This window comes from Garra rufa, chromosome 14 (assembly GCF_049309525.1).
Source record: "Garra rufa chromosome 14, GarRuf1.0, whole genome shotgun sequence".
NCBI lineage: Eukaryota > Metazoa > Chordata > Actinopteri > Cypriniformes > Cyprinidae > Garra > Garra rufa.
The window spans coordinates 26,199,416-26,271,504 of NC_133374.1; the positions used below are offsets into that span (position 1 = coordinate 26,199,416).

General features: G+C 43.1%; 1 protein-coding gene across 1 annotated transcript; it reads right to left on the bottom strand.

Moving 5' to 3' along the window:
* Nucleotides 1-17,527: 17,527 nt before the first annotated feature.
* On the bottom strand, nt 17,528-48,646 carry LOC141284262 (alpha-2-macroglobulin-like protein 1). Its single transcript, XM_073817266.1, has 37 exons — nt 48,513-48,646; nt 41,628-41,811; nt 41,119-41,275; nt 40,931-40,983; nt 40,796-40,816; nt 40,523-40,691; nt 40,341-40,425; nt 40,096-40,231; nt 39,122-39,227; nt 38,941-39,050; nt 38,514-38,681; nt 38,209-38,436; nt 37,671-37,734; nt 37,397-37,542; nt 37,157-37,306; nt 36,812-36,982; nt 36,621-36,702; nt 36,515-36,544; nt 36,304-36,436; nt 35,917-36,142; nt 35,708-35,834; nt 35,077-35,198; nt 34,769-34,820; nt 34,412-34,495; nt 34,115-34,291; nt 33,585-33,666; nt 33,254-33,410; nt 26,844-26,918; nt 25,787-25,949; nt 25,365-25,558; nt 20,907-21,122; nt 20,555-20,670; nt 19,130-19,220; nt 18,968-19,036; nt 18,299-18,404; nt 17,989-18,037; nt 17,528-17,710 (listed from the first exon to the last, which is right to left on the bottom strand). The coding sequence occupies exons 1-36, from the start codon at nt 48,575-48,577 to the stop codon at nt 17,997-17,999; spliced, it is 4,356 nt and encodes a 1,451-aa protein (XP_073673367.1). The 5' UTR covers nt 48,578-48,646; the 3' UTR covers nt 17,528-17,710; nt 17,989-17,996.
* Between the last annotated feature and the right edge of the window lie 23,443 nt (nt 48,647-72,089).

A 72,089-nucleotide genomic window follows, 5' to 3' on the forward strand; every position in this document is an offset into this window, starting at 1 on the left:
CCTGGGGGTGATATGAGGTTGTGTAGGTCTTCTTACACCCATACAACTGACACAGCTCATGGATCACCCGGGACTCGAAATTCGGTCCTTGATCCGAATGGAATATTTCGGGACACCCGAATGGCTGGATTACAGATTTTCCCAAGGCATTAGCGGTGGTGGTAGCGGTTTGATCCAGAGTTGGGATGGTCCAAGCGTATTTCGTAAATAGGTCGGTCACTACAAGGATATTCTGTATACGATCTACCGGCCGACCCAGCGTCAGATAGTCCATGGCTATAATGTGCAGTGGAGCCTTGGCTCGAATCGGCACCAACGGGGCCCGCACCTCCTTCCTTGCCTTGAAAAGCATGCAACGCGGGCACCCCTGGAAGTAAGCTCTCATTGTCCCCTCCATCCCAGGCCAGTAGAAGTGTCGCCGTAACAGAGACATCGTCCTCTCTTGCCCTTGATGTCCCAGTTTGGTGTGATAAGCCTGCAACAGAGGATGACATTGCTCCTCGAGGACCACCACTTGGCAGATCTTATCGCCCAGTGTTGGGTCCTGGAGGGACCTATAAATCACCCCTTCTTTCAGGAAGAGCCTCTCCCTCTGTCCCAGCAACCCTCGCACTGTCCGTGTCTGGGCCAGGCGTTCTCCGCCCTCGGGCCAAGTTCCTTGCCTCAGCCAAGTTCACACCAAGAGTAGAATACCATGCCGCCTGTGTAAGGCTAGTGAGGGAGTCCTCCACTCGGGGTAACGGGAAAGCATCCCTCTTAGTCACTTGATTTAATTTCTGATAATCCACACAAAATCTCCATGAGCCGGTCTTCTTCCACACCAGAACAATTGGTGCGGCCCAGGGGCTGCTGCTCTCACGGATAATCCCCTTATCCAGCATCCCCCGCAAGAGAATGCGGACCTCGGAATATAAGGTCGGGGGTACTGGCCGGTATCGCTCTCTACTGGGTGCGGCATCTCCGGTCGGGATCTGATGTTTGACTACATCCGTACGACCGAAGTCTTCATCATGAGTGGAGAACAAATGCTGCCATCTCGACAAGAAAACCCGGAGCTGGTTAGTCTGTTCATCTTCTAGTCCCTCTCCCCATAGAGACTCTCCCCCAAGATTGGCCGGCATTTCCCCCCCAGTTTCTTCCACATACTGGTCCGTCTGCGCCAGGGCCACCTCTACCACTGTTGAACTCACCTGACTAAATTTGACTTCTCCTTGCTCTCTAACTTGCAGTGAATTCACCGAGGTCACTCGGGCTAGACGCTGGTGACGGTATAGATGGACAGGGAAGGGATTCACATTCCTTACTTTCACGGAGACCCAGCCTCTCCGGACAGACGCCAACCCCCGAGCAACTTCCACCTTCGAACAGTCCGAATGGAGTTCCACCAAAACCCACTCCTCCGGGCTATGGAGTCGAGGAGGCAGCCTGGCCCGGACCACAGGCTCATTCTGAGCTGGGATAGACAAGGCGTAGCGACAAGCCACCCTCCCGGTGCTTTCGAGGTTCCCCTGTGACTCAGCCAGGCAGACCCGACGACAATCGGCTTCCACACGATCCCACTCCCGGCCTTCCGGTGTCAAGGCTGCTTGAACTGGCCTGTTCCGGAATAACTCCTCCCAACACTCAGAGATGACATTCATGCCCAACAGGGCCCGATGAGACCCCAGGCACACGTCCCGTACGACCACCACTCCTTTCTGGGGTACAACGATCCCATGTATCTCCAGGTCGGTTACAAAGTATCCCACGTACGGGATGTCAAGTCCGTTGGCCCCACGCAAGGTCAGCCAGGGGGCTTCTGTCACCGGCCGGCCCTGGGCGCCAAACAACTCCCGAGACAAACTTTCGGAAAATAGAGTGACTTGCGACCCCGTGTCTAAAAGGCATTGTACTTTCAGGCCGTTTACCTGGACCATCACCACAGGGCAACGCCCCACCAGACACTCTTTGGAAGTCCTAGACGATAAAGGGTCTAACAAGGGGGTCCCGACCACTTGACCCACAGTGGCCGGAAACTCTAAAAACCCCCTTGCGAGGCATGGCGGGAGTTACACTGGCGAAGATAATGTCCTGGCTCTCCACAACCGTTACAGATAGGACACCCCTGCTCATCCCACTGGAATCGGGGCCCAACTGGTCGGAGTGGACGGCGCTCTGGAGGTCGATTCCCATCCGAATGGGCCCGCTCCCTCGGTACAGGCAACAAATGGAGGCGTTCTCGGCGAAGCTCTTCCATCAAAGACTTAGACAACTCAGACATTTGTTCACAAACATCCCTCTTCAATTCCTCACGGAAGGCATGCTTCCAATCGGACACAACGGGGTGCGGGGGACCACCAACAACATTCGTAGCCATGCAGTGGGGAGGGTCCATACCTTCCATATGGTCTCGCTCGAGTGCTAGAGCTTCTCTCCGTAGGTCCTCAAAGGTGAGGTCCGGTTCTCGTCGAAGCTGTACCCGCAAACTCTGACGCACGGGGCCCTCCCGTAATCCCAGTAGAAACTGATCTCGCAGCAGGACCTCCTCACCTCCCAGGCCATGATCCTGTCTCCCTTTTAGTCTGGAAAACTGCTCCCTCAGCTGTAGCGCAAATGCCCGGATGTTTTGTCAAGATCCCTGCTTGCAATTGAAGAACTGTGTTCGGAGGCCTCTTCTTCTGCCATCTAGGCCTCTGGTCACTCCACTGAAGGTGGTAATCCTGCCGACTACGCCAAATCTGTCACAGGTCGGGGGGGTCAAGCCAGACTGCACCCACCCCTAGTACCCAGGACCACCTTTAGGAGCGTGCCAAAGACCAGACAGACAAGAGGATAAAGTTTAACAAATTTTATTGTATAAAATTGATTTAAAAGTACTAATGGAGCTTCTACAGGTGCAAGGGCCAAACCTCTGACCCAAGAAAGGCGTGGAATTCTTCAAGGCAACTCGTACCAGAGCGTACCGACTAGGAGAGGAGGGGGTCGGCCACCGGCCCGACGAACAGGTAAGTATCCAGGTAAGCGGAATTTCTTAAGACATAGGGCGGGACGGGGTCTCGTGACTGAGGAGCGTCTTTCCTTGGACAGACAGATGAGTATCCAGATACATATACCTTCTCAGGCGCAGAGCGGACAGAGTCTCCAAGGAGGGTCTTGCACTGGGCGGACAGGTAAGTATCTAGGTAAGCGGAACTTCTTAAGACATAGAGCGGGACGGGGTCTCGTAACTGAGGAGCGTCTTTCCTTGGACAGACAGATGAGTATCCAGATACATATACCTTCTCAGGCGCGGAGCGGACGGAGTCTCCAAGGAGGGTCTTGCACTGGCGGACAGGTAAGTATTCAGGTAAGCAAACCTTCTCGAACCGTTGAACATTCAAGGTGTGGCCGGTATAGGAGCTGAGGACCAGCAAGAGGATCTTCCACCAGACGGGTGAATATCCAGGTACGTATACCTTCTTAGACGCGGAGCGGGACAGAATCTCCAAGGAGGGTCTTTCACTGGGCAGACAGGTAAGTATCCAGGTAGCAATCCTTCTCTTCACTGCAGAGACAAAAGCTTACGACTGGGGGGGTGCTGCTGTAAAGCCGACGAGATCTATCCAACGTATGTCTCTCCTTCAGGAAGAGCCTCTCCCGGGGACATTTGCAAAGGACTTCTCTATTGAACAGACAGAGTAAGGTATATAAGTACATGTATGCTTTTCCCCAATGCAAAAACAAAAGCTTACGGCTGGAACGTTTTCTGTGAAGCAGACGGGGATACGTCCAATGTGTGTCTCTCCTTCAGACAGGCATCTCATAAGAATACTTTTATAGAGAACTCCTCTATTGGGCAGACAGAGTGAGTTATACAAACACATGCATACTTTTCCTCAGTGCAAAGACAAAAGCTTACGGCTGGAGGGTGTTTCGGTGAAGCAAACGGGGAATGCGGCCAATGTGTGTCTCTCCTTCAGGCAGGCATCACATACGAGGACATTTGCAGGAAACTTCTGGCTGGAGTGTGTTTCGGTGAAGCAGACGGGAAATATGTCCAATGTTTGTCTCTCCTTCAGGCAGGCATCACATAAGAGGACATTTGCAGGAACTTCTCTATTGAACAGACAGAGTGAGTTATACAAGCACATGCATACCTTTCCTCCGTACAAGACAAAGGCTTACGTCTGAAGTGTGTTTCAGTGAAACAGACAGGGATGCGTCCAATGTGCGTCTCTCCTTCAGGCAGGCATCGCATAAGAGGACATTTGCAGAAAACGTCTCTATTTGAACAGACAGAGTGAGTTATACATGCACAGGCTCCCAACATACCAAGATGAAATATTCGCATTCAACATCTGAAATCCCTCTTCAGTGACAGTGGATGAAGAGAAGAGATGGGGAGTACACGGCGATCAATATATATAATTCCCACACACTGCAACCTCACTTCAAACCGTTACTGTGTGACACATCAACTCAAGCACTGCATATCCACTCTCTCACTCAGTGCAATAAGGCCAGCACTCACCCAATAATAAATCCTTCCACAGTCGTACTGAAGCAGTTCTCATCAAATAGCGAGGGAATTTGGGCACCTCCTTACTAGCACGGTGGACAAAGCATCCTCAACACTCGCTCACACTCAAAGAAGAGAAACAAGAGTCCAATGATAACTCAATACAAACACTCTCAGTGACAGTTACACTCGTGATCACAACTTCATATCCAGCTCAATACAGGTGCATGCTTCCAACAAGATCCAAAATCATACTACTTATCTCCCTTCCAATGACAATGATGTTCTCCAGTCTTCACTCGATCTCCATAACTCACTCACTTTCCAGCCTTTGACGTCTTCAACTCGTGTTCACACAATCGCCATTGCACCCTCGATACAGCCGAGTCTTCACAACACACTCCAAAAGCCTCCACAATTCAGCATCACCACAAAAAGAACTTCCGTCGGGGGAGAACCGTGCCAACTGTCTCCTCACTTTCCTTTTATATACTCCATTTGTTTACACAGCCTCATCATAAACCCCAGCGTAAATCCCCCGCACCTGATGTTGATCTGTCATTAGCCACTGTTGTTATGGCGGCAGATACACCACCGAAACTGGCCCGGTGTTACAATGGCACCGTCCCGGGGGGAACACAACTTCAGCGGGACTTAGTTCCGCTGCAACTTTGTCACCTCGTGACAGTCGTTTTCTCAAAATGAGTTTTTCTCCTAAACTGAGTCATAAATCTCCACTTCAGTAGCACTTACACACACCAAACTACATTTTTATTCTTGTCTATATCCTGAAGGTTTTTACAGATGGATTTGTTCATATATAATTTGCTTGATTTTATACATTTTATTCCCCCCAAAAAACTGTAAAGAAATATATTCTGCCTGTTCTAAGTATTTTCTGAATTATGGAGTGACAGAATGAGATACCCAAAATTCCTTCTGTAAAAAACTTTTGACTCTAACATGTAAAAAAAAATTAAACAAGAATTGTGAAACGGACTTCATCCAGTGTTTAGATTTTTTTGTACTAGAAATGTATGCAAATTAGTGCATATTTCATTAAATAATGCCACATTTGCATATTAAAAGCTTACATTTTAGAAAACTTGTAATACAAGAAATGTTTGCAATTATCAATGTAATCAATCAACTGAGTAAGTAAGGTGATAACTATTTTTTTATCCTATTCACCTGCAGTGTCTCGCCTTAATCAATAATATGACAAGACCTAGAGAGATGGGATGCGCTGTTGCTGTCTTTGCAAGGTAGGATTGCAATCATTAAAATGAATGTGCTTCCTAGACTCTTATTTTCCATGATTCCTCTTTCTCCCTAGAAAACATTTTTTTAAAGTAATTAACTCCATTAACTACTTTAATTTGGAACAACAAACGCCCTAGAATTAAACTTAAAACATTACAGAGAAGTACTGGTGGTTTGGCATTCTCTAACGTTAAACTATATTTTTGGTCAAGACTTGGTTGGAGGTAAACTCTGAGATTGCTTGGCGTAACATAGAAGCATCTGCTGTATTTCCACATCGACGATTTAGGGTAAACTGGGTATAGTTGGTACAGGGGTACATTTGGGACACCTTAAATAACTTGCATGTGCAACAAGTCTGATCTGTGATATTTGCTTGATATTTGCACATGTGTATTAGCAACTTGTTTGATCGTGGGAAATTTGAAGTACCTACAATATGCGTTTCTCCAGTCCAAAGATATCGGCGAATGTTTTTTTTCTAAGGTAAGTTTTTCGATTCACCACGTCGCTTCCACATTGAATAGCTTCTCATTCTTACATGACTGTTAAAGTTAACTTACAGTTTCGTAAACCTTAATCTGTGCTTTAAAAACTGACATATTGCATGACTTTGTGTCTTGCAAGGTTATCGTAAAATCTAGAGAAATGTTCGAGGTGGTCAGCGGGGTACAGTTGAGACAAATCATTTACAGTAGAGTATCATTTATTTATTGTTTATTGTTATTATGTTTATTAGGTTATTGTTTGTATTTAATCAGTTTTATTATTGCTGTTTGCAACTGTTAAATATTTTTTTACTGTTACTCAATTTTTCAACTATTAAACTATTATTACTTAAAATTAAAATTATGAACTGAAATGAAATATTGTATTACTGTTTGCCATTATTGTACAATGTTTTACAAATTAACTACTGTACCTGACATGGAACAAAAATGCTTCTTGTGTTTCTGAGCTAAGTGTGGCAAATATGACCTACTTATGGATGTTAATAATTATTAATATTTTAGTAGACAAGTAAAGGAAATGTCATGAAAAATCATTTGTTTTTTGGGATAAGGTTTTTCTAATTGTTGACAAAATGTTGTAACACTCAGCCCTATCGGCTAAAGCTACACTGATTAAAACAAAGAATTGTTAAAATGTTTAGATGTTGGGTGAGTAGATGAAAGACAGCAAGACAGCAGATATAAAACAACAGTAGTGTATTGATATAAAACAATTACACCGAACTAAAACAACACGGTATACATAGAGACTGGTGGACTGCTAAAAGAGTCTTTCAGTTCATACCCTAAAAAAGTCCAACTGCAATCCGTGTGAAACAGTCAAAGTGTCCACCCGTGTACAGGTCCTTCTCAAAAAATTAGCATATTGTGATAAAGTTCATTATTTTCTGTAATGTACTGATAAACATTAGACTTTCATATATTTTACATTCATTACACACAACTGAAGTAGTTCAAGCCTTTTATTGTTTTAATATTGATGATTTTGGCATACAGCTCATGAAAACCCAAAATCTAAAAATAATTAGCATATCATGAAAATGTTCTCTAAACGAGCTATTAACCTAATCATCTGAATCAACTAATTAACTCTAAACACCTGCAAAAGATTCCTGAGGCTTTTAAAAACTCCCAGCCTGGTTCATTTCTCAAAACCGCAATCATGGGTAAGACGTACTGCCGACCTGACTGCTGTCCAGAAGGCCATCATTGACACCCTCAAGCAAGAGGGTAAGACACAGAAAGATATGTCTGAATGAATAGGCTGTTCCCAGAGTGCTGTATCAAGGCACCTCAGTGGGAAGTCTGTGGGAAGGAAAAAGTGTGGCAGAAAACGCTGCACAACGAGAAGAGGTGACCGGACCCTGAGGAAGATTGTGGAGAAGGACCGATTCCAGACCTTGGGGGACCTGCGGAAGCAGTGGATGGAGTCTGGAGTAGAAACATCCAGAGCCACCGTGTACAGGCGTGTGCAGGAAATGGGCTACAGGTGCCGCATTACCCAGGTCAAGCCACTTTTGAACCAGAAACAGCGGCAGAAGCGCCTGACCTGGGCTACAGAGAAGCAGCACTGGACTGTTGCTCAGTGGTCCAAAGTACTTTTTCCGGATGAAAGCAAATTTTGCATGTCATTCGGAAATCAAGGTGCCAGAGTCTGGAGGAAGACTGGGGAGAGGGAAATGCCAAAATGCCTGAAGTCCAGTGTCAAGTACCCACAGTCAGTGATGGTCTGGGGTGCCATGTCAGCTGCTGGTGTTGGTCCACTGTGTTTTATCAAGGGCAGGGTCAATGCAGCTAGCTATCAGGAAATTTTGGAGAACTTCATGCTTCCATCTGCTAAAAAGCTTTATGGAGTTGAAGATTTCATTTTTCAGCACGACCTGGCACCTGCTCACAGTGCCAAAACCACAGGTAAATGGTTTACTGACCATGGTATTACTGTGCTCAATTGGCCTGCCAACTCTCCTGACCTGAACCCCATAGAGAATCTGTGGGATATTGTGAAGAGAAAGTTGAGAGACGCAAGACCCAACACTCTGGATGAGCTTAAGGCCGTTATCGAAGCATCCTGGGCCTCCATAACACCTCAGCAGTGCCACAGGCTGATTGCCTCCATGCCACACCGCATTGAAGCAGTAATTTCTGCAAAAGGATTCCCGACCAAGTATTGAGTGCATAACTGAACATAATTATTTGAAGGTTGACTTTTTCTGTATTAAAAACACTTTTCTTTTATTGGTCGGATGAAATATGCTAATTTTTTGAGATAGGAATTTTGGGTTTTCATGAGCTGTATGCCAAAATCATCAATATTAAAACAATAAAAGGCTTGAATTACTTCAGTTGTGTGTAATGAATCTAAAATATATGAAAGTCTAATGTTTATCAGTACATTACAGAAAATAATGAATTTTCTCACAATATGCTTAATTTTTGAGAAGGACCTGTATATACCATCCAGCAGATGTGTAGTCCAAAGTGCACGTGCAAAGTAGTCCTGGTTGGCAAGTCAAATCCACAAGGTTTTCCTTCACAACTCAGGCAATGAAGAACCTGCTTCATGGGAGAGGTGTCAGACCTCCATTTTAGGCCACACTGCTCCTTTATAGAGAGGCTACTTCATAGATCCTGTCATTTGGTTGCTCACATGACAGGAGAGTCTCAGTTCTTAAAGACAAACACACACATTTCTAAAAATGAGTAAAAATGGAGTAGGAAACATGTAAAACCTATTAAAACTCTTATACATCCAATCCAGTGATATATATTAGAGAGAGGTAAAACATGTCCCTTATGTGGCATCGTCACAATGTGTCTCATAGAACTAAAAATATATTGTGCTGTTAAAACTGTCAACAGCAAGGATTAACAGAGCTAAACCAAGAACAATTAAGGCATGGTCAGAATTTAATAAGAAACTTTCATATAATAACTAGATTTTTAAAATAATTTGTTATTGCTTATTTACTGTAATGATGCAGAACAGACAAGGTTAATACAAAATAAGGTTATGATACCATAAACACCAAACTCTTCTGTTCTTCAGATCTGGCAAAACTCTTTTTTTTAAGGTTTATTTTTGCCTTTATTGTGATAGGACAGATTAGACATGACAGGAAGCGAAGTGGGAGAGAGATAGGGTGCGGGATCGGGAAAGGTCCTCGGGTCAGGATTTGATAAATGGGACACCCAGCGATAGCCCACAAGGCTATCGGCACCGACAAATCTGGCACAAATTTGACCTTGATTGCACAAATAATTGATGATGATTAACATTCCTATTAAGTGCTTACCTAGTGTTTGAATAATCTAAGCAAACCTGTTCATTGTAAACCAAATGCAAAGACAAAAATATAGAAAGGTCTATAATACATGCAATATGTCATAATTCACAGATACAGTTAACATTTGATGACTTTGGTATTTTTATAGGTTGTTACATTTTAAAAATTTGGAACAGTTGTATCACCAAAAAGCAGCTGTGCCATGGCCCCCTTATTAGGCATTTGAACTGGACTGTCAAATACAATAACATGAACATATTTTTCTCACTGGTTGCAGCCTTTGCTTGTCTAACAAATAATATTCAGTTAGATAAACTATCACACATTACAGTGTAGAGTGGTTAGCAAAAATTGTAAAAAATAGAGATCTTGATCTTGGTACACTATCTTCAGTGACTCTTACGGATTGCGATGGGGGAAGATTTCTCTCAAAATTCCATTCATATTGGCCTGTTGTAATTTAACAATCCCAAACCTGCTTGTGGCACCCACCCTTTGAAATGTTTTAAGCTGCATGATCCTACATATATCTTAGATTTTACCTCAATCAACCAACAGTAGGTTACCTAGGGATAAACAAGACCTTGGCCCAAAATAAATTCAGCATCTGAGGTGAAGAAATATATAATTGTCACAGTTCTGTCTGTTTTGTCATTGGTTTTTCCCATTTGTCTTCCCCCTGTCATTTTGTGATCAGTTGGTTTAGTCCTCGTTTGTGTATCACCGTCACCTGTGTTTGATTAGATCGTCATCTGTATCACCTGTGTCTTATGATTAGTATGTCTTTAAGAGTCTGTCTTTGAGTTCAGTTCCCTGTCGGTCTTTAACGTTGATGTTAGATGTTACGTGTGTGGATTCTCCTGCCTGTTCCTGATTGTTCCTGCTTGTCTATTTGAAGAGTATATTAAAATAGTGTTGATTGTTTATCTCGTCTCGTCTCGTTCCGTCCAGCACGTGCACACCATTGTAACAGAAAGACCGACCTCAACAGTTTACCCGGCACGTTTTCCCTGCGTTTATTTTTTCTCGTTTTTTACTCAGTGTTTATTTTTTCGGTTTATCATGGACCCTACTGTTCTCCTGATCCTCCTGAGGCAGGGGGAACGCTCTCTTGAGGACCACACACGTGAGTTTCTCCTCCTGGCTAACCAGTCACACTTCCCGGATAGCAGCCTATGCGTCTACTACCACCTAGGACTGAACTCTGCCACCAAGGCGCTGCTATCCGGGGAGGGTCCTCAAGAGAGCCTGCCGGATTTCATCGAGTGGGTGCTGGCGTCCTGCCAATCTTCCTGGACTGTCGGCGTCGTCGAGGAGGACGTCAGCCCCACTCACGACCCAGAACCCAGCCAACCATCACCCCGACAAGCGGAGTTACAGCCCGAGCCCACCGCAGATGGAGTGCCAGAGCCGAGAGCGACAGAGCCTGACCCATCTGACCAGGTGCGAGAGCCGGCATCAACATCCGTGACGGTGGATTGTCACGTGGAGCAAGAGAGGGCGATAGAGAGCCCTGCCCACTGCACCACCGCTGAGGGTGAGCTTGGATCCAATTCTGGGGATTTAATAGACTTCTTCTCGGATCTTGCCCAAGATAACTCATGTGACTTAATAGACTTTTTCTCTGAGCCACTGACCTGCATAGACTTCCCTCCCACCCGCCCTCGTCTGTCTGAATCTGCCTGGTCCCCGCTGGTTCCGCCCAGCCGTCCTGAGTCCCCGCTGGTTCCGCCCAGCCGTCCTGAGTTCCCGCTGGTTCCGCCCAGCCGTCCTGAGTTCCCGCTGGTTCCGCCCAGCTGTCCTGAGTTCCCGCTGGTTCCGCCCAGCCGTCCTGAGTTCCCGCTGGTTCCGCCCAGCCGTCCTGAGTTCCCGCTGGTTCCGCCCAGCCGCCCAAAGTCAGCAGTCAGTCCCCCAGCTCACCCTCAGCCCACCACCTGTGCAGTGGGCTCGCCGCGGGACTGCCAGCTTCCATCGGCGTCTCGGCTGGAGGATTCCTCAGCTCCGCCTCCAGCCTCCGAGTCCTGGACTCCGCCTCGGCCCTTCGACCCCGCGGTTCCACCACGGCTCTCGACGCCCTCCTCTTCACCGCCGCCCGTCGATCCACCAGCTCCACCAGGCTCCATCGTCTTTCCGGCTCCGCCCTGGTCAGTCGTCACCCCATCGGCTCCTCAGGACTCTGCTCCTCCGGCTGTGCCTCGTCACGTCGTCCCACCGGCTCCTTGGGTCTCCTCCTTCCTGCGGGCACAGCCTCCATCCTCTGTCGCTCCGGCTCCGCCGCGGATCTCTGGGACTCCGCCTCCGCCTCGGGCGCCAGAGCCTGCTCCACCTTGGCCCTCCGGATCCTCGGCGTCACCCCAGATCATCTGCTCTCCATCTTCGCCTCTGGCTCCTTATCCATCTGCTCTGCCTCTGTCGGTCGGCCCCATGGAGTCGGCACGCCTTCGTCCACCATGGTTCCTCCCTCCGTCGGCTCCACAGTGGGCCGTCATCATGGCTGCGGTCTGGGTCGGTTCCTCCTGCCTTATGCCCCACCCATGTCCTCCCTGGCTCCTCCCTCCGTCGTCGCCCCTCTGGACTGTCTGGTTTGTCACTTGGACTTTTGTTCTGGTTCTCCTCCGGGGGTTGCGTCCTCCGCCGGAACCCCCTCCTTCATTGACTCTGGTATCCTGGTTTTTCCGCCCCTCTCATTTTTTTCTTTTTTCCACGGCGCGAGGACGCGCCTTTCCGGAGGGGGGCGTAATGTCACAGTTCTGTCTGTTTTGTCATTGGTTTTTCCCATTTGTCTTCCCCCTGTCATTTTGTGATCAGTTGGTTTAGTCCTCGTTTGTGTATCACCGTCACCTGTGTTTGATTAGATTGTCATCTGTATCACCTGTGTCTTATGATTAGTATGTCTTTAAGAGTCTGTCTTTGAGTTCAGTTCCCTGTCGGTCTTTAACGTTGATGTTAGATGTTACGTGTGTGGATTCTCCTGCCTGTTCCTGATTGTTCCTGCTTGTCTATTTGAAGAGTATATTAAAATAGTGTTGATTGTTTATCTCGTCTCGTTCCGTCCAGCACGTGCACACCATTGTAACAATAATCTCTTTAAATACATAAATAAAAACACTATGAATTAGCCCTCTTTTTAAGTTATCTGAAAAAAAGCAAGTTGTTATAACTAATTGCAGCTATATATACAGTGTTGGAACCTTTTTCTGATCTTATGTACAATTTTTGAGTATATAAAAAAAAACATTTACAGGTATAGATAAATTTCACTCAAAAACTGAGCGCTCTGATAAATAAAGCCTCAATCAGTTTGAAATAATAAAACCTGTGCAAACTGAAAGAAAACAAGTTGATAAAAGATTGAATTCAGTATTTGGTAATAATATGCCATAAGTTATTTTTTTAGGGCAGTCATTTTTGACACTGCAAGTATAATAAGGTGGGTAAAAAAAATCCCAAAATACTATGCGTTCTTTATATATATATATATATATATATATATATATATATATATATAGCCTGTGTGAGCAAAGTCAGTGGGTTTTTAACAAATGCGTAACATTACCTAGCATGTTTGGGCAAGAGAAAAATCTCTCCAGGTCAAAATGATCAAAACACAACATAAGTTTAAGTACAAAATTAAGAAATGTTATTTATCATATGAATGATTATTAATATGTATTATTCAATATATTCAGTATTCTGACCATGTGCATCAGAGCAAAAGGCAAAAATTTTACCCAAAACTATAATATTTTCTTCAAGCTTCCACAGAAAACTTCTAAAATAAAGGTATAAATAAAGCACTTTTGTCAATTGTGAAACTCAAATTTGAAACAATTTAAAATGCAATATATATATAAACTATCCATCTTAATGTCAACTTTAAACAACAAACTTTTTTTGATGGTTTTATATGAAAAGCTCATTTACTCAAGCTTAACAGAACACAGTGAATGGTGTGTGGTAATCATTCTGAATAGATTCTTAAGAATTAAACAAATAATGTGCTCTGGAAACACATCTAAAGAGATTCCTAATAGAGCTATATCACATTAAAAAAGAGAACATATAGCTTAGCAAAAAAAAAAATGCATATAGAACCCGACTATTGCGGGTTGAACTAGCTGATCATGACACAGAGTTGGTGAGTCCCTTGACTTCCTTTTCAGCAGGAAATTCTTGATGACAATCAACCTTGCTCAGGGATCCATGGCATATGACGCAATATGTAAGACTGCTTTTGTTTCACATTGTGGTCTATTTCATTTCCATGTGTTCCATTTGGTCTCCACAATGCACCAGCGACCTTTCAAAGACTAATTAATAGCATCTTGGCTGGTCTTATTCCTAGGTCCTGTGCAGTTTACTTGGACAAAATAACCATAGGGAAGTCCTTTCATGGCTTAAGTCTGCTGGGTTGACCATTAAACTGGCCAAATCCCAGTTTTGTCACAGAGAGCTGTAAGGGATTAATTACATATAATTTAGCTCAAAGGGAATCGAATATGATTCAATAGGGAATTTGAACAGAATCGCTGTTTTATGGCTGTTCAGAGTCGACCCGCAATTCATTAAACAATCCGTGTAACAGAAACTCTGCAATGGATATTAATATCCAGAATATAGTGAAACACTATATATTAGCACAGTAGCAAAATCAGCAGTTTAAGACATTAACTTGTAAGCACAAAACACAAGATACTTATCTTTTCTAATAAAAATATGATTTTATTGGATAAACACATACAAACTAATCTAACATAAACACACGCATTCACACAGGTTGCAGAAAGAGAAAGTGAGGAAAGAATGAGTTTAAAGGAATGAAAATATGAAGTCCCAAGTTTATAGCAATATGTGTAATTGCTTAGACCTGAACAACCATCAATCACTTAATTAACCCTCGTATTGAGTCTCTCAAAGTGGTTATTAAACTTTATATCAATTGCACCAGTTCAGTTAGAACCTGGAGGTTACTTGCGTTGCCTTTGTGTGAAGGGAATTCCTGGAATTTGGTTGGTGGTCGGTCGATGTGATGTCTTCTTGGGCGTTGCCTGATGATGCGAGTTGTGCGCTGTTAAAGTTCAGGTCAGCGAAGACGTTTGGCTCGGTCGCGGCTTGCACAAAACTTAACTAGAACATGAAACTCTCAACGGAAAGAAATAAAAGAATTAAAGTAAAAGACAGGAGTGTGATGATCTCGTCATGTTTCCTTTAGAGGAGCAGGCTGGCATTCAGGCCAGGCAGCGTCGAAACGCAGCGGCACAAAGCCGTAAGAGATTGAGAGCATAAGAGTAAGGAGTAAACAAAGTGTAAGAGAGAGATTTGAGGGTGTCCTGAGTTTTTAAACTCAGCTTTTGGACACATCCCAAATGGTGTCTTGACCAATTAGAACATTGTCCGAAGTCGGGGCACTGCTAGTTTCCCCTCCCAAACCATAAATCACAATGTTATCTTATCAGTCCCTTGGGTCCCAACTTTCCTGCTCTTGGCAAAGTTAAATTTGGACATGATTTCGATAACAAGACTAAAATACATTTTACAAAGAATTGAATTACAGAAACATTTCGAGAATGCCATTTCAAGACCGTGCATATCAAACACCAATATAAACCATTAAACTATTCAATAGTTATCAAAAGGGACATACACAATAAGTGATTAAAACACAATAGGCAAATGTATGGGTTACATATATGAATAGGAAGTTATACATAGAAATGATGAGTTGCTCATGAGTTCTTTAGCATAATTGCAGGTTCATATCTAAATGGAAAGGCAGTTTTATGCCATATTGGGAATGTGAGGGTCTGTTCTATAAGCTGGAAGGTCAAAAGTTTAGGGAAGGAATCTCAGTCTTTTGTGTGGGGGAGTCCACCAACCAAACTCTAATGATTGTCATGTGATGTTCAAGATGTGCATCTCTTTGACAATTAATCTTGGTTACTTGCCCCAAAGTTGACAATCTCCTTCCTTATTAACAAGTGTCCTTTTGGGTTAATGTTGCAAGTTCCTAGTTTTAAGCTTGTAGTTTCTTGGTTGCTTGAGCTGGCGCCAGGCTATCAAACGTTAGATTTATGACGGGGCCTCTTGTGGAATTTGAGTCTGTAGAAGTGTTTTAACTTCTAATCGAATCTCCTAAATTGTCTGATTCACGCTGAAATCCTACATATCCACCTTCTTGGGATACCGTGTCTGTCCTAGTGGCATCCTGCCGGACCAGGAAAAAAGTGAACACCATTATGAATTTTAAAACCTCTGTCAATGTGAAGCAAGAGAGGCAGTTTTTGGGCGTCAATTTATATAGGGCTACGACTGCCATGCTGAACTGCTGTTTGTGCTTACTAAAAATTATGCTCCTTTTGTTTTGGAAAGTGCCTGCCAAGATGCCATGGACCTTCTGAAATGAAAATTATCCTTGGCAACTGTGCTAAGTTTTCATGACTTTACTTTCGTATACTTTATTCATGCTGTTGCCTGTGATGTGAGACTAGAAGCTGCGCTGATGCAGAGAGATCTGCATGGCAGAGAGGTTGCTGTGATGTACGCTAATCAGGCCCTGTATAAATCAGAGAAGCCTTACTCCACGCCCAAGAAAGAGTGCCTGGTCGTCATTTTGGCTTTACATTTAGGGTCTCCATCTCACAATCTTCACTGACCACACTGAGTGTTTAAGTGGTTGATGTCCCATCCCAATCCCACTGCCCACCTTGCTTGGTGGTCTTTCCACCCTCTGGATTTCGATTTCGACATTGTTGACAAGCCTGGATCTTCAAAAACAAAGTGTCTGATGCGCTGTCAAGGAATTCCCCTAACAGATGATAGACCAATAGACCTCCTTCCCAACTATGCAGTGATTGGTGGTCTTGATCTTGGTACATTATCTTCAGTGACAGGATTGCGATGGGGAGGATTTCTTAATATTCCATTCATAATGGCCTGGTGTAATTTAACAATCCCAAACCTGCTTGTGGCATCCACCCTTTGAAATGTTTAAAGCTGCATGTTCCTACATATCTCAGATGTACCTTGCTGAGGTATTACCACAATCACCCAACTGTAGGTTACCTATGGATAAACAAGACCTTGGCCCAAATTAAATTCAGCATTTGAAGTGAAGAAATATATAATCTCTTGCATGGTTTGCCAAGTCAGAAAAAGCCTGCTGGCCTAATGGTCCCAATTCGGTCCCAGAAACCTTGGGAGTATGTTGGGGTTGATTGTGTTGTCCCTTTGCCATGTACTCTCCTGTGGCAATGCTTACATCTTGGTAATTGTCGAGTATATTTCAAAGGGGGTTGAGATTGTGGCAGTAAGAGAAGCTATTGCGCAAGTGGCAGTAAGCAAACTGCCATCAAGGGGCCCCAGTTATCTCATTTTAGACAGAGGTTCCTCTTTTGTGAGCAAACTAATCAAACGGGTGCTCGCTCACCTGAGAACAGAACATTGCGTTACAACTGTGTATCACCCAAAGACGAATGCCACAGAGTGGGGGAACTGGACTCTCAAGACAGCAATTCAGGCATATGGACTCTCAAGACAGCAATTCAGGCATACGTGGATGATAAACACACAAGCTAGGACTGATGATTGATCTGGGATGGAATGGAGTAACATGAAATCCCCAATCCTGAGTGCTTAAGGTTGTCATTGCAAGAAGCACATGATTACGCAAGGGCAGCCCTGGAAACCAGTCACAGCACTATGACAAAAGATGTTGCTCAGTTTTTTTTTAATCAAGTGATCAAAACATCAAGTGCTTTGAAATGTGATATATTGGATTACAAACTGACATACTATTGTAAACATCCACAATTGGCAGATGTGTGCATATTTTTAAAACCATACAGTACTTGGGTTGGAAAAGATTTAAAACTTGAAATTAGGATTTAATATTTGACTTATATGCACTAGCTTATTTTTTTTAAGATCCAGGCATTTGCATAATTATGTACAGTAATAAAAAATCTAAATAATAAATAATCAGAGGACACAAATTTATGATGCATAAATTGACAAATTGTTTAATAGCAACTGAAGTGCATAATGCAGAAATGCATTATTTTTGATTTAAGATTTTATTACAAGAAAGTGACAGAAGAAGAGAAGAAGTGTCTGTATTAAATCTGTTTCACCATACAGTGTACAGTTCTTCAGCCATCAGCACTTCAGATCATTGCCTGAAAAATAGATAGATCAACCTTTATCAAGCAACATAACATCATTCTAATATGCTGATTTGGTGCTTAAAGAAAAAATATATTGTTAACAATGTTGAAAACAATGTTGATTTTTTTTCAGGATTCTTTTATGATTAAAAAGTTTAAAAGAGCATTTGAAATATATATTTTTTTAAATCTTTTTTTTACATTCAAATTTAAGAGTACACTTAATAAAATATTCTAATGTAGTTTTAGAAAAAAAATGAGTTTGAAACTTATATTATTATAATACTTACAGTAGTATTTATGCACATGGGGAGGTGTAGTCAATCACAGACAAATCACCTGGAGGAATAAATACACGACTTAGTTTTTTTGTGCACTGCATTGTTGAGCTTGTCTCAATAAAATGAAAATGCATTAGGGTAAGATTAAATACAGGCTCGTAAAGCACGCTTACGCAATGCTTATATCATGATGTCACTAAGACTTACAAAAAAATGAGACTCTTAAACATTAAAACAGAAATAAGTTTTCCCATTTTTGTTATGATTTATTTATTCTGTTTTTATTTTATCATTTATTATATTTTGCATAAACACATACTGATCTGGTAGTAGTCATAGACGACAACTACAGCTGGTCTCAGGTTCTGCACCGGGACTTCCTGCACGAGCAGCAGGCTAATGGACTTTTTCTCATTCTTTTTCAACTGGAATGGAAGAGAAATTTATTACATTATGATTACGGAGAGATTTATTTTCTATGGGGTATGGACTCATGAGAATGTGTTGCTTAAAATGTACTCACCCTTGGGCCATTCAATATGTAGATGAGTTTGTTTCTTCGTTGGAACAGATCTTTGATGGAAATTTAGTATTACATCACTTGCCCATCAGTTGATCCTCGGCAGTGAATAGATGCTGTCAGAATGAGTCCAAACAGTGATAAATGCATCACAATAATCTACAAGTAATCCAAGACTCCAATTTATCTGTTACTTGTGTATTATTGTGATGTTTTATTAGTAGTTTGGACTCTCATTCTGACGGCACCCATTCACTGCAGAGGATCCGTTGGTGAGCAAGTGATGCAATGCTAAATTTCTCCAAATCTGTTCCGATATAGAAACAAATTCATCTACATCTTGGTTGCCCTGAGAGTGAGTACATGTTGAAGTAAACAGGGTCAGTTTATCCCTTTTATTGTCAAAATATCAATGACCCATCCAAAAAAGGTTTTGAACCCCTCAAGGTATTTAAATAAAATATTTACACTATCCAAATAGAAAATGACATGATCTGCGTCCAGATCCAGACGTTTGATGGTGGGGTCTTCCCTCAGCTGTGGAGACAGAGGAGTGAATGAGAACAAATTAAATACTGGCTACACATTTTGAGATAAAAAGAGGACCAGAGCCCTTTAAGCATCACTCACAGCCTGAAGAGATGTCTCATCCAGCTTAAACCCAGACAGAAGCCTGACGTTAATGATCACCATGTTGGTTTCCGCTCGTGCGCCGTTATACCTGTCATATAATTGTTCCAGCAATCACAAACACGGTTCACAACCACACATTGTTCATAGTATGTAGTCTGACAGGCAGCAAAGAGTCTATTAGGCCATAAACTAGGTTAAATCTTTATCTATTCTGTCTTCATAGTGTCATATGGATATGTTAAGTTGCTAATTCATTAAGAATTCATTAATATATATATATATATATATATATATATATATATATAATGTCTTTACTGTGATTTTGAGCAATGCAGTGCATCCTTGCAAATTTGGAATTAAGTTTTATTTTAAATAAACACATAAAATAACACATTTGTGCAAGAAAATCACATTGAAAATATATACATAATTATCACAAATCCAGTCCATGGCTTTCCGTCCGCTCACCACCAGATGATCGCACTGCCATTATATTGACTCTCACACTACACAGACTGTTGCATGTCACCCCGGACTACATTTCCCATCATCTATTGCACTTATTACACACACACCGCTGCAACCAATCAAACACACTGTATAAGCCTTGGACTTCCCCTTTTGAGATTGCTGAGTATTGTTGAGTGTTTAACACTCTCCTAGTGTTAGCCACATTTAGATCACATAATAAAAGCTTGCTTTTGGATCTGCCCGCTTCATGTCTCTGTCGCTTTGTTACAAAGACGTAAAGTGGGCAGATCCAAATGTAAGCTTTTATTATTGAACATGGTCAAAATACAGGCAGGTCGAACAACGGCAAACAGGTACACAGAGGGCACGACACAAGAGTAAACCAGGGACAGGCGAGGGTCAATCACCAGTGAACGTAATCCAAAGGGGTGAGGTAAACGGGTAATCCAGACAGATAGTCAGTCAGTAGATCATACGAGGGCCGAACAGAGTCCGAAATGGCAAGACGAAGGGGAATCCAAAATGGGTGAAAGATCCAGGGCAGGGCAGAAAAACAGACAGGACGAGATAAACCAGGTAGGGATAAAGACACGCATGACTAGACTAGAAACAAGACTTAACTAGACTCAGGAAATACTTGGTAAGGCTCCGCAAATATGGCTAACACTAGGAGAGTGTTAAACGCTAAACAAAACTTGGCGATCTGAAAGAGGAAGTCAAAGGGTTATATAGTGTGTTTGATTGGTTGCAGCTGTGTGTAATCAGTGCAATGGATGATAGGAAATGTAGTTTGGTGTGACATGCAACAGTCTATGTAGTGTGAGAGTCAATATAATAACATCTGGTGGCAAGCAGATGGAAAGCCACAGACAGGATTCATGACAACAATAGCTGTTTCCACAAATGAAGACAGTAATGGTAATGTTTTACATTTTTAATCCGAAGGCTTACCTTACAGTGGTGTTAAGCGTAAAAGCTGGGTTCACTGTGTTGTTGCACATCGCACTGGCATTGATATTGAAGGCGAAAGAGTCTGGAGGAGGTGGGATGTTATAGTGCAAGGCAAACTGAGAGACAAAACACAGAATTATGTCAAAGATGAGGTGATTACTTTTACACACTTAAGTAATCATCATACAGTATACTCATCCTTGTGTAATTCCAAATCCTTATGACTTCCTTTTGTAATCCATTGAAGAAAGAAAGTCATAAAGGTTTGGAACGACATGAGGTTAAGTAAATGATGAAAACTTTAATTTCCTGGTAAACTTAATATGTGCATCATAAGAGTCCGCACACAGACCTGCACAAACACACAGCCTGTGCCTTCTGCCTTCAGCTTGTATGTGCCAGTAGCTTCCTGCAGCTGTTTCTCTTGGTAAAGCAGCCGGTTGTTTCGGTTCACGGTGAACTGGTTCCTCTGGCCTGAGGGAGAGGTCACAGTTACGGTAATGGATCCTTCTGGATTGTAGGTGGCAGCACTGTACTTAGCGAGGGCCTGGAGTGCTACTACAGTATCCTGTTCACAAAGAGAATTTTGAATTGAATTTTGAAAAAATACTTTATTACAATTATTTACATAAAAACACTTTTCCAATCAATTTAACATAAAACTTTTCAATACCACACAAAAATCAACAAAGAATCCAACAATTTTACATGTACTTTTCAACAATTGTTTATTTTAATAGAGAAGAAAAAAATAAGTCCCCATCAACAACAGAGCACAGAGCCTCCATTTTACACCATTTCTTTTAAAATGTAACAAGATAATCCATGGAACTATAAAAATTAAAATCAATGAGTATTCTGGATTTAACTGTAGCTAAAAACATTGCATTAATATCTTGATCTGAACCCATTTCTATCTTATTTTTCCTACTCATATAAATTGCTAACTTTGCTTGACCTATAACAAAATTCAAACATTGGCAAATAAACCTCTTTTTCCTAACATATTTAAAACCACCAATAAATACATCTATAGAAAAAGATTCATGAATGAACTGTGAAGTACATTATGTAATAGACTAAACAACCTTTTCAGTCTAAAACAATCCATATAAGCATGAAAAACAGTTTCTCGCTCTGAACAAAAGGGGCATTCTGTAGTGACATTAGGATTTAATGCTGAAATAAAAGCATTAACTGCTATTGCACCGTGTAAAAGTCTCAATTGTATGTCCCCAACTCTTTTACTTAAAGGTGGCTTATACAATTATCTCCATTCTGGTTTATCATCATCAGACAATTTTAAAACATTACGCCACGGTCTATCAACCCTCTTGTCAAGCACCTTTTTTATTAAAAACCAACACACAAGCTCTATAAAGAGATTTACTGGCACTTGAAAAAAATTAAGACAGAGAGATTTTCCAGAACTTAAGAAACTTCCTGAAACATCATCCAAAATAGGTAAAAGAAAAAAATCAGGCAAAACATATTTTTCATTAAGTTTTCATTAATTTCATTAATTTACTTTCACAGTAATCAGATAAAAGTTTCAATTCATCAAAAGTGAGTCTTTTTTTCCATTTCTCTAATAAATGAACAACAAATCTTCTTGACTTAATTTTCAAACTTGAAACCACTCTTTCCGTATTATCAAAGTCTGGTCCAGACAAATGGACTAGACTCTCCATTGAACATATTTTGAAAGTCACAAGTTTTTCTGTAAGTCCAGGAATATTACAATCATCATTTGTTAAATCAGAGCGTGCTCCATATAGTAGCGGCTCTTCAAGGAGCCAGTAAAGAGATTTGTTCTTCTCTTTGCACTTTGAACATATTCCACACTTTAAAAACACTTCGATAAAAAATATGCATTCCATTGATATTCAGCTTTGAAAAGTCCATAAAAAAAAAGATTCCTGCCCATCTTCAAATTTCCAAGTTCTTGTAAAATTTTACATGCAACTACTTTCCAGCTGGAAGTTACGGAACCATTAAGACGTCTTTGCAAAAAACATACACGAAAAGCTGTCGTTCTGCTTTGAAGATGTATTAATCCTTGTCCTCCTTCTTCTTTGGGTAAAAACAATACACTCTGAGGAACCCAATTTAACTTATCATAGAAAAATCAACTAAAATTGCTTGAATCTCTGCTAACAAACGTAGAGGAGGATCCATGCAGGCCAACTTATGCCATAAAGATGATGCTACTAAATTATTGATAACTAAGGTTCGACCTCTATATGACATTTATGGGATTAACCACTTCCATTTTTCAAGTTGACTTTTGACTTTTTCAAGTAGTCCTTCCCAATTTTTTTGTACAGTTACTTCATCTCCTAGAAAAACCCCCAAATACTTAAAATCTCCTCTCTTCCATACTAAACCAGGAGGAAGGGGGAATAAAACTTGTTTCCTATCCCCTTTTAGCACAGCTTCACTATTTGCCAAATTAATTTTGGCAAAAGACAATTTATTAAAATCATCAAGTACACTCATTAAAACCTGTACATCACTCTGTTGACTAACAAACACTACAACATCATCGCCAAATGCAGAAAGGCTTATACTTTTTCCAAAATTAGGCAAATTAAAACATTGTACACTCTTTCTTAATTGTTCTAACAAAGGTTCTATTGCTAATGAATATAGCATTCCTGAGAGTGGGCATCCCTGCCTCACACCTCTAGAAACAATAAAAGGAGTGCATAAGCCACCATTAATTTTGAGTATGCTCTCAACATTCCTATATAAAACTTTAATATTATCGATAAAGCTCTTACTAAGACCAAAAGCTTTTAGTGTTTCCCATAAGTATGTATGCTCAACTCTGTCAAATGCTTTTTCTTGGTCCAGTGAAATCAGTCCAATATCACTATTTAACAACTTAGAGACATCATAAATATCCCTAATAAGGGAAATATTGTCAAAAATTGACCTTTTGGGGACACAGTAGGTTTGGTCCGGATGAATCACCTCATTCATAATTTTTGACAATCTGTTTGCTAAACTCTTTGAAAGAATTTTATAATCACTACTCAGAAGTGAAACAGGTCTCCAGTTTTTGATATCTGTGAGGTCTCCTTTTTTGGGAAGGAGGGTCAGGTCTGCTCTCCGGCAGCTCAAAGGTAGAAGACCTTCATCCAGACTACCATTGAGTACTTCCAAAAGATCCTCTCCTATTACTTCCCAGAAGCACTTATAAAAGTCTAATGGTATGCCATCAATACCAGGCACCCTTCCGGATTCCATGCTCTGGACAGCCTTATGCAGTTCTCCCAGGTTAAGCACCCCATTAGCTTCATCAGAGACCTTTGGTAAATCCTTGAAGAAGACACTCTCATTGATATCATCTGATCTTAATTCACTTCTATACAGTTTCTCATAAAAGCCAGTTGCCCTCCTTCTAATTGCTATAGCATTGGACAACAAAATTCCTTCCTCAGATTGCAAAGCATGAATGATTCTCTTTTGCCCATTTTTTCTTTCAAGACTAAAAAAAAACTTCGAGGGTGCATCCATTTGATCAAGACTAACAAATCTTGACCGGACCAAAGCTCCCTGTGTTTTAACCCCTAATAATTCTGCTAATTGATTCTTTCTTTTAGAAAGAATTTTCAAATAACTTTGTTGTTTTGTAGATTCTACCAATTCTTGTATCTTAATTATATCAATCTCTAAGTCTTTCATTGACTAATTTAAAACTTTGGTACTGTTTTGAGCATACTGCTGACAATACTGTTTAATCTATATCTTACCAAAATCCCACCAACATTGTAAAGATTGAAAAGATGCTTTTTTTGTTCTGTAATCATCCCAAAACAATTTAAAAGTGCGTTTAAACTCCATATTATCCAGCAAAGTTCAATTAAAATGCCAGTAAGCACTTTTGGGCTTGACAGAATTCAAAATAGAAGAGCACTGTACCATACAATGATCTGAGAAACCAGCTTCCAGCTTCCACAGGCTCCACAACAGATGTTTCTCGCCCAACAAGTTTATCCGCGGTCATCACTGCTTCAGCCAAAACGACCTCAGACGGTTTAACAGTACTGTTTTCCTCAGCTGCAACACCATCCTTACTACTTCCATATGCACTAGACTTGTCAGGACATGAACGGACTAAGTGTCTTGCCTTACCGCATCCAAAGCACTTCATTCTGTCAGTAGTTACAAACACTACATACTCAAAATCATCCACACGAGAGCCAAATCAAGTTCAGCATCATCTTTAACTATCATGAATGCAAATCTCCTAAATGAAACAATATGTTTCAATAAAGGAGACTCGCACCCTATCGTGAACTTTTTGATTGGCGAAACCAACTTTCCGTAGCGTGAACGTGCTTGTTTCAGTATATCATCGCTGAGAAAAGGAGGGATATTCGGTATTGTGATTTTTTTTTGACGGTAGTAAAAGAGGCGGAACAGGTGTAAGTGATTCATCAATAATTATACCCCACGCAACCACTTAATTCGTCCTTTCCACCGAATTAAAAAAAAAATCACGGTCGGGTTATTCATTCTGGATGCAGAGAGAATGTTTTGATGACCAACAATCTCTACAACACCCAAACAACAGGCCTCCACACTCGCCACAGATACTATTTTAACTCCGTGACGCCGTGTGAGGAAATCAAGCCCAGTTTCACCTGAAGCTGCCATGCTTTCTAAGAAAGCAGGCAGCACAAGCGCCCGCACGCACATACACACACACACACACACACACACACACACACAATCGCACGCGTTAAAAATTAAATTAAACAATCAAAAGAAAGAGAGGGTTGCATGAGATAAATAACATTACCTGTGTAGAAGAGAAGCCTCCATACGCATTCTGCTGCTTGCTTAGCCAGTGCACTATGCCAGCAGAGTAATTCAGTCCAAATCCAGGCAGTGTGGGTCCAGAGAGCAGCGCCAGCAACACATAGGCACTCGTCTCTACTTCCACAGAGCCCCACGGTTGCGCATTATTAGCCATAGTCCAATATCGTCCAACACCTGAAAAAACCAAGGCAAGAAAACTGAAACATTGAAGACTGGAGGCTGTGTTTTTTTAAAAGCAGCAGGATAATATTACATTTTAGGTTTTTGAACTGGGGTCAAGATAAATTGATACTAGGGGTACAGAAAAAGTGTAAAAGAACAAATGTAAAAAAAAAAAAAAAAAAAAAAATATATATATATATATATATATATATATATATATAGTATGATTTAAAATTGTACCTTCTCTCTTGGCCTGATTGTTCAGGTTGGACAGGAGGTTCCGTCTCATCTGTTCATCTCCAGCAAGAGTGAATGTGTAGGACAGCAAGGCGGTCACATAAGTGTTGGTAATATTACGGGAAGCCTCCGTAAGACATTCAAGGCTTTTCACTACCATGGGATCCTTACAAAGCACATGAAAAACTTCATTAGTCACATTATTTGTATTAAAGGAACACTCCACTTTTTTTGGAAATAGGCTCATTCTCCAACTCCCCCCGAGTTAATAAGTTGAGTTTTACCGTTTTGAAATCCATTCAGCCGTTCTCCTGTTCTGGCGATATCACTTTTAGCATAGCTTAGCATAGATCATTGAATCCTATTAGACCAATAGCATCACGTTCAAAAATGACCAACGAGTTTTGATATTTGTCCTATTTAAAACTTGACTCTTCTGTAGTTATGTCGTGTACTAAGACCGGTGGAAATGCAAAGCTTCAATTTTCTAGGCTGATAAGATTAGGAACTACACTCCCATTCCGGCGTAATAGTCAAGGAAGTTTGCTGCCGTAATATGGCCGAAGCAGGAGCAGTAATACCACGCAGCACATGTGCAAATGCTAAACTAGCTGGGAACTCATTTCTAATAATACTCCGCCTGCTTCGGCCATATTACGGCAGCGAACTTCCTTGACTATTACGCCGGAATGGAAGTGTAGTTCCTAATCTTATCAGCCTAGAAACTTGCAGCTTTGCATTTCCACCGGTCTTAGTACACGATATAACTACAGAAGAGTCAAGTTTTAAATACAACAAATATGGAAGCTCGTTGGTCATTTTTGAACGCGATGCTATTGGTCTAATAGGATTCAATGATCTATGCTAAGCTATGCGAAAAGTGATATCTCCAGAACAGGAGAACGGCTGAATGGATTTAAAAACGGTAAAAATCAACTTATTAACTCGGGGGGAGTTGGAGAATGAGCCTATTTCCAAAAAAAGTGGAGTGTTCCTTTAAGTTGTTTCGATCTATGACTAGAGTCCATCTCTTTGGAGCCATAAAGAGGATTTTACTTACAGTTGTCTGGACGCCTAACTCCAGCAGCGCTGCGGTAATGTACGCAGAGAGAGTGACTTCATCACTGACACCACCCTGGGAAAGCAGAAGCAGGGCAAAAACATTTAGACATGCAAGAGTGCCTCATCAAAGATCGTTCCCACCCTCAGAATTTCAGTCTTCTCACTTTATTGCAACCTAACAGACATTTCCAAAGTGTAAAATCCAGGACCACCAGACTAAGGAGCAGTTTCCTGTCCATAAATGACTCTGGTCCATTAGCTCTACTCGAGTCGTCTCCTCATCCCACTCAAAGTTGTGACAGTTTCTCATATGTGCTCTTCTCATTTCATGTCATCTCAATTTTTTCCGGTAGCACGAGTTTCTGGGTCCCTTGAACTATTGCCTTGAACCCCCTTTTGCTATTTATTTCTTTATTCTATATGTAGCTCTAAGCATTAATTTATTGTGGTCTTTCCTAAGCATCGAGATTTAACTGTACAATGTACTTAATTGCACAGCACTCAAACATTACTTTTTTACCTAAATATAGGTATTTTTATCTAAATATACTAAAAACAAGATACATTTTTAGTTTTCAAATAATATATCGTCTCAGGTTACGAATGTAACCCTGGTTCCCTGAGGGATCGAGACACTGCGTCATGAACGCTATGGGGAACGCCATTGGCGAGCCTCTCTCTGAACGTAGTCTACAACCAATGAAATGACGGGAGTGACGTCACCGGGGCGGTGACGTAGGCGACCAGGAAGTATAAAGCATGTGCGTTTCAAACCGGCGTCAGCTTCCAGAAATGAAGCGATGCGCAGCAGGAATGCGGGAATTATGGTCCATGATGCAGTGTCTCGTTCCCTCAGGGAACCAGGGTTACATTCGTAACCTGAGACGTTCCCTTCCGGGAACTCGAACTGCGTCATCAACGCTATGGGGAACGAGATACCCACGCCCCCATAATTCCAAATCCCTGCCTAGTGTCTGTGTTGCTAGGAGGGAAGGAAAGCGTTGAGTCCTAAGCGTTGGCTCCTAAATATTAGATCACTCGCACCCAAAGCACTTATTGTAAATGAAATAATCACAGATAATAGTTTTGATGTACTCTGCTTGACTGAAACTTGGCTAAAACCAAATGATTTTATTGGTCTGAATGAGTCTACTCCACCAAACTACTGTTATAAGCATGAGCCTCGTCAGATCGGTCGTGGCGGTGGTGTTGCAACAATTTATAGTGATATTTTCAATGTTACTCAGAAAACAGGGTACAGGTTTAATTCATTTGAAGTACTCCTACTTAATGTTACTCTGTCAGATATGCAAAATAAATCTCTCCTATCACTTGCTCTGGCTACTGTGTATAGACCTCCAGGGACGTATACAGACTTCCTAAAAGAATTTGCAGATTTCCTTTCTGACCTATTGGTTAATTTTGATAAAGCATTAATTGTTGGAGATTTTAACATTCATGTTGATAATACAAATGATGCGTTAGGACTTGCGTTTACTGACCTGTTAAACTCTTTTGGAGTCAAACAAAACGTCACTGGGCCCACTCATCGTTTTAATCATACACTAGATCTAATTATATCGCACGGACTTGATCTTACTGATATAGATATCGTACCTCAAAGCGATGATGTTACCGATCATTTCCTCGTATCGTGCATGCTGCGTATCACTGATGTTAACTATATAGCTCCGCGCTATCGTCTGGGCAGAACTATTGTTCCTGCTACCAAAGATAGATTCACAAATAACCTGCCTGATTTATCTCAACTGCTCTGTGCACCCATAAATAAACATGAACTAGACAAAATGACTAGTAACATAGGCACTATCTTCTCTAATACATTAGAAGCTGTTGCCCCAATCAAGCTAAAAAAGGTTAGAGAAAAACGTACTGCGCCATGGTACAACAGTAATACCCATTCTCTAAAAAAAGAAACTCGTAATCTTGAGCGTAAATGGAGAAAAACTAACTTAGAAGTTTTTAAAATTGCGTGGAAAAACAGTATGTCCAGCTATAGACGGGCTTTAAAAGCTGCTAGAGCCGAGTATATCCACCAACTCATAGAAAAAAACCAAAACAATCCAAGGTTTTTATTTAGCACAGTGGCTAGATTAACAAATAACCAAACACCTCCTGACCTGAATATTCCTGCACAGTTTAATAGTAATGTCTTTATGAATTTCTTTACTGATAAAATAGACAACATTAGAAATACAATAACAAATATAGTTACTACTGCAACTGATAATTCAACATTAGTCATTACACCGGAAGAAAAACTGCAGTGCTTTACAACTATAGAACAGAAAGAATTAAATAAACTTATCACCACATCTAAACCAACAACATGCCTATTAGATCCTGTACCCACTAAATTACTAAAAGAGTTGTTACCTGTAGCAGAAGTACCGCTTCTTAATATTGTTAACTCATCATTATCTTTAGGTCATGTCCCAAAACCATTCAAACTAGCAGTTATTAAACCTCTTATTAAGAAACCACAGCTAGACCCTAGTGAACTGGCAAATTACAGACCCATTTCTAATCTTCCATTTATGTCTAAAATTCTAGAAAAAGTTGTGTCTGCTCAATTGTGCTCCTTCTTGCAAAATAATAATATCTTTGAAGAATTTCAGTCAGGTTTCAGGCCCCATCATAGCACAGAAACTGCACTTGTAAAAATCACAAACGACTTGCTACTTGCGGCAGATCAAGGCTGTGTCTCATTGCTAGTTTTACTTGATCTTAGTGCTGCGTTCGACACTATAGATCATGAAATACTCATAGATCGATTACAAAACTATACAGGTATTCAAGGGCAGGCATTAAGATGGTTCAGATCATACCTGTCCGATCGCTATCACTTTGTTTATTTAAATGGGGAGTCATCGCAGCTAACACCAGTAAAGTATGGAGTGCCACAAGGATCTGTCCTAGGTCCTCTACTATTTTCAATTTACATGTTACCCCTTGGTAATATTATTAGGAAATATGGGATTAGTTTCCATTGTTATGCTGATGACACTCAACTATATATTTCAACAAGACCAGATGAAACTTCTAACTTAGCAAAGTTAACAGAGTGTGTTAAAAATGTGAAAGACTGGATGACCAATAATTTTCTACTGTTAAATTCAGATAAGACTGAGATATTACTTATTGGACCAAAAAAGAGTACACAGAATCTCCTAAACTACAACTTGCAATTAGACGGATGTACTGTTGTTTCCTCTACAGTCAAAAATCTGGGTGTTATATTAGACAGCAACCTGTCTTTTGAAAATCATATTTCCTATGTTACTAAAACAGCATTCTTCCATCTTAGAAACATTGCTAAGCTACGGAACATGTTACCTGTTTCTGATGCAGAAAAGTTAGTTCATGCATTCATGACGTCTAGACTGGACTATTGTAATGCACTACTAGGTGGTTGTCCTGTTTCTTCAATAAATAAGCTACAGGTAGTCCAAAATGCAGCTGCTAGAGTCCTTACCAGATCAAGAAAATATGATCATATTACCCCAATTTTACAGTCTCTACACTGGCTACCTATTAGGTTCCGTATCACTTACAAAATATTACTTCTTACCTTTAAGGCCCTTAATGGTTTAGCTCCTGCATACCTAACTAGTCTTCTACCACGCTACAATCCCTCACGCTCCCTAAGGTCGCAAAACTCTGGACTTTTAGTAGTACCTAGGATAGCAAAGTCCACTAAAGGAGGGAGAGCCTTTTCTCATTTGGGTCCCAAACTCTGGAATAGCCTTCCTGATAACGTTCGGGGTTCAGACACACTCTCTATGTTTAAATCTAGATTAAAGACTCATCTCTTTAGCCAAGCATTCACATAATGTATCTCATAACGTTGTACTTCAGTTACATCTGATCAAATGCACATTAATATTCTTCGGCTTGGGCTAAACACATCATTTTTGTTTGGTTGGAAGTTGGAACAGCAGCTACGCTAATTATTTCTCTATTTGTTTCTCTGTTTCTGCCACGGGATTTCCATCCCGTGGTAACTAGGATTTACACAAGATTCAGTCTGGATTCAGAAGAAGAGATGATGCCGACCCCTCAGAGGACCGCAGATGATGCCAGCCTTGAAACAACATACAGCACTACATAATTTTCTTACAAGTTTGATCACAGCACATAATCATTGCAATTAGTGTTCATCATCTGTTCGATTACACAGTTACTGATTTTAACATTTATATCATATGTACATCGACTTGACATACAGTATTCACCACTAAATACTAAAATTACTAAATATATTGTAGTAGCCTAGACTTTTGTACAGCGCTTTGCAACGATTCGTATTGTGAAAAGCGCTATACAAATAAACTTGAATTGAATTGAATTGAATTGAGTCTGGTGGGTCAAGCCAGAATACTCAAGGTCCCCTCCTGGGGATACCAGGATGTGAGGGGTAGTACACCTCTGCCTGGGGAACCGCCAGAACAAGAGGGCAGTGCCTAAGAATACTTACCTGTCCAGGGCACCAAAGGATCTCCGCCTGGGGAAATTACCAGGACGCGAGTGATATTCCACCTCTGTCTGGGGAAACTGCCAGAACGAGAGGGAGAATGATCCTTGGTCTGGTCATACCAGAACCAGAGGGAGAACAATCCTTGGTCTAGTATTGTACTAGAACCAGAGGGAGAATCTGCCTCGGCCCTCGGGCACACGAGGAGAAAGTGATACACCTCTGTCTGCTCTCCAGCCAGACCAAGAGGGAGATAGTATACCTCGGCCCTCAGGCACACGAGGATAGAATAATATACCTTTGTCTGGTCACCAACCAGAACAAGAGGGAAAGTAGTCCTCGGCCCTCAGGCCCACGAGGAGAACATAGAGTTCCTTGGTCTGGTCGTCAGCCAGAACCAGAGGGAGAGAATGATCCTTGGTCTAGTCGTACTAGAACCAGAGGGAGAGTATTCCTCGGCCCTTAGGCACACGAGGAGAACATAATACTCCTTTGTCTGGTGTCCGCCAGAACAAGAGGGAGAGAATAAACCTTGGTCTGGTCATCTACCAGAACCAGAGGGAGAGAATGATCCTTGGTCTAGTCATACTAGAACCAGAGGGAGAGTATTCCTCGGCCCTCAGGCACACGAGGACAGCATAATACTCCTTTGTCTGGCGTCCTGCCAGAACAAGAGGGAGAGAATAAACCTTGGTCTGGTCATCTACCAGAACCAGAGGGAGAGAATGATCCTTGGTCTAGTCATACTAGAACCAGAGGGAGAGTATTCCTCGGCCCTCAGGCACACGAGGACAGCATAATACTCCTTTGTCTGGCGTCCTGCCAGAACAAGAGGGAGAGAATAAACCTTGGTCTGGTCATCTACCAGAACCAGAGGGAGAGAATTATCCTTGGTCTAGTCATACTAGAACCAGAGGGAGAGTATTCCTCGGCCCTCGGGCACACGAGGAGAAAGTGATACACCTCTGTCTGCTCTACCGCCAGACCAAGAGGGAAATAGTGTACCTCAGCCCTTAGGCACACGAGGATAGAGTAATATACCTCTGTCTGGTCACCACCAGAACAAGAGGGAATAAGTCTACCTCGGCTCTCAGGCGCACGAGGATAGAATACTACACCTCTGTCTGCTCTCCAGCCAGACCAAGAGGGAGATAGTATACCTCGGCCCTCAGGCACACGAGGATGGAGTAATATACCTCTGTCTGGTCACCACCAGAACAAGAGGGAATAAGTCTACCTCGGCCTAACTGTACCTATCGGGCAGTAAACTTGGTCTAATTGGTGCTGATTGCACCATGCAGTGAACAGCTTCCATTTAAGGCCATAGAGTTTCCTTGTAGAGGGAGCTCTGGAATGAAGGATGGTGTCAGCAACCTCAGTTGAGAGACCAGCCTCTATGAGATGTGCCCCCTCAGGGGCCACACCCATAGTCTCCACATTTCCGGGCGGGGGTACAGGCCACGGGCCGAGCAGCTACTCATGACCGCTCCCCGGCCGGTGAGGAAAGCATCTGTCGCTAGCGTGATGCGGCGACAAAGAGCTCCCAGCACCGAGCCCTGAGACAGAAACCAAGGGTTGTTCTTTTTTTGTTCTTGGAGAATTGCGTTCCCCATAGCGTTGATGACGCAGTTCGAGTTCCCGGAAGGGAACAAATGTTTGGTTTGGTAAAATTCTTTAATTGTTTTGACAAAAGTATTGTATTCTTACCAAGGCTGCATAAATTGAAATTCAAGTAATATTGTAAATTATTATTATAATTGCTGTTTTTTCTTATTGGATATATTTTAAAATGTAATTTATTCCTGTGATGCCAAAGCTGAATTTGGGAGACCAGCAAGACCAGATTGATCAGGCTGGGAGACCAGCTAGACCAAACGAAAACACATAAAAACAGGCTCTAAGAAGATCTTCACCTTTAACATGTTGTTAAAAAGTGTCCCCACAGAGGCAAAGCAGCCATTCCCCTGCTGTTGTTGATGGAGCCATTCCTTTGCCTGGTCGATGTTGGCCTGATCTATAAATATATACTTCTTTGCCCCACCGAAAGACTTCATCACAAATGCAGTTAACCTGAACACACAAGTAATAGAAATTGCTGTCAAATACTCAGTAAATACTTCAGTAAATATGCCTTAATACTTTTCAGTAAGTCCATGTGGATTTCTCTAGCAGCCTATTCCAAAAACGCCTAATGTAACACATAACATAAGTTAATAAAGTGACTGAATTATTTCATTGACTCACCAGGTGTTACCAGAAGGACCAGTCCTGCCATGAGCACTGTAAGATCCATCATCATGCTTGTATGTCAGCTCTCTCTGGTAGCCTGCAAAAAAAAAAAGTAAATATTTAGTTAAAATTACTGAATTTATTTACTGGAGTTAAATATTTTTCAATTTATCCCTAAGTTAAAATTGTTCAATCAAACTGATGAATCTATCATCAGTCAAATCCAGCTGATAAGCGCTCTGGTGAGGTAGCTTGAAAAGACGCTTGAATTAATTGTTTGCATGTTGATATACTGTTGTTTTATGAGTTTAACGAAATAATAATAATAATAATAATAATAATAAAAACTAAAAAGACTACAAACAATGTCCTAATTAGAATTTTTGCTATGTTTTTTCGGCAAAAAAAAAAAAAAAAAAAAAAAAAAAAATATATATATATATATATATATATATATATATATATTTTTTTTTTTTTTTTTTTTTTTTTAATTTAATATCTAGATAGTATCACAATAATCTTAATTTCATAGCAGTTTTCCTCACCACTCTCCAGGAAGGTTATGGCTTGGTTTTTAATCTCAGGAGTGAGCTGCCCACTGCTCTCCAGGTACTGAAGGATGTAGATATTGGGGGCAAAACGCACCATGTTCTGCTCTCCACAGCCATACGGCATAGCCAACAGATCACGGATGTTCCTCAGAGCACGACCCATCAGATCACCTACGAACCAAAAAGCAATATAACCGTCAGTATGATTAAAAACTGAAAACTACTCAATGAGAGCAATTCTATTGATTACAGAGTATTTCAAATATATACAACAAACATTTTTAGGCTCACCCAGAACAGTGACGAAGCTTTTGGCAGAACCCTTGACAAACACTTTGGGTAGAGTGAGATTGACTAATGTCTCCTGTGGACGGTCTAATGGAATAGAGGAAAAACGTCAGGTACAAATCATGCTGTACTTTACCACAGTCATTTTCTTCATCTGTAAAAACTACACAGGGTTCAAAAGCTGGAATTGGAAGTTTTTTTCTTAAAGGCTTTTTGCCACAGACTTCCAGTGTGCTGTATACTGTAAACAGGATTTTTTGCTTATTTTTACACATTGAAGATCAAAATTATTAATTCAAATTCTTTCATTTTTTTTATTCTTTTTTGATTGATAACACAATACACTGTAATGTCGCTAACCTGTTAAGCAGATGAGTTCATTCTGAGTGATGGACTGTTTGGTTCCCTCTGCCTGAGAAATACAAGTAATAAGAGTGTCAATTGAATTTTTAAAGCAAAGCAAAAAAAATTGCAAATTTATAGTTAGATATATAGATAGACGATAGATCATTCTTAATTAATTTTAACATTCAAAACAATACCCAAACAGATATTGTCTTACAATACGAAGTGTTTTTTTTTTTTCTTTACAATAATGTGCACTTTCAACACAGTATGACCAGAAATATGTATTATGAGAGTAATTGTCATACAATGGAGATACGTACCTCCACCAGAACGCTCTGCATCACAGCATCAACTCTGCCTTTGTCTGGCAAAGTCACCACTTCATTGCCACACAGTTCTTGGCTCTGCACCGCCTCAGCACGCACTTTAATGTTCACCTTTCCTGTAAAACACACACACACCTCGGTGAGGGCGGGTCTAAGGTAAGGCATTAATGTCAATCTACTATGTGGGAGCATCCTCTGTCGGTGTGCTGTAACACCGGCAAGAAGCTGAGAATGACCTGATTTTAAAAAAGGAATATTACTTTTAAAGATTAAAAAATGCTACTGGGTGGATTTTTATCACTGTAGGTTGGCTGTGTACACACACTGTGCACAACTACCAACACACATTATTGTGCAAACAACATGTAAAAGGTAGTTTTGTATCCGATGACCCCTTCAAAAATATATTTAATATCAGAAGAAAAAAACAACATGAGGTTGAGTAACTTGACAGAATTTTATTTTTCGATGAAAGACACTTTTTAAAAAATCCTATTATAAGTGTAATATCATGTCCTGGTACAAACATTATCAGACGTAAAATACGTTTTTCAGTGTAGGGAATCAAATTGAATGAAATTTCTGTTAATTTTTGCTCATATAGAAGTCAAAGTATCTGGCTTACCTAGTTCAGAGGGTGTAATAATCCACTGGAAGGTTTGGCTTTCTTCAGAGCATACACATTGAGTGTATGTGCAGCCTCTGCACGGCTGAGCTGTGAACTGTGGTGAGTTTTCCAGCGTGACCTTCACCTTTATGAAAAGACCGAGATTTGTACAGTGGCAGCCTACAGGAAAAAGTTTTACTACAAACGCTTGCAAAACCTTTACTTACCATGATACATTTGGGGAGGTAGTTGAATACAGTGGCTTTGAGAGTGAACGTCTCCCCACGGATAACAGAGTAAGGAAGGGAGAGGCTCACAAAGAAGGGCTTGAAAACAGTGAGATCAGTCTTGGGGGCCACTCCAAACCCGGCAGAAGATGTGCAGAAAGCCCCTGCTGCCCATTTAGTGATGCTGTCCGGGACTATCTTTGCAATGTCCACAGATCCTGATTTCCTGATGAATGAAAATGTGATTTTGTATTTCAAAAAGTTTTTAAAATATTAATAAGCACTGAAGCAGTGAATTGTTTGTTTAATATTATTTTTTTCAGCATTGTTAAAAAGGTCTACAATGTATACAGTACATGCAGTAATGCCATGGTGTAAGATACATACCCCACAGGTAAAAGATCGAATATCCAGGTTTCTGGAAAGAATTTGCGGATCTTCTCAGCACGTTTTTCCACATTTGGAGCCAAATTCACATCCGGAGCATCCACATTCACGCGCATGCTGTTTTCCCCAGCAACTATTTGAATGGAGAGTTTGTAAATACAACCGGATAAAAAGGGTATTTCCAAATCCGAAAAAAATTGAAGTTACTTACATCTCATGCTCTCACCATCGCCCATAACAGCTGTTTGAAATGACAGTTTGTAAATACATTTAGATAAAAAGGGCATTTCCAAATCCTAAAAATTCAAGGTACTTACATTCTTTCATTAATGTATTATAATAATGACAAACAACAGGCTCTTTCACATCAGAGTTGGTAGCGATTTTGATTCCAACTGCCTAGGAAGAAGCAAGTGTTACAGTATGTTACTGTGTGTAAGATAAATAGTGTACAGTGAGACACCGCAGGACCTCTGAAACAAGAAATGGGACATGTTTTGTATCTTACTCTAAAGATGTTGTAGACGTCTTTTTTGTCGCCGTAATAAGGATAGTAGAAGCCGGAGCGCTTGCCCCTTCCACGGATTATCTTCCAGGGATATTCACAGGGGTTAGGCTCCCACTCCTCAACATTGTATGGGTAACCATACAAAATCTGGACTGGTAACATTCTAAGGACCTGTAGAGTAATAACAGATACTGAGCCATAGCAGTGACAAGGCAATTTCCTAATAATTACTAATAAGTTCTAAGAAATGCACTCTTATACTATAGTGCCACATCTTTGACTCATCTTTTAAAATAAAGATTATCTACTAGTTATAGCTGTAATGTACATTATGGTTTAACATACAGCAGCGGCATCCAGCTCGGCCTCTGGTCTCAACAGCAGCACACTCTGATCAATGGCCCGCACAGAGCACAAGGAACCAGCATTGGCTTTCAGGTTAAAAGATATCTTCTCTCCAGGCAATGCAGTGGAAGACGAGAACTTTAAGGACACCTGTAAAAGCACAGGCACACTCTCATCACAACATAAAAACTTGAAGTCACATTGAGTTCTGAAATGAGATTTCATGTGGGATTTTCTGACCTTGTTTGGCAAACATTCTTCAATGGGGAAGTTCATACTGTCTGCTACAGTTTCTCTATTGGGAAGAACTGTGTAAACCACCACCTGAGCGTATGGAGACAGAGCTGCTGTCTTCTTCAGTGTGAATGTCAGTTCTCCTTTGTTTTCTTTCATGAAAACGAGAGAGCATTTGTGGAAACAAAAAAGGCACATGCTGAAGCACAATGTACATAATACACAATACTCTTACACAATAAGACAACAAAGTGATTGGTAATGTAAAAGAGCTGTGTACCATTTTCGGTGTTCACATTCACAGACAGACGACCAGTTTGAACAATCCTGCCTCTGGACATAACCTGGAGTGCAGGTAGATAATTACTGTAGGACGATTTATGTAATGCTCCTTCATTATTATGGCTACAAGATTTAAGAAACCTTACTAAAAAAATGTGTCCAGTCCTGCTTATTATTTTCATATTATGGCAGCAATAAATGGTTAATATTAAAAGTCTTGACTATTTTCTCTAAATAAACTTTGAAAAAGATTATGCTATATTATAACATTTTAATGTGCACTAAAGTATGATATTTATTTTGTGATTTGCCCAAAAAAATGCATTTAACAATATTGAATTGTAAGGGTTTTAGTGTTCCAATATAAACCTACACAGATAATCAAATAAATCTTTAATACTGCCTAATAACCAATGTGCTACTGATATATAAAAAATGAAAAATTATCAATAATAAAAAAAGAGCTTGTTAAGCAATAAAACAAATGACCAAACAATTGATGTACAAACAAAAAAGATTGTTATTTTTAAACCTACAATGTAAAAGAAATCCAAGGTTTTCTGGCCTGTTTTCAGTGCACTGCTCTGAATGATGTAACTGGCCATCACTGTTGCATCACTGTTACAGCTGAGCTTCTCTGGAGCCTTTGTCAACATCAGGAAACTTTTGCTTTTGGAGTAAAAGGGTCTTACGTAGTGATAGCCTGATGGATAATATGTGTAAGGCTCAAAGGCACTCCGTTCTTCACTTCCCTTAAGATTGGCCTAAAAAAATTGCAAATCATCAGTATGCTGAATTATATTCATAAACATCATGTTATACAAACTAAAACACCACTAACCTGTAAATGCACAGGTAATTCTGACCAATCCGAAGTGTTAAAGAAGAAGTGGGCAGTGCCATTGATGTCTGTCGTCAGTGTCACATTGACTCTTTTTTCTCCATAACGTGGATATACAATCACCGACTCATTTTTTATTGGTGTGGACTGTGAATTAGTGACCACAACCTGTTTAAAAACCATGTAGAAAAAGGCAAAATGATTCGCTCACAAACAAATATAGCAAGATGGATACACAATATGGGTAACTGCCCATATTAAATAACATTAATTATTAATATTGCTCTATTTTACAAAGTCGGACAAAAAGTAACAGTTATGGTACCACAATTAACTTTTTTTTAAAGATGGTTATTAAAATACATGTAGACTGTAGAGTTACTTTTGGAGAATTCACTCAATAATTTATAGCAAAGCTACCAGTTACCTTTCCCTTAAAGACCATGCCAGGCCTGTATGTATCTGGTGTGTCAGCAAAGTTAACATAGGCATAATCATGGATAAACACAGCTGAGGTAGAACCCTGCATTGTTATCCCTGGAGGAACAAAAGACCATATTTAATTACTCTGTTTTGGAGAATAAAGAGAGTTTGTTTTACATTCTTACCTGTTCCAGACTCCTCCACGTTACAATTCACTTGGAAAGAGTCTCCTAAAGTCATGCCAATTTCTGTCACATTTATCACCCGAGACCCACAACCAGTCCTGTCAGTCTGAATGAATAAGAATGAAAAGAAAATGGTTATTTAGACTTTCATATGGACCCTTGTAAAAATGAACAATTTGGTACATTCTATTTTTATAAGGGTACACTCTTAAAAATAAAGGTGCTTCAAAAGGTTCTTGGAGTGATGCCATGAAAGAACCATTTTTGGTTCCACAAAGAACCATTCAGTCAAAGGTTCTTTAAAGAACCATCTCTTTCTTACCGTTTTATAATCTGAAGAACCTTCTTTTGCCACAAAGAACCTTTTGTGAAACAGAAAGGTTCTTCAGATGTTTAAGGTTTTTTATGGAACCATTTAGACAAAAAAGGTTCTTCTATGGCATCAAGAGGAACCTTTATTTTTAAAAGTGTACTTATAACAGAATTATATCATTTGTACTTCATACAACCCAATTCCAAAAAGTTGGGACAGTTTTATATAATTACTAGTTTTTTTATTTAAATCATTATTAAAAAAAAAACTTAAATGTTATTAAATGCTGAACTAAGTGTTTTAACGTACTAGCCTAAGTCTTCAGTACATTGTTATATGTAACTTCATAATGATTTATTTTGTCTTTGAAATATGTTTAAACACTTTAACCTTTACTTCAACACTTTAACTTAAAGTGTACTGCCAAAAACGCTGAGAGGTGTTATGGAACTTTCCATTAATACACCTAAAACATATACACTTCAGATGTAATATTGAATAATACAATACATTTGATATTCATCAGCTCATTAATATTTCTTGTATTTGGGACCTTGTTATATTTTAAGATGTTTAAGAGGATAAATTACAATTAGTACAGTGTTTTTAGGATTACAAACCCAAAAAGTAAACAGTTTTGTATGTGCAGGGAATAACGCACTGTCATTGAATATTTCTTGCATTCGTTAACCATGCCAGGGTAAGGGTAAGGGTAAGGTCTCCTCCAATAGTAACCGTAGTTCTGCCTACACACTTCAGCATTCACAGACCCCAGCACAGGCTTGCCATAAGTGTATCTAAAGATAGTGAAAAGAGTATTTAATTAGGCTGAACATATCACTGAAACACAGGTATGCACATCATGTATCTGTAAAGAAATTAATATTATTTGTAATAAATTCTTACTTTGCACAAACTTTCAGAGTGACCTCTTTGTCCTTGACAGTTATATAGGGTGGAAAATCGATGTTCACTTCATATTTTGGCAGAACTAAAAGAGACATGTGGGGGGGGGGGGTACTATAAGAAATTGTACAGCTTAAAAGCAGATCAGTATTGGACTGAAAAAATTTGAAATTGGTTCTGACCGTATTCTTTAATTTCAAAGCTGTGTGATATTGGTTGGTTTTTTTCATCCCAAGCAGTGATCGTGTAGTAACCCTGAGCAGCATCTGGAGACATGGAGTGGGACAGATCCAAAATGCCAATCCTTGTGGTCCGATTCAACCACTGACCAATGCGATTTGAAAAAGGGTCCTAAACAACAGTGACACATAATGAAAAATAATACATTGGAATTGCCCTGCATTTAAGTCAAGTAACAAATAATGAACAGGTCATGGCTGCTTGAAGGATTTTACCTGGAGTTCAACAGTTCGAAACTGCAAGAGAAAGACAGAAGTCATTTCAGTTAGGTCAAAAGAACAATAATATATATAATTTCAATTGAAAATAAAATAAAATAAATAAAATGTAAAAAAATTATAATAATTTACCACTTGATTCCGGGGCAATAAATTGGAATCCAGAGACACAATGCGGAATTTAACTGGGGAAGAAAAAATTTGAGATCGAATATTAGCACATACAATATGTAATACAGAATAACTCACATGCTCATGTTAATAAGAAAAAATGAGTACTGACAACTATTTTTTAACTAATTTACAAGAACATGTATTACTTTTTTGTCCAGGCTTGTAGATAGGCTTATCTGACTGGATGAAATAAAGATTTTGGGAAGGATTTATGACAATCTTAGTGGTTTTGTTCAGGGATGTGTTGGTTCCTCTGATTACAACATCGATGGATGCCACAGACTCCGCAGTGACTACAGGGACCTGAAAGAAACAAATCAAGAAAATATGGAACATAAGACTCCACTTGCAGACTATAGAGTATAAGTTTGAAAGCAACATCAAGACTGCAGGAATCATTGAAAAATTGAAAAATATATGCAAGATTCACTGATAAATGCTAATTTTAGGGTTTTACTTGCAAATTAACTATATTTTATATCTCATTATGGATAGGCTCTTTAACCTTAATGTAAAATTATAAGTATTGTACAGACATGATGCAGGAAAGTGTCATGACCTCCAAAGCATAGCATTGCAAGCTGTACTGTACCAGTGTACTATAAGTACAGCCTATTTACTCTCTGTTCTCTTAAGCTGTACTGAGCATACCAACCTTAAAAGGGACACATTTGTAGAAATCCTTTTTAATGGAGCCCTGTTGTAGAATGGTTAAGTTGCTATTGTCAGTCTTCAAAGTTACCACTATGGACAGCGGTACTTTGGGCTCATGGATCTGTGCACACAGAGTCTCTGTGCTGCCACCCACTGCCTGGGAAGTCACTGTCACAAGATATATGCTAAAAAACAAACAAACAAAAAAAAGAAGAAATACATAACATGAATGCATTAATCATACGGTGTATTTTAAGCATACAATATAGATTAAGCTACAAGTTTAGTGTTGCATAAGGTTGTTTTGGGTTAATGCCCAGTTGAGGAAGCAATAAGTTGTTGTCATTTCACTGTTCTCTGTCCAGTCTACTACGTCCCTACATGTGTATCTTGTCTGTCTGGCCATTCTGTGATTTACCCTCGTGTTTAATTATGTTCAACCCAGAGCCCGGCCAACCACCACCCTGTTACATGGAGCCACAGTTCAAGCCCACCACTGACGGACAGCCAGAGCCCGGCACATCTGACGAGCTATCGCCTAGGAGTGTGACAGAGCTAAGGATCGCCCTGGAGCCTGAGCGAATTTTGTCCCACACCTCTCTACAGATCCTCTCCAAGTCAAAAACGTTTTAAAATCTTCCTGACATATCTGAATTCTTCAGCATATCCAATAGCTATAACAGAAACTATAGACCAGGGCTATTCAATTAGATCCATTTGAGGGCCGGATTATCGAACAGGAAATTTGAAGTGGGCCAAGACAATTACATTGAAATGCATATTCACTAAAATGAACTAATATTACCAACACCAACATCTATAAATAATGCTGTCTGTCAATCAATTAAAAAAATAAATAAAAATCACATTTTTTTTAATTAATCATGAATAATCGCATATTTATATATTTATACTGTCATAATTTCACAATGAACCTCCAAATTAAGGTAGAAACAACAAAGTATTTCAAAATATGTGTTTAATAGCATCTTTTTACCAAGTAGCCTATTATTAATGAAGTATTGATATCAATATTGCTACTGGTGTCTCAATTAAATGAATTTTCTCTCAGTTTTACATATTAATTATGTCCATTCAACATTACAGTAAAATTGGAAGCCCAACATTTAATAGGCTCTGAAATATAGGCCTTATAACAGCTTTTAATTTAGGTGATTTTAAAACAATCTTTACATAAACTATAAATTGTATATGCATAAAATATACAGATTATTATTGCCATATACTGGTTATAATCGTAATTTTATGTTTTTAATTTTACATTAGTGTTTGTTTAACACAAAGTATATTTTGTCCATCAAAATAACATTCAAATTGGATCATAAGAGCTATAAAGTGCTTAAAATGGTTTTGGAAAATGCTTGAAAGTCATTGAAAAGTGCTTGAATTTCTCTCTCAAAAGGTTGTACAAACCCTGAAATTAATACTGTAATAACATTCGACTTTGCTTAAGTTGGTGTGACTTCTGTTTGTTTGACCTACATCAGCGCTGTTTGTAACAGAATTCTGAGCAGAATTTGAATGATTCTCACTGATCTTTCAACAACCTTAATTTATTCTGGGCAAAATCAAACACTTTTCACTGGATCTCGCACTGTGCAGTAACAGTGTCGCGAAATCAACTTTGGTTCCCGAGGCTGTTCTGTGCTTGGACAATTGTGTTTGCGTTGCGGTCGGAGCTGATAAACGGTCCGCGCTGCGCAGCTCAAACGTGGCGCTTTTTGGTTTCTCTTTCGCTTTGTTTGCCGTTTAATGTTTCTCATTTGAAACAGAAATAGCAGCGCGTTTGAGTTGAATAACGCAATGGTCACGCCTTTGCGACCGCTCACAAAATTTAGTCGCACCGGCAGAAAAAATGCGACCATTTGGTCGCAGTCTGGAGCCTTACAAGTGCTTGTCAAATCTGCCGTCTATTGATGTTGCGATCTCCGGTAGATTGTTGTGGTTCTTGGCTCTCTCGCTTTTCTTTTTTGGCTGGCCCGCCGCCTAGTGGACAAACTTAGTGCAAAAACCATTCAAGCCATCTGCTGCTCCCTCGGGCCGGACGAAGATGATTGGCGGGCCGCATTTGGCCCGCGGGCCGCCAATTGAATAGCCCTGCTATAGACTCTCGTTTTTCCAGCACTTTAGATACAGTTGCTCCTTTGCGGTTAAGGAAGATTAAGGAAAACAAACATAACCCTAGGTATTTATTCAATACAGTGGCTAAATTAACGAAGAATAAAGCACGAAAAGGCATTGAATTTTCCCAGCACCAGTTAAAGACTTTATTGACTACTTTACTATCAAGATAGATATGTAAATAATCTTGACTTGACTTGACTTCTTTGTTGCCTTGACTGTGTGGGTCATTGTCATGCTGGAATACCATCTTCAATCCATTTTCGATGCCCCGGCTGAAAGAAGAAGGAGGTTCTTACTCAAGGTTCTTGCCCTATTCATTGTCTCTTTGATGCGGCGCAGTTGTCCTGTCCCCTTAGCAGAAAAACACCCCCAAAGCATAATGTTTCCACCTCTATGTTTGACAGTGGGGATGGTGTTCTTGGGGTCATAGGCAGCATCCTTCCAAACACGGTGAGTTGAGTTGATGCCAAAAAAATAGATTTTAGTCTCATCTGACCACAACACTTTCACCCAGTTCTCCTCTGAATGATTCAGATGTTCAGACGGGCCTATACATGTGCTTTCTTGAGCATGGGGACTTTGCGGGTGCTGCAGGATTTAAGTCCTTCACGGCGTATTGCGTTACCAATTGTTGTCTTGGTGACTATGATCCCAGCTGCCTTATCATTGACAAAATCCTCCTGTTCTGGGCTGATTTTTCACCATTCTTATGATCATTTAAACTCCATGAAGTGAAATCTTGCATGGAGCCCCAGACTGAGGGAGATTGACAGTTATTCTGTGTTTCTTGTACAAAATCAGCAAGGGATCTCCTCTTCGGCCCACTGGCCCAGCGGCTCCACCATGGCTCCTAGCTCCCTCATCTCCACCGTGGCCAATCAGTCCACCAGCTCTGCTAGGCTCCCTCGTCCCTCTTGGTCAGTTGTCGACCATCCGCTGCCTCAGGACTCCACTCTTCCACCTGTGCCTTATCCCTCCATCCCTCCAGCTCCACCTTGGTCTTCTTACTCAACTATGGCCTTCCAAATCCCCTTCCAGAGCCATCTGCTCTGCCTTGGTCCTCCAGATCCTCACACTGGCTCGTCGGCTGTAAGTCTCTGCCTCGGGCTCCACCACCACCTGCTCCGCCACTGTCGGTGGGCTCCCTGGAGTCGTCAGCACTTCCTCCACCATGGCTCCTCCCTCCGTCGGCTTCACCGTGGGTCACCATCATGGCTGCAGCCTGGGTCCTGCCTGGCTCCTAGACCCTCCTGTCTTCTCACTGGCTCCTCCTACTGTTTGATCTGCCCTGGCTTCTACTGTTTCTTCCTTGGCTCCTCCCTCTGTCATCTCCACCCAAGACTTCATCATCATCCTCCCAGGTGTCCATTCTCCACCTGAATCTCCACCAGTATTGTTTTCCTATCTTCCTGCCAGCCATTTACCACCGTTCACTATCCCACATCTTCTCCTTTGTCCGCCTACTAAGTCCCCCTCCAACCTGTCCTTTGTTGTAACTGCGGCGCAAGGTTGTGTCTTCCAGGAGGGGGGGGGGAGGGGCGAACTTTCACACCCATGAACTGTTTTGTTGTGTTTTCATCCCTTATGTGCTCAGTGTGACCTAGTTTCTGTCTCCCTTTGATTATGTAATTTGGCTCAGGTGTGTGTAATTAATTATCTTCATTTGCCCTCCTATTTAAATGTGCCATAGAATGCATTGATACACTATTTTAAATTGTTCTCTGATATCTACATAGAAGATATATGGCTTAGGTAAAAACAAAAATTCTCTAGAAATGGTTTTACAAGTCCATTTACAACCATAGGATTTGCCTGTCTGTCCTGCCATTTAACCTTGTGTGGATTTATTAAAAGACTGTTTGAATTGATCTTCACCTTGATTGTGCATTCATTCACCTTAGCGTGTCAGGTGCAGTATAAATGTGGCACCATTATAAAATACCTTATTATATTTATATTTACCCAGGCGAGGCATACAGTGTTATATTACAACACTTTAAATAAATATAACAATTCAATTTATATTTAACTTTTTTTATCGATTATTTTTGGTGCTCAATAATTAAGAACAGTTCTTATTATCAACATTTGCTAATTCATATTTTTGTGGAAATAAACAATGCATTTTTTCAGGATTACTAGCATTCTTAACATAATAATAAAAAAATAAAAATAAAATAAAAAGTTGCAAATCTCATATGAGATGTTAAGGGATTCCCTATCACAGTATCAAAAAGGAGTGAAATCAGCTAAGTCTAAGTACTTTTCAGATCTTATTGAAAAAAATTGCCATAGTCCAAGAGCCCTTTTTAATACCATAAATGCTGCTGTTAATCCCTCTGTTAATTTATACCCTACAACGTCTCTGTCTATGTGTGATAACTTTTTGATTTTCTTTGTGGAAAAGATTAGGGATATTAGGCTGAATATTGTGCCTTCTTTGCATGATCCTTCCATTCTTCCTGATTGCTCTAGCGTTTTAAATCAGTTTGATCCTGTAACTTTGCCTTATTTGCAAGATATTGTAGGTCAGCTTAAACCATCTGGATCTGCCCTTGATGTTCTTCCACCAAAGTTTTTTAAAGAGATTTTTGAGGTAATTGGATCAAATGTCCAAACGATCATGAATAATAGCCTTGTAAATGGGGTTGTACCAGAGGAGATGAAGCATGCCATTATTCACCCACTTCTTAAAAAACCCAATTTAGACCCAACAGTATTATCAAATTTTAGGCCAATCTCTACCCTTTCTTTCATGTCCAAGATCCTAGAGAAAATAGTTCTTCATCAACTGCTGAGCTTTCTAAATGGAAATAATATTTTGGAAGCATTTCAGTCAGGTTTTAGAAAACACCATTCTACAGAAACAGCACTGGTAAAGGTTTTAAATGATATTTTATTAACTGTGGACTCTGGCAAGTCAGCAGTGCTGGTGCTGTTAGATCTGAGTGCTGCTTTTGACACAGTTGACCATGCAGTTCTCCTTTCGAGACTTGAGTATTGTGCAGGCATTCAGGGACATGCTCTTAAATGGTTTTAGTCTTATTTCTCTAATAGAAGCTTCTGTGTCAATATTGGAGAATTTACGTCAGGCTCTGCCCCTTTAACTTGTGGTGTTCCACAAGGCTCTATTTTGGCTCCGATTTTATTCTCACTGTATATGCTTCCTCTAGGGTCAATTTTTAGGAAATACAATATTTCTTTTCATTGTTATGCGGACGATACCCAGATTTATATGCCCCTTGAATCTGATAAGAGGAGTATTGATACTCTGCAGGCTTGTCTTGCCGACGTGAAAGCCTGGATGTCTGCAAACTTTCTTCATCTTAATGAAAATAAAACGGAGATTATAATTTTTGAATCTTCCAAAGCCTTTAGCTCCTCTTGTTTAGATATGGGTTCACTGTTTCAACTTGTCAAACCATTAGTGAAGAATTTGGGTGTGTTCTTCGATAGCTCCCTTAAATTTGACAAACAGATTAGTTCTGTGGTCAAAAACAGTTTTTTCCATCATAGAGTCCTAGCCAAGGTTAAACCATTTCTTTCTTTTAAGGACTTTGAAAAAGTCATTCATGCTTTTGTTTCAACAAGATTAGACTATTGTAACTCCCTTTATATGGGCATTAATCAGTCATCTCTGAACCGTCTTCAGATGGTACAGAATGCCGCTGCTAGGCTTCTTACAGGTGTTCGAAAATGCGAACATATTACTCCTGTTTTAATTTCTCTGCACTGGCTTCCAGTAAAAGTAAAAAAAGTTTTAAAGTGTTGTTACTGGTTTTTAAATGTCTGAATGGATTAGCACCTGTACATCTCTCTGAGCTACTCTCAGTTCATAATCCAGTAAAGTCTCTGAGGTCATCCAACCTGAGACAACTAAATGTTCCGAGGGCCAGGTTGAAACTTAGCGGCGATCGTGCCTTTGCTGTCGCCGCACCAAAACTCTGGAATAGTCTACCTGTTAATATTAGAACTGCTACCACGGTAACTGAGTTTAAGGGAAAGCTAAAAACATATCTTTTCTCTCTGGCATTTCAGTAATCTCACATGTGTATTTAGTGATCTTAAGTGTGTAACTTATTATGTTGTAATGTGCTTTTATTAATTTGTGTAATTTTTATTGTATTACTGACTGATACTTTGTTCAGCACCTTGGTCAACAATTGTTGTTTTAATGGTGCTATATAAATAAAGCTGACATTGACATTGACATTGACAATAAAACAGCACTTCTTTGTGACATAATAAAAACACTTTTGATAAAATTAACATGTCCTTGCTGAATAGAAGAATGGCTTAAAAATGTATCCTAAAATTATATTCCATCAATTTTTACAAAAAATATTAAGCAGTATTCAACACTAATCATAATAAATCTTTATTGAGCGGCAAATCAGCATATTAGAATGATTTCTGAAGGAGTGTGTGAAGCTGAAAATATAGACCAATATTGCTTTAACTCGTCATGTTAATAGCTAAAAAGACATATTATATTTGACTATAAAATACTCCACATTATGCTTGCAACATCGCCAACATGTCCCTCTTCTGGCAATTTTTTTTTACCGTTAATCTAAAAATAAACAGTTTACAGTTTGTTGCACACAAAAGTGCAGTTGTCCTTAACTTTTCTTTACTGTCTACTGTAGACATTCATCTGGTCATCGACCTGCATTTTTTCTCATTAATCTACTTTCTGTTATCTGGTATTTGTGAAGATAATAACCATAAAGATTCTTACGGATCGGTGGCTCCACTCGTTAAGGACCATTGCAGCAGCAGCAGCGGCATTAGAGACAGCAGCATCTTGAGCAGTTAGTCCGAACTTGCCCACTGATCCCATCACACAAGAGCGCATTTTTATACACCTTTGCCTCCTCCCTGTCCTACCATAACAAAAAAAAGGAAAGTTGAGCAACTGGTATGAGGAGTTAAATAATTTGGGATCTACATTTCCTCTTATCTTGTGTAACAGTTAATTGGACAGAGTTGCAAAGAAGCTGAATGAGCTTCACTGTTTTTGTTGTTGTTTACAAAGCTTACTTTGACTTTGTACCGTAATAATACAGTACAGTACTGTAAAATAATAACATATTTAATGAAGGTCATATTAAAAGTCCTGGAAATGTTTAAAAGTAAGTGAAACAATAAAAGTAAAAAATAAATAAAATAATAAAATATTTATTTACTTTACTTTTACTTTACTAGGCAGTTATTATTTATTTTAATGATCTAAGGATATTTTCTCTCATTCATCTACATGTCAAATGTATGTATACTATAATATAATATTCCACATATTATTCAATATCTTTATTTCATCCAGAAATAATCAAATGTTTAGTATAATTAGTAGAAAAAAGTGCATACAGTATATGGATAATCCAGACAATATAGCATTTGCATACAATTACTTATAATTACTTTCATCGGTTGTCAGTTAAAGGTGTAAATTAGCATGACATGCAAAACAGAAAAAGAAAACCCTGCAACATGTTGGGACAGAACATCAAACTATTGTGCATAAAAGTCTTGAAATCTTTTTTATCAGGCAGTCATTGTTTATTTTTAGTGACGTAACCCTTGTTCTTATACTACTAAAATGCATTTTACAAATATTGTTATATTTCAAAAGACATTATAAATTTAAAAAGTAAATAAATAAATAAGTAGGGTGTGAAAAAGATCTAGGGATATTTTCTCTCATTCATCTACATGTCAAATATATGTATACTATAATATAATATTCCAAATATTAATCAATATCTGTATTCCATCCAGAAATAATCAAATGTTTAGTATAATTTGTAGATTTAAAAAAAGTTAATACAGTATATGGATAATGCAGACAATATAGCATTTGCATACAATTACTTATTATTACTTTCATTATTTGACAGTTAAAGGTGTGAATTAGCATGACATGCAAAGCAGAAAAAGAAAACTGCAACATGTTGGGACAGAACCACCAATCAAACCATTGTGCATAAAAAATGTGTATGAAATCTCCAGAAACGTTCTAAATTACATTCAGAGTGACATTGCTCTTTTTTTGGTTTTGATATATACATAATCAAGAGCCCATAAATCAATCCCATATTGGGCTTGTGTCATGCATGGAAAAAAGATACATGGCATTTACTATATATGTTTGAGAGGGTGTTGGTTCTCATGGATGTATTTGGAATAATGTAGGCTTGGGGTGAGGAACACTTTTGTTTTAGTTACACTACTCCTCCTACACTTCTTGGTGATTCAATAACGGACTGGATAATTAGTGAGGAGTATTTTTTCCCACTTCCTGCTAAACGGGTCATACATTATTTTTTATTTCTTTATTTTAGAGCTTGTTTACGTATACTGGAGACTTTTGTGTTTTCGTTGATGACTTTGCCAAAGACAGTGTCCACTGTATTATTCACACGCTTATGCGTGTCAGCAACCAAAAAGATTTCTGAAAGGTGACGCATACAGATCATTTCACAACAATTAGCAGCTTTCCAAGCAACTACCACCCTCTAGTTAAATAAAACAAGTTTTTAACCTCAACCGCACAAATATTGAATATTGATTAATAGTGTTTGAATAATCGAGGCAAATCTGCTAAACAAGTTGTAAACCAAATAAAGGTCTATAATACATGGAATATTTCATAATTCACAGACAGTTTTAGGTCATTTAATTACAGAATATTTTGTGACTTCAGTATTTTTATACATTGCTAAATTTTTAATTTGTTTTGTAACAGTTGCATCACTAAGAAGCTCTTTTTAAGTTATCTAAAAAGATTAGCTTGTTATAACTAATTGCAGCAGTGTTCTTTAGTGTTTAAACTGATTTGATATACTGTAGGCCTCACTGATACAACATTTATAGATCATTTTGGCAATATTCAGTTAAAAACTGAGGTGCATAAGTTTAGGTTCATGAGGCCTATGATCAGCATTTTTGGAAAAAAGAAAAGCCTCTACAGGTCAACATGATCAAAACTCAACATGAGGTCTGTTAAAGTAGAAAATTAAGAAATGTTATTTATCATATTAATTTTTCATATTTAATTTTTTGTCAGAAGCTAAGCATTTTCCACATTTTGCATTATATTTTCTTCAAGCTTCCACAGAAAACTTCTAAAATAAAGATATATATTATAAGGCATTTTTGTCAACTGTGAAAGCCAAATGTGAACCAATGTGTCAATTTAAAAAGCAAAAATAAATAAATAAATTATAAACTTCCAGTTCAATGTCCATTTCAAACAACATATATTTTTTTCTGGTGGCATTGACTGAAAACGTCTCGGGTTACGTATGTAACCCTGGTTCCCTGAGGGAACGAGACACTGCGTCATCAACGCTTTGGGGAACGCCATTGGCGAGCCGCACTCTGAACATGTCTGCAAATCAATGAAATGACGGGAGTGACATCACCGGCACGGTAACCCGAGACGTTCCCTTACGGGAACTCGAACTGCGTCATCAACGCTTAGGGGAACGAGATACCCACGCCCCCATAATTCCAAGTCCCTGCGCAGTGTCTGTGCTGCTAGGCCAAGGGAAAGGAATGCGTTGAGTCTCTGGTGCATCACTCCAGAGAAGTAATACCCTCTGTCTGATGAACTCTTGGGTTGCCAGAGCAAGAGGGAAAGACAGTGTCTGGAATACTTACCTGCCAAGACACTGGAATGTCTCCGCCTGGGGAAATTGCCAGGACGCGAGTAGTATTACACCTGGGAACCATACGTGCCAGAACAAGAGAGAGAATGATCCTTGGTCTGGTCATACCAGAACCAGAGGGAGAAATAATCCTTGGTCTAATATTCTACTAGAACCAGAGGGAGAGTATTCCTCGGCCCTCGGGCACACGAGGAGAACATTGGCCCTCTACAAGAGTCTTTCTTTGTCCGGATGCTCAACTGGAGCAAGAGGGAGAGATTCTCCTCGGCCCTCAGGACCACGAGGAGAACATAGAACTCCTCGGTTTGGTCATCTACCAGAACCAGAGGGAGAGTATTCCTCGGCCCTCGGGCACACGAGGAGAAGGTAGTCCTTTGTCTGGTTTTCTGCCAGAACAAGAGGGACACAAGTAGTGCCTGGTGTACCTGCCAGGACACTGGTATGTCTCCGCCTGGGGAAATTGCCAGGACGCGAGTGGTATTACACCTCTGTCTGGGAACCATACGTGCCAGAACAAGAGGGAGAATAATCCTTGGTCTGGTCATACCAGAACCAGAGGGAGAATAAACCTAGGTCTAGTCATCTACTAGAACCAGAGGGAGGATGTTCCTCGGCCCTCAGGCACATGAGGAGAGCATAGTATTCCTTGGTCTGGTCATCTACCAGAACCAGAGGGAAAAAATAATCCTTGGTCTAGTATTCTACTAGAGCCAGAGGGAGAATATTCCTCGGCCCTCAGGCACGCGAGGAAATAATACATCTCCTGTCTGGGGAGCTGCCAGACCAGGAGGGATGAGACTCTGGACCTAGCCTTGTTGCTAGGGCACGAGGACAAAGGAGCCAGGAGTGGCTCTGAGATCGAGTTCGTAGAATCTGACGAACGTTAGAGGTGAGGACCAACCCGCCGCACTGCAGATGTCCTGGATAGGGACACCTGCCATCAGAGCTTTAGAGGCCGACAGACCTCGAGTAGAATGAGCCTTGACTGCCATTGGAGATGGGAGACCAGAGGACTCGTAAGCAGTAGAAATGGCATCTACGATCCATCTACTGATAGTGGGCTTTGAAGCCGGGCACCCCCTTCTTGGAGGGCCATAACAGACAAACAATTGCTCTGATTTACGCCACATGGCAGCTCTGTGGACATATGTGTCGAGTGCTCTTACTGGACAAATAGAGTTATACTTCTGATGGTCGGGCTCCACGAATGGAGGAGGATAGAACGCTTGGAGCGTTATTGGCTGTGGTGTTGAAGAGAAACGCTTTGGCCAATCCGGGTGCAAAGTCGATATATGAGGGGGCCACTGAAAGGGCCTGCAGGTCCCCAACTCTCTTGAGAGAGGTTAGAGCAAGAAGCAACGCTGTCTTTATAGTAAGCAGGTGATCAGAGATCTCCTCTATAGGTTCAAAAGGAGGCTTACATAGAGCATCTAACACCACAGCTAGGTCCCACTTGGGGACTCGCGGTTTGACTCGAGGCCTCAGCCTGAGTACACCGCGGAGGAAACATGTGACCAGGGGGTCTCTACCCACTGAGAGGCCACCATGAGGGTCGTGGTAGGCCGATATCACAGCCACGTAAACCTTCAAGGTGGAGTGGGTTAGCCCTGCGGAAAGACGAGTTTGCAGGAACTCCAGGACTGTACCAACTGGGCAGTTAACTGGGTCTAAACGGCGTTCATGACACCATGAACAAACAGGTTCCACTTAAGTCCATAAAGTTTCCTCGTAGAGGGAGCTCTGGATTGGAGAATGGTCTCGACAACCTCAGTTGGGAGACCAGCCTCTATGAGTTGTGCCCCCTCAGGGGCCACACCCATAATTTCCACATCTCTGGGTGGGGGTGGCAGATTGCGCCCCCAGCCTGGGAGAGGAGGTCCCTCCTGACAGGAATCTCCCATGGAGAGCCGTCTAGGAGGGCGATTATGTCCGAGAACCATACTCGGGCCGGCCAGTATGGGGCTACTAGCAGCAGCCGTACTCCAAATGGTGTACTCTTTCCAGAACTCCCGGGAGCAGAGCGATCGGGGGAAATGTGTACAGACGAAGCCTCGGCCACGTCTGCACCATGGCGTTCAGTCCAAGTGGAGCTGGAGGCACTACAGAGTACCAGAGGGGACATTGCGATGTCTCTTGAGTCGCAAAGAGGTCCACTTGAGCCTGGCCGAACACTCTCCAAATCTGCTTCACTACTTGAGGGTGAAGCATCCATTCCCCGGGCCTCGGCCCCTGCCTCGACAGGATGTCTGCTCACACATTGAGACGTCCGGGAATATGGACTGCTCTCAGAAATAGAAGCTTTCCTTGAGACCACAGGAGGATCTGGTACGCCAGCTTGTACAAGGGGCGTGACCGCAGACCCCCCTGGTGGTTGATATCATAGACTACCGCAGTGTTGTCTGTACGGACCAACACATGACAGTTTCTCAGGTCTGGAAGGAAATATTTCAGGGCCCGAAACATGGAAAGCATCTCTAGGCAGTTTATGTGCCAAGAGAGATGGTGGTCACTCCACAGGCCGTGGGCTGAGCGGCCACTCATGTACGCTCCCCACCCGGTGAGGGATGCATCTGTCGCTAACATGATGCGGTGACACGGAGCTCCCAGCACCGGGCCTTGAGAGAGAAACCAGGGTTTCTTCCACAGTTTCAAGGCACGTAGGCGTTGCCGCGTGACCTTGATCTTGCGGAATGGGTTGCCCCTCGAGGAAAACCCTCTGGTTTTGAGCCACCACTGTAGCGGTCTCATGTACAGCAGTCCAAAAGGTATCACCTTGGATGCAGCTGCCATAAGACCTAACAGTACTTGGAACTGTTTTACAGTGAGTGACAGGCCTAGCTTGACCGCATTGACTGCAGTAAGGATCGACTCGATCCGAGCAGGTGACATTCGTGTCTGCATCGTGGTCGAATCCCATACGACACCTAGATAAGTGGTTCTCTGTAATGGAGACAGCACACTTTTCTTGGCGTTGAGTCTCAACCCCAGCTTTTCCATGTGAGCGAGAACAGCACCTCGATGCTGAACCGCTAACTGTTCCGAACTGGCTAAGATCAGCCAGTCGTCTATGTAGTTTAGTATGCGGATGCCCTGGAGTCGAAAAGGAGCCAGCGCAGCATCCACACACTTCGTGAAAGTTCGGGGTGAGAGTGCTAGGCCGAAAGGAAGAACTCTGTATTGGTAAGCTTTGCCCCTGAAAGCACAGCGTCTGTTCAACCTGCGGCATCGCCTTGTAGCCGTGCTCGTCCAACCCCGCCATTTTTTATGAAGATCCAGGAAAAACGGAAGGCTCCGTCTAGGAGGTGCTGACTTTGTCTGCAGGAAGCGTCCATCTAGTCTGCTTCTCTGCGGCTCATTGCTTTGTTCTGCGGGCCATTCGATGTTTAATTTGGCGACAGCATTAGTCAGCACCTCCACTAGCTCCTCGTAGTGAGGCGTTTGGGGGGGGGGCAGTTGAATGGAATTAAGGCTTTCCACATCAACCTCCTCGGAGGTAGATAGGAGAAGCCTTGATTCCTCCTCCTGGAGGGAAGGAACCGCAGTGCGGGCTTCCACATCCAAGAGAAGGTTACTAGATCCGCCAGGTGAGGAAGGAGATAAGGCATTGCCCGTCTCCATTCCCTCTAGCAGATCTAACTGCGAACCCCACAAGTGCAGCTGCCGCTCCGCCTCGATGGAAGCGGGGCCAGACCCGCGAGGAACGCTAGCGAAAGCCCCCTCCTCGAAAAGGGCTTTCCGGGAACGGAGAACCCACAGTGGAAGACGCTCACGCTGCCGGCAGCCAGCCCTCTCAAGGGCTGACTGTGCATGCTCCGCTCCCAAGCAGACCACACACAGACTGTGTGTATCCCCGCCAACGATGAAACGCTGGCATGGAGGAGCACACTGCCTATGTGGCTGCTCAACCGCTCTAAAAGACAAACTCTTTCCCCCTTTCTTGGTCAACATATTGCTCAAAATAAAGTTGTGCAAACTGGCACGGAAAAACAGCAATATGTAACAGACAGACACACACAGAGCGCTCTCTCTGAATGACAAAAGCTGACGGCGGCATTAAAAAAGCATGTGCTTTATACTTCCTGGTCGCTTACTTCACCGCGCCGGTGACGTCAATCCCGTCATTTCATTGGTTGCAGACATGTTCAGAGTGCGGCTCGCCAATGGCGTTCCCCAAAGCGTTGATGACGCAGTTCGAGTTCCCGGAAGGGAAGCTAATTTACACAAGCTTAACAGCACACAGTGAATGATGTGTGGAATTTAATCATTCTGAATAGATTTATAAGAATTCAGCAAATAATGTGCACTGGAAAACAAGTAGATCTAAAGATATTCCTCATATAACACATTAAAAAAGAGGACATGTAGCTTAGCAAAAAAAAGCAAAAAGGTTGCTTTTATGTGGCATGCATAGATCTTGAAAAATGGCACAGCATTGTTTTAAGAAAATGTTCTCAATTAAAAAAGAGCCCAAAGATATTCCTCATAGAGCTATGAAATAAAACCAGACGGAAGCAAGTGAGGTGCAGCAAAAAAACAAACAACTGTACCTTTCATGTGGCCAGGATCGTCACTAGTGGGGTGATGATAATAGGGGCCTATGGCTGATGGAATGGCCCACCAGTGATTTTAACTGCCCAAGGCCAGCATAAAAAGATGCTCAGAACAGTGGACATTAAACATTCAAGAGATTTTAAAACATTCAAAAACAAGATGTGAAAGATCTCAACTGAGTACTCGGATGTTTTGTTCTTGGCAATGGGTATTGCGACATAAGCTTATACATTTCTGGGTTACATTTAGAATATTTACTGTTATTCTGCTGTTTATCTTAATGCGAATTTACTGTGATGGCTTCTTACCCAGACCTTGACCTACTCATTACCAGATTCTGCCCCCGGACAGAGACAAAAGTTACCACAGCGAGTGAGCCTGGAGACTCAAGTGGAACTCCTACAAGCTGAAGTATCTGTGCTGCAACAGTGTGTCAGGGATTCTCTCAAGTTGCAGCAGAGTATGTTAAGACATTTTGGTCCTCCTGAAGCTTACACCCCTTCAGCCCAGTTCTACGCCACACAGCTGTTTTCCTCCAGGCCAAGTGCCTTTACAAGGTATGACCACTAATAATGCTTCCCTTTGAAAAAGATTCTCACCACAGCCCAATTCTTCTAATGTGAGTAATACTAGCAGAATCCTTGTATCTGCACTGTACCTGTCAAGGCTTAAACCACCTGTGTTTGCGGGAATGACCACTTTTGGCTACATGGAACAGTGTTTTTATCACTGTTTTTCCATTGTCCAACGCTAACCCTCAACCTTGATTTTGGGGATGGATTTCATGTTGAGTGCAGGACTCGGAAGGCAGTTTGTTGTTCATAGAAAAAAACAACTTCAGCACTTTGAGAAAAGGTTGAGGATGCATGCTTGAGTAATCCTGAGAACCTTGATATAATCGAGCACTCTATAAACACGTGGAATTCCAGGCCAGTCCACCTTCTCCCTTATCAAACCTCCCCATATAAAAAAATTTGAACGACTGCATCATTGGGCCCTTGGGCTGCCCCCATTGTGGTGAACTACAATTTTGTGTGGACTATTGTGGGTTGAACCAGTTCACTGTGACAGACCAAGAGTTGGTGAGTCCCTTGACTTCCTTTCCAGAGGTAAATTCTTGACCAAAATCAACCTTGCTCGGGGATCCATGGCAGAGGACTTAAAACATCAGACTGCTTTTGTTTAACATTGTGGTCTATTTCATTTCCGTGTGTTCCATTTGGTCTCTGCAATGCACCAGTGACCTTTCAAAGACTAATGAATAGTGTCTTGACTGGTCTTATTCCTAGGTCCAGTTTACCTGGATGACATGACCATAGGGAAGTCCTTTCATGGCTCAAGTCTGCCAGGTTGACCATTAAACAGTTTTGTAGCAGAGAGCTTACCTTCTTGGGGTACCGTGTCTGTCTAAGTGGCATCCTGCCAGTTTTGTAGCAGAGAGCTTACCTTCTTGGGGTACCGTGTCTGTTTAAGTGGCATCCTGCTGGACCAAGAAAAAAGTGAAGGCCATTATCAATTTTAAAACCTCTGTCAATGTGAAGCAAGTGAGGCCATTTTTGGGCCTATCAGGTCTTATCATCATCAATTTATATAAGGCTAGGCCTGCCATGCTGAACTGCTGCTTTCTTTATTCCTGCCGTTGTCTGTGACGCGAGAGCCATAATCCACGTTCGAGAAAGAGTGCCTGGTCATCATTTTTGCTTTACTTTTAGAATCTCCGTCTCACAATCTTCACTGACTACAGTGGCTCAAGTGATTAATGTCCCATCCCAATCCCACCGGCCACCTTGCTTGGTGGTCTCTCCACCTTCTGGAGTTTGATATTAACCATGTTGACAAGCCTTGATCTAAAAAAAACGCCTGATGTGCTGTCAAGGAATCCCCTAACAGATGATGAGTCGCCAATAGACCTCCTTTGCGACTATTCTGTGATTGGTGGTCTTGATCTCAGTACACTTTCTTCAGTGACTCTTACGGATTGCGATGGGGATGATTTCTCTCAATATTTAATTCATGATGGCCTGTTGTAATTTAATAAACCTGCTTGTGACACCCTTTGAAATTTTTAAAGCCGCATGTTTCTACATATCTCAGATGTACCTTGCTGAGGTATTACCACGGTCACCCAACTGTAGGTTACCTAGGGATAAACAAGACACTAGCCCAAACAAAATTCAGTTTTTTCTGGTCTAAAATGGCATCTGAAATATGTCATCTCTTGCACGATTTGCCAAGGAACAATCCAAGTCAGAAAAAGTCTGCTGGCCTAACAGTCCCAATTCGGCCCAAGAAACCTTGGGATTATGTTGGGGTTGATTTTGTTGTTGTTTGCCATGTACTCCCCTGTGGCAATGCTTACATCTTGGTATTTGTTGAGTATTTTTCAAAGTGGGTTGAGATCGTGGCAGTGAGAGAAGCTACTGTGCAAATATCAGGAAGCAAACTGCTAAATGAAGGGAGCAACCTAATCGAATAGGTACTCGCTCATCTGGGAACAGAACATCGCCTTACAACTGCGTATAACCCAAAGATGAATGCCAGAGAAAGGATGAACCAGACTCTCAAGACAGCAAATTGGGCTTACATGGATGATAAACACCCCACCGATATATTCCCCAAATTTGCTTTGCACTACAAACAGCACCTCATGAGAGTACGGGTCAGTCATGATGTTGTACAGAAGGGAGTTGGACACGTCACTGGACCTGATGACTGATGATTGATCTGTAATGGAATGGAGTAACATGAAATCCATAATCCTGAGTGCTTAAGGTTGTCATTGCAAGAAGCACATGATCACACAAGGGCAGCCCTAGAAACCAGTCACAACAGATGGAAGCGACACTATGACAAAAGACATCGCTCAGTTTTTTTTATCAAGTGATAAAAAACATCAGGTCCTTTGAAATGTGATATTTTGGATTACAAACAGGAAAACCGACATACTATTGTAAACATCCACAATTGGCAGATGTGTGCATATTTTCAAAAACATACAGTGCTTGGGTTGGAAAAGATTTCAAACTTAAAAATAGTATTAATATGTTGCTTAGCCCGCCCTCTAGGTCTCGCCGGAGGAGTCCGGGTTGCAACACTCCTTTTCTGAGCCTCCCTGTGCGAGGAGCTAGAGCATGGCTGGGGCTGCTCCCGTTCAGCCCCAGAGGAGTAAACGCGGCAAGGAAGGAACCACTGAAACGCCGCCGCCTGCTTGCGGGCCTCCTGGTGTCTGCTGACAACTGTGTCAACAGAATCACCAAAGAGGTGGATGCAGGGGGGCGTCCAGAAGCGTGACCCTGTCTTTCTCCTTCCTTCATGTCAGACAGGGTCAGCCACAGATGCCTCTCCGCGGCCACCAGGGCTGCCATAGACCGGCCCACAGTGCGAGCGGTCTCCTTGGTGGCCCGGAGAGCAAGATCTGCGGTGCGTCGCATTTCTGTGACGCTCACTTCCTCGCCGTTATTAAACTCCTTCAGCAGGTCGGCTTGATAGGCTTGAAGGACTGCCATTGTATGAAGGCAAGCCCCAGCCTGACCTGCTGCCGTGTAAACCTTGCCCATCAAGCTCGATGTAAATTTTAGTGGCTTGGTGGGCAAGGACGGAGCCTTCAAGGACGAGTGTCCAGGTGACAGATAGCCTGCTAGCATCCACAATTGGCAGATGTGTGCATATTTTCAAAAACATACAGTGCTTGGGTTGGAAAAGATTTCAAACTTAAAAATAGTATTTAACATTTTACTAATATGTACTAGCTTATTCTGTAAAGATCCAGGCATTTGCATAACTATGTTCAGTAATAATAAATCTAAATAATAAATAATCAGACAATACAAATTTCTGATGCAGAAATTGACTAATTGTTTATTAGCAACTAAAGTGCATAATGCAGAAATGCGTTATTTTTCATTTAAGATTTTATTAGAAAAAAGTTACAGAAGAAGAGAAAAAGTGTCAGTATTAAATCTGTTTAGCCATACAGTGTACAGTTCTTCAGCCATCAGCACTTCAGATCATTGCCTAAAAACAATAGATAAATCAACCTTTATCAAGCAACATAACATCATTTTAATATGCTGATTTGGTGCTCAAGAAAAAAAAAATATATTATTAACAATGTTGAAAACAATGTTGATTTTTTCAGGATTTTTTTATGAATGTAAAAAAGTAAATGTATTTTTTAACATTCAAATGTAAGAGTACACTTACTAAAATATTCTAATGGAGTTTTAGATAAAATTGAATTTGAAACTTATATAATTATAGTACTTATAGTAGTATTATGCACATGGGGAGGTGTAGTCAAACACAGATAATTCACCTGGAGGAATAAAACACAAATTAGTTCCCCTTCGGGAACGTCAAGCTGCGTTGGAACGCTTTGGGAACGCCCCCAGCGTGACCACGCTCTGATCACGTGTATAATCCGTCCAATGGGAAAAGCGAGTGCGACGTCAGGGACGGGTGACGTCAGGAACCAGGAAGCTATAAAGCACGTGCGGTGAATGCAGCCGGCAGCTTCTGTCCTTCAGTCGCGCTCTGTGTATTGTCTGTCCCTCAGTGCTCCAAGTCGGGGGCTTCTAAACCGAAGGACGACCTGAGGGCCATCCTTCAGGCGAGGAAGTCCTCGACAAAGAAGTCCTGACGCCCACGGCTCAGGGCTTCTGAGGGCAAGCCCCCTGGGGATATAACATCACCCCAGTGCCCTCGAGAGACCGGGCTGCCAACCCTGCCACCTTCGGTGCTTCAGGGCGCAGTGGTTTCTCGCGGAACCCCCTTTCTGCATCCACCCGTGCGTGCTGCGGTGCAGAAGGATCCGCCACCTCAAAATCCATCAGAGATCAGCCTCAAGAGGCTGATTCCCTTAGTAGAGCATTTGGCAGCGTGGAAACTTCTGCCAAACGTATCTCAATGGGTCCTGCAGACTGTAGAAAGAGGTTACAAAATTCAGTTTGGCGCCCCTCCGCCATCCTTTCAAGGGGTTGTCACCACTGTCGTGGCCCCGCAGCAGGCTCTGATTATGGAACAAGAGGTAGAAACTCTTTTGAGGAAGGAGGCCATCGAGGTGGTCCCTCCTCATCTTATGGAGTGCGGGTTCTACAGCCGCTACTTCATAGTTCCCAAGAAGGATGGAGGACTGCGTCCTATTCTAGATCTCAGACTGCTCAATCGTGCAGTACTGAGACTTCAGTTCAAAATGTTTACTGTCAAGCAGGTTGTGTCTCAAATCAAGTCCGAGGACTGGTTTGTGACCATAGATCTCAAGGACGCTTATTTTCATGTCTCCATCCTTCCAAAACACAGGAAGTCCCTTCAGTCTAGCACTCTCACCCCGAACTTTCACCAAGTGTGTGGATGTGGCGCTGGCTCCTCTGCGACTCCAGGGCATCCGCATACTGAACTACATAGACGACTGGCTTATACTGGCCCAGTCCAAAGAATTGGCAGTTCGACATCGAGATGTTGTTCTTGCCCACATGAAAGTTCTGGGGTTAAGACTAAATTCCAAGAAAAGTGTTCTTTCTCCAGCTCAGAGAACCACTTATCTAGGAGTAGTTTGGGATTCGACCACGATGCGGGCTCATATGACTCCCGCTCGTATAGAGTCGATTCTCAACGCAGTCGAGAGAGTCAAGATAGGCCGATCACTCACTGTAAAGCAGTTTCAAGTTCTGCTAGGGCTCATTGCAGCTGCGTCCAACGTGATTCCTTTTGGCCTGCTGTACATGAGACCTTTACAGTGGTGGCTCAGGACCAAGGGGTTTTCCCCGAGGGCCAACCCACTCCGTATGATCAAGGTCACGCGGCGCTGCCTTCGTGCCTTAGACATGTGGAAGAAACCTTGGTTCCTGTCTCAAGGTCCGATGTTGGGGGCTCCTTGTCGTCGTGTCACACTTACGACGGACGCTTCCCTCATCGGCTGGGGAGCGGTCATGAGTGGCCGCTCAGCCCAAGGTCTGTGGAGTGGATGCCACCTGACGTGGCACATCAATCGCCTGGAAATGCTGGCCGTGTTTCTAGCTTTGAAACACTTCCTCCCAGACCTAAAAGATCACCATGTGCTGGTTCGCACCGACAACACAGCGGTGGTCGCTTATATCAACCACCAAGGAGGTCTGCGGTCGCACCCCTTGAACAAGCTGGCACACCAGATCCTTGTGTGGTCCCAGGGAAAACTCCTCTCATTAAGAGCAGTTTACATACCTGGACATCTCAATGTGGGAGCAGACGTCCTGTCGAGGCAGGGGCTGAGGCCCGGGGAATGGAGACTCCACCCCGAGGTGGTGGAAGTCATATGGAGCAAATTTGGCAAGGCCCAAGTAGATCTCTTTGCGAGCCAGGAGACCACGTATTGTCCCCTTTGGTTCTCCCTCAGTCATCCAGCTCCCCTAGGACTGGATGCTATGGTACAGACGTGGCCGAGGCTTCGTCTGTACGCCTTTCCCCCGATCGCTCTGCTCCCGGGAGTTCTGGAGAGAGTGCGCCAGGACGGAATTCGCCTACTGCTAGTGGCTCCGTGCTGGCCAGGTCGAGTGTGGTTCTCAGACCTGATTTCTCTCCTAGACGGCCCTCCATGGGAAATTCCCGTCAGGAGAGATCTCCTCTCGCAGGCAGGAGGTGCGATCTTGCACCCCCGCCCGGAGTTGTGGAAGTTATGGGTGTGGCCCCTGAGGGGGCACATCTCCTAGCTTCCGGTCTCTCAACCGAGGTTGTTGAGACCATCCTCCAATCCAGAGCTCCCTCTACGAGGAAACTGTACACCGGGAAGTGGAATATGTTTGTCCTTTGGTGCAATCAGCGCCAGATTGACCCAGTTCACTGCCCAGTAGGTTCAGTGCTGGACTTTTTGCAAGCCCGCCTTACGGCCGGTAATACACACTCTACGCTGAAGGGCTACGTGGCGGCCATAGATGCCTTCCATGCTCCCTTCGGTGCTACCTCCCTCGGGAGATTTCCCCTGGTGTCACGCTTCCTCCGCGGTGCGCTGAGGCCCCCGGTGCGCTCTCGCGTCCCCACGTGGGACCTGGCTGTGGTACTTCAGGCTCTGTGCAATCCGCCTTTCGAGCCGATTGAGGAAATCTCGGACAGACTCTTGTCCTTTAAAACAGCCTTTCTCTTGGCTATCTCCTCTCTTAAGAAAGTTGGTGACCTACAGGCCCTTTCGGTGGCCCCTTCTTACTTAGACTTTGCCCCCGGGTTAGTCAAAGCTTTCTTGCACCCTAAATCGGGTTATGTACCCAAGGTGCCCTCAGTAGTACCACGGCCCGTAGTGCTCCAGGCCTTTTGTCCTCCTCCCTTTAAGGAACCAGGACAACAGAAGCTTAACTGTATGTGTCCAGTGCGAGCACTGGACACGTACGTCCACAGAGCTGCCCTGTGGAGTAGGACGGACCAATTATTTGTGTGTTTCGGTCCCCATAACAGAGGTCTTCCAGCTTCTAAGCAGTCATTAAGTCGGTGGATTTCGGATGCCATTACCATTTCCTACGAGTCCTCTGGTCTTCCCTCACCGATGGAAGCCAAGGCTCACTCGACCCGCAAAGTTGCGGCATCTAAGGCTTTCCTAGCAGGGGTGTCCCTGCAGGATATTTGTAACGCTGCGGGATGGTCCACGCCACTTACATTCGTGAGGTTCTATGAGTTAGACCTTCCTCATACTCCGGGCTCTCATGCCCTTATTTCTGATGCTCCCACCTCTAGTGGGACTTCCTAATTCAGCGAGCGGGCTGAGGCCGCTCATTTCACTCGGGCTACTTTCGCCCTTTTTAAGACGGCTGAGGCTGCACTTTTCCTGCTTGAATAGCAGCAATTACCTTGGGCTACTTTCGCCCTTTCACAAGTGGGCTGAGGCCGCTCGTTTCACTCGGGCTACTTTCGCCCCTTTTATAAGACGGCTGAGGCCGCACATTCCTGCCTTAATAGCAGCAATTACCTTGGGCTACTTTCGCCCTTTCACGAGTGGGCTAAGGCCGCTCGTTTCACTCGGGCTACTTTCGCCCTTTATAAGACGGCTGAGGCCGCACTTTTCCTGCGTGAATAGCAGCAGTTACCATGGGCTACTTTCGCCCTTTTACGAGTGGGCTGAGGCCGCTCGTTTCACTCGGGCTACTTTCGCCCTTTTATAAGACGGCTGAGGCCGCACTTTTCCTACTTAAATAGCAGCAATTACCATGGGCTACTTTTGCCCTTTTACGAGTGGGCTGAGGCCGCTCGTTTCACTCGGGCTACTTTCGCCCTTTTTCCTTTCCTCCTGCTTCACACAGAGCAGGGCTTTGGAATTCTGGCGGCGTGGGTATATCGTTCCCAAAGCGTTCCGACGCAGCTCGACGGTTTCATATGAAACCCTAGTTCCTCGAGGGAACGAGACGCTGCGTCGCCTACCACAATTCCGGCATCCCTGCAGCGCTCCTGGTGGCAGAAGCTGCCGGCTGCATTCACCGCACGTGCTTTATAGCTTCCTGGTTCCTGACGTCACCCCGTCCGTGACGTCGCACGCCCTTTTCCTGTTGGACGGATTATACACGTGATCAGAGCGTGGTCACGCTGGGGGCGTTCCCAAAGCGTTCCAACGCAGCGTCTCGTTCCCTCGAGGAACTAGGGTTTCATATGAAACCCGAGGCGTTTTTTGTGCACTGCATTGTTGAGCTTGTCTCAATAAAATGAAAATGCATTATGGCAAGATTAAATACAGGCTGGTAAAACACACTTACGCAATGCTTATATCATGGTGTCACTAAGACTTATCAAAAAATTAAACTCTCAAACATTAAAATAAAACGTCCCAGGTTACGTATGTAACCCTGGTTCCCTGAGGGAACGAGACACTGCGTCATCAACGCTCTGGGGAATGCCATTGGCGAACCCGCCTCTGAATCAGTCTGTAACCAATAGAACGACGGGAGTGACGTCACCGGCGCGGTGACGTCAGCGACCAGGAAGTATATAAGCACGTGCGTTTCAAACCGGCTTCAGCTTCCAGGAATGAAGCGAAGCGCGGCAGGAATGCGGGAATTATGGTCAGAGACGCAGTGTCTCGTTCCCTCAGGGAACCAGGGTTACATACGTAACCTGGGACGTTCCCTTTCGGGAACTCCACACTGCGTCATCAACGCTCTGGGGAACGATATACCAACTATCCATAATTCCAAGTTCCTGCCCAGTGGTGTTTGTCTGGGAAAGGAAAAAGGAAAGCGTTGCTTCTGGTGGATCAGGCCAGGAAGAGCTCCCTGCCTGGGGTTACCAGGACAAGAGAGACAATATCCCTCTGTCTGGGGGACCAGCCCAGAACGAGAGGGCAGTGCCAGAAGATACTTACCTGAGGGGCACTGATGGTTCTCCGCCTGGGAAACTGCCAGGACAGGAGAAGTATTACACCTCTGTCCGGGATAAATGCCAGAGCAAGAGGGAGATGGTATATACCTCGGCCCTCGGGCTCACGAGGAAAGTGGTCGCTCAGTCTGGGGAAACCAGCAAAGAGGGACCAGAAGAACTCCGCCTGGAAACTGCCAGGACGTGAGTGTGATGACATCTCTGCCTGGGACGCACCCAGCGAAGAGGAAGAGAGATGAGAACCTCGGCCCTCAGGCACACGAGGAAATAGTCCAAAACTCCGTCTGGGGAACAGCCAGCACAGGAGGGACTGGATTGGCTCCGCCTGGAAAACTGCCAGGACGCAAGCAGTATTACATCTCTGCCTGGGAAACTCCCAGCGAAGAGGGATCTGATCCGCCTCGGCCCTCGGGCACACGAGGAAAGGAGTCCACCTCTGTCTGGGGACCAGCCAGACGTAGAGGGACAAGAGGTGTCTGGGGGTACCGGAACACCAGGTTGCTTCGCCTGGGAAACTGCCAGGACGCAAGCGGTATTACATCTCTGCCTGGGACGTACCCAGCGAAGAGGGATAAACCTCGGCCCTCGGGCTCACGAGATTTTGGTCATACACCCCAGTCTGGTCACCAGCCAGATAGGGGGTTCTCCTCGGCCCTCGAGCACACGAGGAGAAAGGATGGTCCTTTGTCGGGGCTTACCCGGATCAAGAGGGACCCAAGTGGTGCCTGGAAACTTCTGGCCAGAGCACAGGAATGGCTCCGCCTGGAAAACTGCCAGGACGCGAGTAGAATTACATCTCTGCCTGGGACGTGCCCAGCGAAGAGGGAATGCAAGAACACCTCGGCCCTCGGGCACACGAGGTGGAGGCCTCTGTCTGGTGACCAACCAGACCGAGAGGAAGGAGTCGTCCTCGGCCCTCGGGCACACGAGGAGACAATAGTCCTTTGTCGGGGCGCACCCGGACAAGAGGGACACAAGTAGTGCCTGGAAACTTGTGGCCAGGGCACTGGCATGGGCTCCGCCTGGGAAACTGCCAGGACGCGAGCGAAATTACATCTCTGCCTGGGGGGTACCCAGCGAAGAGGGAACTTCTACCTCGGCCCTCAGGCTCACGAGGTATAACTCCTGTCAGCTAGGACAGAGGAGCCTGGAGTGGCTCGTAGGTCTAGCTCGTAGAACCTAACGAAGGTCAAAGGTGTAGACCAACCCGCCGCACTGCAGATGTCCTGGATAGGGACACCTGCCATCAGAGCTTTCGAGGCCGCCATGCCTCGGGTAGAGTGAGCCTTGACGCCCATCGGTGATGGGAGGCCAGAGGACTCATAAGCTGTAGTTATGGCATCTACGATCCATCTACTGATAGTGGGTTTAGTTGCAGGGAGCCCCCTCTTAGGGGGACCGTAGCAGACCAAAAGTTGCTCTGATTTTCGCCACAGGGCAGCTCTGTGGACGTATGTGTCCAATGCTCGCACTGGACACATACAATTATACTTCCGATGGTCGCTCTCCACGAATGGAGGAGGGTAAAAGGCCTGCAGGGTGACTGGCTGTGGTACTGCTGTCGGTACCTTCGGTACGTACCCGGGTCTAGGGTAGAGGAATGCTTTGGCCAAACCGGGCGCAAAGTCAATGTAAGAAGGGGCCACTGAAAGGGCCTGAAGGTCTCCTACTCTCCTCAGAGAAGTAAGAGCCAACAGCAGCGCCGTCTTAATAGTAAGGAAGCGGTCTGAAATCTCCTCTAAGGGCTCGAATGGAGGCCTACAGAGGGCTTCAAGCACCACAGCGAGATCCCACGTGGGGATTCTGGGGTTCACCCGAGGCCTCAACCTGAGTGCACCGCGAAGGAACCGTATGACCAGGGGGTTCCTACCCAAAGACAGGCCACCGAGAGGGGCGTGGAAGGCCGATAAAGCCGCCACGTAAACCTTCAGGGTGGAGTGGGCTATCCCGGTGGAGAAGCGAGACTGCAGGAACTCCAGCACTGTACCAACTGGGCAGTGGACTGGGTCAGCGTGTCGCTCTCTACACCATGAAGTAAAGAGTTTCCACTTCAGGTCATAAAGTTTCCTTGTAGAGGGAGCTCTAGAGTGAAGGATGGTCTCCGCAACCTCAGTTGAGAGACCCTCACTTATGAGATGCGCCCCCTCAGGGGCCACACCCATAGTTTCCACTTCTCTGGGTGGGGGTGGCAAATTGCGCCCCCAGCCTGAGAAAGAAGGTCCCTCCTGAACGGAATCTCCCAAGGAGAGCCGTCTAGGAGGGCTATGATGTCCGAGAACCATACTCGGGTCGGCCAGTATGGGGCTACTAAAAGTAGACTGACTCCGTACCGGCGTACTCTTTCTAGAACTCCCGGGAGCAGAGTGAACGGGGGAAAGGCGTACAGACGGAGCCTCGGCCACGTCTGTACCATGGCGTCCAGCCCAAGTGGAGCTGGAGGCACTAGAGAGTACCAGAGGGGACACTGCGAAGTCTCTTGAGTCGCAAAGAGGTCCACCTGAGCCTGGCCAAACACTCTCCATATCTGCTTCACCACCTGCGGGTGAAGCATCCATTCCCCGGGCTTTACTTGCCCCTGCCTCGACAGGACGTCTGCCCCCATGTTGAGATGTCCAGGAATGTGAACTGCACTCAGAGAGAGGAGTTTCTCCTGGGACCACAGAAGGATATGGGACGCCAGCTTGCATAAGGGGCGTGACCGCACACCTCCTTGGTGGTTGATATAATAAACCACCGCTGTGTTGTCGGTGCGGACCAACACATGGCGGTTTCTCAGGTCTGGGAGGAAGTGCCTCAAAGCCTTGAAGACCGCCAACATCTCCAGGCAATTTATGTGCCATGAGAGGTGCTGACTGGTCCACAGGCCGGAGGCCGAGCGGCCACTCATGACCGCTCCCCACCCGGAGAGGGATGCATCCGTCGCTAGCGTGACGCGGCGACACGGTGCTCCCAGAACCGGGCCCTGAGACAGAAACCAAGGTTTCTTCCACATGTTCAAGGCACGAAGGCATCGCCGCGTGACCTTGATCTTGCGGAAAGGATTTCCCCTCGGGGAAAAACCCTTGGTCTTGAGCCACCACTGTAGCGGCCTCATGTGCAGCAGGCCAAAAGGTATTACGTTGGCTGCTGCTGCCATAAGACCTAACAGTACTTGAAACTGTTTGACAGTGGGTGACAGGCCTAGCTTGACCGCATTTACTGCAGTAAGGATCGACTCGATCCGAGCAGGAGACATACGTGCCTGCATCGTGGTCGAATCCCATACGACACCTAGATAAGTGGTTCTCTGTAAAGGAGACAGCACACTTTTCTTGGTGTTGAGTCTCAACCCCAAAGCTTCCATGTGAGCGAGAACAGCATCTCGATGCTGGACTGCTAACTGTTCTGAGCTGGCTAGGATCAGCCAGTCGTCTATGTAGTTGAGTATACGGATGCCCTGGAGTCGCAGAGGAGCCAGAGCAGCATCCATACACTTTGTGAACGTTCGGGGTGAGAGTGCTAGGCCAAAAGGAAGAACTCTGTATTGGTAAGCTTTGCCCCTGAAAGCGAACCTGAGAAACTTCCTGTGCTGAGGAAGGATGGAGACGTGAAAGTACGCATCTTTGAGATCTATCGTGACAAACCAGTCCTCGGACCTGATTTGAGACACGACCTGTTTGACAGTTAACATACTGAACTTCAGTTTTCTGACTGAGCGGTTCAGCTGTCTGAGATCTAAGATGGGCCGCAGCCCTCCATCCTTCTTGGGAACAATGAAGTACCGGCTGTAGAACCCGGATTCTCTGAACTGAGGAGGGACCACCTCGATGGCCTCCTTCCTCAGAAGAGAATCTACTTCTTGTTCCATTACCAGAACCTGCTCGGGGCCTACCGTAGTAGGAAATACCCCGTTGAAGGGCGGCGCCGGGGCGCCGAACTGAATTTGATACCCTCTTTCTACAGTACGCAGGACCCATGGAGACACATTCGGCAGTAGTTTCCACGCTGCCAGAAAGTGTACTAAGGGAACCAGCCTCTCGAGGCTGGTTTCTGGTAAATTTTGAGGAATTAATTCGGTGGCCTGTAACAGCTGACTGGCAGGCGACACCTGAATTAACTGCTCTGAGGACCCCCGTGGGGGTGACAAACTTACTGGGTCCGCTACGTTGCCGGGCGGGACCACCAGCAGAGGTCTGTGCGAGACTGTCGCGCCCTGAAACACTGGCAGGGTTAGCTGACTGGTCTCCTGAGGGCCCCGAGGAGAAATGGGCACCATATGATGTGGTGAACCCCATTTCCCCCCGAGAGGGGCTGCCCTCAACGGCCCTGAGCCACAACAGTCAGGGCCGCTTAGCCGAGGACCTCTTCGACTGAAGCACGACCCTCAGGTCGGGCCTAGTCTTGGAGGCCCCCGACTTGGAGCGCTGCTTACCCCGTCCCCTTGGTCTGGGAGGGGTGCGGGTAGCAACGCTCGCTTTCTGCGCCTCACGGCGTGAGGAGCTGGTACGCGGCTGGGGCTGCTCCCGTCCAGCAGCCCCAGAGGAAAAGACACGGCGAGGGAGGTACTGCTGAAAGGCTGCAGTTTGTCTGCGAGCCTCCTGGTACCTGCTGACGACCGCATCGACTGAGTCGCCAAACAGGCCAGGAGACTGAATTGGGGCGTCCAGCAGGAGGGCCCTGTCCTTTTCCTTCATATCAGACAGGGACAACCAGAGGTGCCTCTCCGCGACCACAAGGGCTGCCATAGACCGCCCAATAGCACGGGCGGTCTCCTTAGTGGCGCGGAGAGCGAGATCTGCTGTACGCCGCAATTCTGACACATTCACCTCCCTGCCGTCGTCTAAATCCTTGAGCAGGTCGGCCTGGTATGCCTGCAACACAGACATAGTGTGCAGACATGACCCAGCCTGACCCGCTGCCGCGTACCCCTTGCCCAACAAGCTAGATGTTAGTTTAAGAGGCTTGGTGGGCAAGGTCGGAGCCTTCAAAGATGATGCCGCTGCAGGAGACAGATAGCTCGCGAGCGTCTGTTCAACTGCTGGCATCATCTTGTACCCGTGCTCCTCGACCCCTCCCACGTTACCGTAGTAACCGGAGGAGGGGGTGAAAACACGGGCCGAGAATGGTTTCTCCCATGATCTCGACAGCTCACTGTGGAGATCAGGGAAAAACGGAAGGCTCCGCCCTGGAGGTGGCTTGCGTGTCCGCAGAAAGCGTTCATCTAACTTGCTTTCTGGCGGCTCATGGGTTTGCTCGGCGGGCCAGCTGATGTTGAGTCTGGCTACCGCACGAGTTACCACCTCCAGGAGCTCCTCAAATTGTGGGGATTTCGTAGGCGGTTGAAGAAGATCAACACTCTCTACATCAACCTCCTCGGAGGAAGATAAGAGGAGTGTTGAGACCTCCTCCCGGGGGGAAGAAACCGCAGTGCGGGCTTCCGCATCCAGGAGGAGATCAACCGATCTGCTGGGTGAGGAAGGAGATAGGGGATCACCCGTCTCCATACCCTCCAACAGATCGAGCTGCGAACCCCACGAGTGCAGCTGCCGCTCCGCCTCGGCGGAAGCGGGGCCAGACCCGCGAGGAACGCTGGTGAAGGCTCCCTCCTCGAAGAGAGCCCTCCGGGAACGAAGCACCCGCAGTGGAAGACGTTCACACTGCGGACAGCCAACCCCCTCAAGGGCTGACTGAGCATGCTCCGCTCCCAAGCAGAACACACACATCCTGTGTGTGTCCCCACCAACGATGAATCGCTGGCAAGGAGGAACACACATTCTGTGTGGCTGCTGAACCGCCTTAGAAATATCTAATTTCTTTCCCCTTTTGGCAGACATTGCTCAAACAAAAGCTGTGCAAACTGGCACAAAAAACAGCAATGAATAACCAGACAAACAGACCAACATAGAGCGCTTCGCTGAATGACAAAAGCTGAAGCCGGTTTGAAACGCACGTGCTTATATACTTCCTGGTCGCTGACGTCACCGCGCCGGTGACGTCACTCCCGTCGTTCTATTGGTTACAGACTGATTCAGAGGCGGGTTCGCCAATGGCATTCCCCAGAGCGTTGATGACGCAGTGTGGAGTTCCCGAAAGGGAACTAGGTTTTTTTTGTTATGATTTATTTATTCTGTTTTTATTTTATCATTTATTATATTTTGCTGGGTTATAACACATACTGATCTTGTAGTAGTCATAGACGATCACTACAGATGGTCTCAAGTTCTGCACTGGTACTTCCTGCACGAGCTGCAGGCTGATGGACTTTTCCTCATTCTTTTTCAACTGGAATGGAAGAGAAATTTATTACATTATGATTACGGAGAGATATATTGTCTATGGGGTATAGACATATGAGAATGTGTTAAAAGAATAGTTTACCCAAAAATGAATATTTGCTTAAAATGTATCCACCCTTGTGCCATTCAAGACGTAGATGAGTTTGTTTCTTCATTGGAACAGATCTTTGATAGAAATTTAGCATTACATCACTTGTCCATCAGTTGATCCTCTGCAGTGAATAGGTGCTGTCAGAATGAGTCCAAACAGTGATAAAAGCATCACAATAATCTACAAGTAATCTATATGACTTCAATTTATCAAATACTTGTGTATTATTGTGATGTTTTTATCAGCTGTTTTGACTTCATTCTGACGGCATTCATTCACTGCAGAGGATCCATTGGTGAGTAAGTGATGCAATGCTAAATTTCTCCAAATCTGTTCCGATATAGAAACAAATTCATCTACTGTACATCTTGGTTGCCCTGAGAGTGAGTACATGTTGAAGTAAA

Bases quoted from the DNA above. Each gene is read 5' to 3' on its own strand.
- LOC141284262 (XM_073817266.1), bottom strand. From the start codon at position 48,577: ATGCTGCTGTCTCTAATGCCGCTGCTGCTGCTGCAATGGTCCTTAACG. The intron at 36,545-36,620 runs GTAAGTACCTTG...CATTTCAAACAG, and splicing joins TAATACATTAATGAAAGAAT to CTGTTATGGGCGATGGTGAG. The intron at 35,835-35,916 runs GTAAGTAAAGGT...CTTTTCATAAAG, and splicing joins ACCTCCCCAAATGTATCATG to GTGAAGGTCACGCTGGAAAA.